This window comes from Wolffia australiana, chromosome 17, assembly GCF_029677425.1.
Source record: "Wolffia australiana isolate 7733 chromosome 17, ASM2967742v1".
Classification (NCBI taxonomy): domain Eukaryota; kingdom Viridiplantae; phylum Streptophyta; class Magnoliopsida; order Alismatales; family Araceae; genus Wolffia; species Wolffia australiana.
Genome location: NC_135851.1, coordinates 10652935 through 10724435, shown reverse-complemented (window position 1 = coordinate 10724435; position 71501 = coordinate 10652935). Strand labels below are relative to the sequence as shown.

The 71501-nt window shown below is 43.9% G+C and overlaps 3 protein-coding genes and 2 long non-coding RNA genes across 12 annotated transcripts; 1 reads left to right on the top strand and 4 right to left on the bottom strand.

Moving 5' to 3' along the window:
- Positions 1-3086: 3086 nt before the first annotated feature.
- On the bottom strand, positions 3087-4083 carry LOC144714664 (uncharacterized). Of its 2 annotated transcripts, none has more exons than XR_013584424.1 (2): positions 3807-4083; positions 3087-3707 (listed from the first exon to the last, which is right to left on the bottom strand). It is a non-coding gene; the product is annotated as an uncharacterized LOC144714664 (long non-coding RNA). The 2 variants fall into 2 exon arrangements; XR_013584423.1 differs by having other exon boundaries at positions 3087-3704.
- Positions 4084-51105: 47022 nt separating this feature from the next.
- On the bottom strand, positions 51106-54553 carry LOC144714504 (uncharacterized). Its single transcript, XR_013584370.1, has 2 exons — positions 54193-54553; positions 51106-53075 (listed from the first exon to the last, which is right to left on the bottom strand). It is a non-coding gene; the product is annotated as an uncharacterized LOC144714504 (long non-coding RNA).
- A 1412-nt stretch (positions 54554-55965) lies between these two features.
- LOC144714453 (uncharacterized) lies at positions 55966-60304 on the bottom strand. 4 transcript variants are annotated; one of them, XM_078589201.1, is made up of 9 exons: positions 60184-60304; positions 59703-60093; positions 59506-59626; positions 58216-58310; positions 57930-58015; positions 57598-57707; positions 57487-57519; positions 57317-57383; positions 55966-56243 (listed from the first exon to the last, which is right to left on the bottom strand). In XM_078589201.1, exons 1-8 carry the CDS (start codon positions 60263-60265, stop codon positions 57327-57329), a joined length of 975 nt encoding a protein of 324 aa, XP_078445327.1. In that variant the 5' UTR covers positions 60266-60304; the 3' UTR covers positions 55966-56243; positions 57317-57326. The 4 variants fall into 4 exon arrangements, with proteins under 4 accessions (XP_078445327.1, XP_078445328.1, XP_078445329.1 ...); XM_078589202.1 differs by having other exon boundaries at positions 55966-56205; XM_078589203.1 differs by having other exon boundaries at positions 55966-56202.
- Positions 60305-63005: 2701 nt separating this feature from the next.
- LOC144714570 (AP2-like ethylene-responsive transcription factor TOE2) lies at positions 63006-63920 on the top strand. 4 transcript variants are annotated; one of them, XM_078589335.1, is made up of 2 exons: positions 63006-63265; positions 63341-63919. In XM_078589335.1, the coding sequence occupies exon 2, from the start codon at positions 63368-63370 to the stop codon at positions 63884-63886; it is 519 nt and encodes a 172-aa protein (XP_078445461.1). In that variant the 5' UTR covers positions 63006-63265; positions 63341-63367; the 3' UTR covers positions 63887-63919. The 4 variants fall into 4 exon arrangements, with proteins under 4 accessions (XP_078445461.1, XP_078445460.1, XP_078445462.1 ...); XM_078589334.1 differs by having other exon boundaries at positions 63335-63919; XM_078589336.1 differs by having other exon boundaries at positions 63007-63265; positions 63437-63919.
- A 9-nt stretch (positions 63921-63929) lies between these two features.
- On the bottom strand, positions 63930-64536 carry LOC144714571 (uncharacterized). Its single transcript, XM_078589338.1, has one exon. It carries the CDS (start codon positions 64534-64536, stop codon positions 64060-64062), a length of 477 nt encoding a protein of 158 aa, XP_078445464.1. The 3' UTR covers positions 63930-64059.
- Between the last annotated feature and the right edge of the window lie 6965 nt (positions 64537-71501).

The following is a 71501-nucleotide window of genomic DNA, read 5'->3' as shown; positions in this document are numbered from 1 at the left end:
ATCCAAGCCAGAGAAGAAGATCCAGCCATTCAATCCACAAAACATCCAAGGGTGGAGACTTAAAGATAGCACCTTTAATGCTAATTAAGGAAAGAAGCCTTGAACGTCCAGGGGGTATTTCAAAGGTATCAATGCTGATTGGAGGACCATAATGGACGTGGATCATGACCCTGAAAAGAAGATCTGGCCATCCATTGTATTAAAAATCCAATGGCTCTCCTTTGCTCTCTCTCCCTATATAAACCCCTTCAGCCTATTGTAAAATTCATCTTGTGATTCAATCCAAAGTAATGTTTGGTGGCCTAAGTGCAATTGAGTCATAGATCCATTCACCTCAGCGAGTGCTAGGCTGAGCAGGAAGCATCCAGGGCTGAAGAAGCTGGTGGAAAGGAGAAGAAGAAGTCCATTGGACCTTAGCGGGTGTGACAAAGAGGTTACCTTCTTATTTCTCCTTTTTCATTCTTTTCTGTTCGTCTTTTGTTTTTTGGTTAGTCTTGGATCAGCTAGCCAATATCCAGACGGTTCCAGTGCATCCAACCACGCTCTAAAATTCGTTCTAGAACCCATTCTAGAGTGATTTTAGTACAGTCCATTTTTTCTCTCTCCTCCACCAAGGCACCTTCCCCATTTGGCATCCGGACTTAGCCAAATTTTGACTAAGTCCAGAGCGCCAAACTGTTTCATTTCCTATTTTGTTTTAGCTTTCAAATAATCCTAAAAATACAAAAAAATTATTTTCTGCCTATTAATATTATAATAATATTTTATTTTTCTTTGTTATATATTTTTATTTCATTAGTTATTTATCTTCATATGTAGTAAACCTACCTCTAAAATTATTTTAAAAATACATAACTAAAGCACAAATTCCTAAGAAAAAAACCCTTGCTCCCTGTGGATCGACCCTTACTCTCCCTACGCTAGTAAGGTTATTATAAATTTTTGTTGTTTTAATTCGGATAAACCAACGACACTAATTAGTGAAGTTAACTCATCACTAATTACCCCAAAATCTGAATTATCAGTTATTCATTGGCACACATCGATCTCATCATTGGAAATTATTCTAATTGTAACCTGATCAACGTTCATCATCGGCTATTTTCCTCCTCTGTCTGAGTTGTCGTCAAGGAAATTGATCCCTTTAAGTCATTGGGAGGGCAACTAGAAGTATTGACAAAATCTTGACGGGTGTTCAATTATTTTTTTTTGGCGACCGATCCTCCATGCTGTTGAGGGAAATCCGATCATGATTTGACCATCTCGAGACAGCAATCCCCTGAGCATGCTCACATTCGACATTGGTGATGTTGGAACCTAGCTCTCTCACTTCAGCTACTCGCACAGAGAAGGGAAGGACAGGCACTCACTCTCTCGATCTCACACAAAGAAAAAGGTTTTTAAGCCCTCACTCTCTTGATCTCACACAGAGAAACAAGATGCAACAAGACTTTGAGAGAGAAAGTAACCTTGATGCACACAGCATACTACAACAATGGAACTCATAAATATTTATAGGCACTTTCCCGTAACTGCCTATGGATCTAAACAAAGCATGGCCACACACCTGTCCATGTACTTGGTCTTCCAACAACCTGTCTTCTGCTCCTTAAGACATGCTCTAGTTTCCACATCTTCCTATAAACCAGTTATCCCTGATGACTTGCTTTATTCTTTGACATATTCAAACTAAAACCCCTAAAATAACTGAGTCAAGATTAAACTCTAACATGTGATTCAGCGTAGTCAGGCAAGATAAACATCAAACCGTACGACTTCGAGCAGTGATCATCAACTTGATGCAGGTGCGGACAAGTCCTGTGGGTCTTTTCTTCATTCCTACAAATGCTTAGTGCTGTTTAGAAGTCAATACGCTCTCAATCACATGTGGGTCTGATTTTTCCATCACCAACAAGCTCATTGGAGATTTATCGGGAGTTATATTTGGAATTATGTTGCTCGGAGTACTTGGTCATTCAGAACCGGCCGTGATACACCAACAAATGCCAAAAAAATATTGTGGGTTGCGACTCTACCATAACTGACGCGAGCAAGGTTCGAGCTTTCAAAGTCCTGAATCCACAGGATGCAGGTCTTCACATCGACGTCAAGGGAAAGCCACCATCAATCTTCAATGTGTAAGAAACCATTATCAAGAAGCCAAATTGATTTGGCGATTCACGAAAAATCAAAGGTACTCCATGAAGTCAAGCTATAGAATCTGCCTCCTCCTCGGCCTGCTCAAAGGACGATTCCAAGTCAATACTCCACGTGCTGAAACCCTATCTATTGTGCCCTCCCGTCTCAAAGATCTTCTGGTCTCTAAGATCTTTCGGTGTCGGAATTCTCTGTTCTGCTGGGAAGGCCAAGGCGACCTCAAGCCCGAGCATCAGCAACATGTCACATGTCCCCTCCTCTTCTTGAATAGTATAATTATTGAATTAGTGCCGATCTCTAATTGCTCATCGCTTGAGAGAATTGATGGCTTTTAGTGCCGATCTCTCACTCATAATGATATGAGATGATATAAATTCATGGCATAAAGGGAAAATTTACAGCTGATTGTTCTAATTCCTTTCAGAGATGATATGATCACTTCAATGTTCTTAAATCACCAAAGAAAGAGTTTTGTAGAGAGCCATTTAAAAGGAAAGATAAGATTTCAGAATAACAGAAACTATGCATTTTACACAACAGATCCATCTTGCCACCTACCTTGTTGGCCATAGAAATCGTAGCCTACAACAGATTTTTCTCATTTTGTTCTTATGAAGATAAGTTGATCTTAAATTTCCAAATGTTGAAATGGTTTCTTTTCTTCCTGGTAAATCATTTTTTTTCATATATAGAGTGATACCAGGTTAAACACTATGCTGCATTACTTTCTATGTCCAATTCACAGTTGGATGTATGACAGGTAAAAAGTAAAGACGAATAAGGCTTTAAGAACATTACTATGATCATGAAATCAAAATCTCAGATTAAGCTCTTACATTAATTACCGAGCTGATAAAATAAAAAGGCAAGTTCACTGTAAAATAGGTTGATCAAGGAGGCCTCAAATCTTCTGTCATTATCTCACGACAAAGTAAATTGAAAGATCACTACCCAAAAGAAAAAACCCAAAAGAATATTTAAAGCACATACATAAATGTATGCATTGTTCAAGGTCAACCATGAGGTTGATGAAGAAAATAGACAAAAGCAAGCTACACTACTCGTAATGATCTTGATGGTGAGAGGGTAAAGCTTAGTGGACGCTCGGTGATCCGCATCCGGGAGTGAAGAGGGAGAAGAAAGAGAGGGAGGAGCTGCAAGGGCCACGAGAAGGGTGGAAAGAAGGCTGGCGAAGGTAGGCTGCAATGTGCTCGACCTGCTGGACTAGCCAGCGGGCTTTGAGGAATTGCGAGACCGAGCAGTGAAGATGGCGCGGCCTGCGGACATTGAGGAATTACGAGATCGAGCAGCGAAGATAGCGCTGCCCACAGGATCGGGAGCCGTACTTGCCCTTGTCCGCCTCGAGGAGGTCTCTGAACAATGGATTATCAAGGTACCTGCGCAGAATGGAAAAACAGGGAAGCTCATCTCCCGCTCTCTCCAGAAGCCCCACCTTCACTTGCACCTGCTTTGCCTTCTTCTTCTTCTCCATCGCTGTCTCTTCCTTCGTTTGGCAAAGGATGAGCTGCAACAGCGCCAAGAAGAAGCTGCTGCCACACCCCCGGGATGATGATCGGGTCATATTTATAGCAAAAAAAGATGGAGCTGAAATAGATAGAGATCTAAAAAAAGAGAGAAAAAGAAAGAACATCGTCACATGCGTGTCGTCACCACATCTCCTCCATTCTCTAGAGATCGAACTAGAACAAGTAACCCAAAGAGGGGAAAAAGAAACAGAGGAAAAAGCCCTGTTCGAGACGAATAGATCTGTTTCCATAAGAAGCAATGGAGGATATAGAAGCTCTTGAAATGGATTGGAGGTTGTGATGTGGCCTTGGCAGAAGGGAGATCATTAAGTCATGACCTGATTCTCCTCCACACCATAGCTTATTACGAAGCTACCCAATAAAGCAATGGAATTTTTTCGTTGACTCAATCTCAAAAAAGTCAACAAGAAATTTGCTTGTGATTATTTACCACTCTACAATCTCTTAATCTGGTGGCTTGAAAGAACCACAAACAGCAAGAGAGATAGCAAAAAGAAATTTCCAATATAAAGTAGAGTCTACAAATTGAAAAAAATATCTCTTTTTTCAAAGGGATTGAAAAAAAGTTGAAAATAATTTGTAATGTAGTGATTGCCCAATCGATATCCGTCTAATATCTGATATCGGACAACCGATATCCAATATCTGAAAAAAACCGAGATGGTGTCTTATATCGGATATTGGATATCAGCCGATGTTCGTCCTTTAGGTGTAGACAGATATCGATGATAGATATCGGGGGTGTAAGGACGAAATGGATATCAGATTTCGATATGCGGATATCGGAACCAGTATCCGGATATCGATATCTGATATGGACAGAAAAAATAATTATTATCGGCACATCTAATGACTAATGTACATCAATGTCGTAAGTTTTTGATGTATTTTCAACCTTTGTTAACCTTTTTATTTTATTCCATATGGGATAACAGGATTTGAAGTTTAACGTAAACTCCGAATCCTGTTAGAAATTTTGCTATGTATATGTTAAATGAGTCGTACTATACATCAAATGACAAAATAATATTTTAGTCGTTAAATATACTACACCTTATATATGTTCATTCAATATATTAACACATCGTCCAATAAATAGATCGGGAAAATTCTATTTTCTTCCATATGGAATAAAAAGATTCTGAATTTGATGCTAAACTCTGAATCATGTTATCCTATAGGGAAGAAATTGAAAAGATTCAACTGTATATATATTAAACAAGCCACTTAATCAACAGAAAAGCTCCCCAATTATTCTCTTTCCCACGCGCAGTCGATCCCTTGTAACACCTGAATAATAATGGGTTAAGTATATTTCAAAATATCATCTCTAACTTAGATATCTAAATACGATATCCACGTCCGATATCCAACCTCTTCTTCCTCCCCAGAGATGGAGGCGGATGACGGACATCGAGACGGATGCCGATATCAGATATCGGTACTGTAGCAACCGATATCGGTGTGTTGGATATCCAGATATCAAAAAAACAGGTATCAAAATTTTGATTTTCGGTATCTTGGCCGAGCGCGTTACATTTAGCAGGTCGAGTCTCGTATTGCGTTCCCCACCCAAATTCCGAGCTCTAATTGATGAATCTTTGCGGTCGGGGCTGCGCCGGGCACTGGAGAATCGGGAATCGGAGGGGCGGACGGGTGAAGTGGTGATTATGGCGATGATTGCGGAAAATCAAAAAAGGTCGGATGGAATGGACGTGATTGTTCATTCTGGGGATTATTCGCCGACTGGATCTGAAAACGAGAGTGGCTGTGGCGGGGCGAGGTCGGGACAGGGCAGAGGCAAAGAGGACTGCGATCTTCTTTGATTCTTCTGAATTTGTTTGTTGTTTGTCGTTTTTTTGCTGATCAAGTATGAACCTGCTCATACATTGCCGATTATGATTACCCTGTAATTGCCAGTATCAGCGGCCATTCTCATTATTGTCTTCTTCTCAGAATTTGTTCTAAAAGGTGTTTTGATTCTTCCTGAGGGAGAACCAAGAGAGATAGATAGATCGAGACTGAAGAGAGGAGATATCCGCAGAACCCATTAATCCGAATGTAGCAAACGCTGTTCTCCACGAAGAATGAAGATTGATAGATAAATACACATAGAGAGAGAGAGAGAGAGAGAGATGGACTGTGTGAGACCAAGAACAACGTTGGTACGTACCTTGGGATCGTCTTCTACATAATTTCTCCTGCCGGGCTGTACTTCCATCGCCATCTCCGTTAAATTCAGGACCCCGAGAGAGAGAGAGAGAGAGAGATTGCAGAGAAGTGAGAGAAGATAGAGAGAGAAGAGGAGGAAGATGGATAGGCGAGGATTATAGGAGAGGACGCAAGAGTTCTGTCGAGCCAGGAACGTATGTAGGACTGATGAGCTTCTCGTTCCACCTGGCCAAAAGGACTTGCGGAAACTCCGGATATTACGTGGCGTAGTTTAATTTTCTTTCAATTCAAAGAGGCCGGCGTAGAGCAGGAGGACGGATGACGATTTCGTCATCCGTCAGTTAACGTTCGTCATCCATAGGCTATGGCTCTGCCGCGTTCTTATCCGCGGAGTTCTTGCGATGGCGGGGATTCAATATTGCTTAACCTTAGGCTTGGGGAAATCTTGGTGTCGGCTCATTCGGGAAAGCGAAAATCGAGGAGCATATTAGAACTGGGCACAAGGTCGCCATCAAGATCTTGAATCGACGAAAAATTAGGATCTTGGTAATGGAAGAAAAATGTCAACATCGTATTTGGATTTGGCTATCTCTGTCTGGGGGATTTACTTCAGTTTAGCGAAATAATTAGAAAAACGCAATTATACACTCTCCATTATTAGGAGCTTGGAAATGGAAGAAAAAGGTCAACTGACATCGTATTCCATCGTCAGCATCTGTACTACTTATGTTTTTCTATCGTTTTTATGTGGGATTTTGCGTTATCTGTTTCGGGGATTTACTTCAGTTTAGTGAACTAATTGCGAAACACAATTTTACACACGTTTAATTTTTTTGCAGTTAGATGAAAAATTAAAAAACTAAGGCTGTTCATGCATCCTCATATCGTACGCTTTTACGAGGCAGTTGAGACGCACACAAGCATCTACGTTGTGGTGGAGTATGCGAAGTTTGGAGAACTTTATGAGTCAAAAATTGAAAAAGGCATCCGATGTAGTCTTCTCAATTTTTCCTTCAGATTGGCTCCTCCCTTTCCTAGATTGTTGGGTCGATGAATGAGCCATTGGCATTGATTAAAAGTATGTATTGCTCTTCTTTTGTCACAGAACAAAGCCCAGATTGGGAGAACGAAGGATTATATTTTTAACTGCTGTTCTCCTGTTTTGATAGTGGCGTGCAAATGGACGAAGAAGGCTGGTTCGCCAAGCAACAGTTATCCCGTTGTGTATCTGGCTCGGTGATTGATGCTTTTACCGGAATTGGTGTCAGCGCCATCCAGTTTGCTATGAAGTGGGCACTTCTTGATATTTGAAAATCAAAAATTTTAACTATAATGTTGAAAAAGGAGAAAGCTCGCCATTTCCTTCAACAAGTAGCTGTTACATCTTCTCCATAATAAATTATGAAACTTGTTAATTAATTTAGCTGGAAAATTCGACATTTGCAGAAAATATCCAGGGTTGAGTACCGCCACAGAAACATGGTGGTGCATCGAGATCTGAAGCCTGAGAATTTGCTCCTTCTTTCCCAATTTGTAACTTAAATGGCCGAGCGGCTGAATGTAACGCGCTCGGCCAAGATCCCGACTGAATTTGCCTTCTTCTCGTTCTTCTCGATCTCCATCTCTTCCTTCCTCCACCAAAAAATCAGTTTTTTTAGCAGCAGGTCATCTCTGAAAATGACGTCCCACTAACGATGTCGTCAACCATCTCTTGGGAAGAAGACGATATTGGATATCGGGCGTGGATATCGGATTTCTGTATCTAAGTTAGAGATGATATTTTGAAATATACTTAACCCATTTTTATTCAGGTGTTACAAGGGATCGATTATGTGGGAAAGAGACTAATTGGGGAGCTTTTCTGTTGATTAATTGGTCTGTTTAATATATACAGTTGAATGTTTTCAATTTCTTCTATATAGGATAACAGGATTCAGGGTTTAGCATCAAATTCAGAATCCTTTTATTACATATGGAAGAAAATAGAATTTTCCAGCTCTATTTATTGGACAATGTGTTAATATATTGAATGAACATATATAAGGTGTAGCATATGTAACGACTAAAATATTATTTTGTCATTTGATGTATAGTATGACTCATTTACTATATACATAGCAAAATTTCTAATATCTTTCATGTGGGATAACAGGATTCGTAGTATACATTAAACCTCAAATCCTGTTATCCCATATGGAATAAAATAGAAAGCTTCACTAAAGTTGAAAATACATCAAAAGCTTACGACATTGATGTACATTAGTCATTAGATGTGCCAATAAAATTATTTTTTCTGTCCATATCAGATATCGATATCGGGATACTGGTTCCAACATAAGGCGAAATCTGATTTCCGGTATCTGATACCCATTTCGTCCTTACACCCCTGATATCTGTCATCGATATCCGTCTAGACCTAAAGGACGAACATCGAGTGATTCCAATATCTGATACCAGACACCATCCCAGTTTTTTTCCAGATATCGGATATCAGTTGTCCAATATCGGATATCGGATGGATATCAGTTGGGCAATCACTACATTACAAATTATTTTCAACTTTTTTTCAATCCCTTTGAAATAAAAACATTTTTTCAAGCTTTAGACTCTACTTTATATTGGAAATTTCTTTTTGCTATCTCACTTCCTGTTTGTGGTTCATTCACCACTCTACTTTATATTGGAAATAAAACCAGATTGAGATATTGTAGAGTGGTAAATAATCACAAGTAAATTTGTTGTTGACGTTTTTGAGATTGAGTCAACGAAACAAATACATTGCTTTATTGGGTAGCTTATGATACTTGCAATAGTAAAAAAAGGATTTAGAATTTAAATATTCCCCCAGTATCCACACAATGTAATATATTTTGATAATGTTCAAGAATGAAAATGTAGGCTTCTTGGAGTGATCACGACAGCTCGTGTCTCAGAGCTCCTTCCAGACCATGGCGGTCCTCTCTCCTTGAGGTTGAACTCCTCATCCCAAGCGATCAAGCGGAGCCAGCCCCCAAGCTCCACTCTTCCCCTCTGGTAAAGAGGTCTCAAGATCAAGAAAGAAAATCCTTTTGGTACTATTGTAAGTATCATAAGCTACCCAATAAAGCAATGGATTTGTTTGAGGAATGTCTTTCCCCCATTGTATGGACCTGATCACTTGGTCTGGTCAACCCTCTGTTCACCAGATCTGGGCTTCCTTCTTCAGTAAGTCTTGAAATAATGCGTATCAATACTCTCCCCATGAAGATTCAGCTTGTCCTCAAGCTGAAATTCAGGAAATACCTTTTGCACTGTATGGACCTGTTCCCACAAAGCTTCTTCCTGAGGTAAATTTGATCATTTGACGATAACTTCTGCACCGTATGGAGTTTGACAAATTTTAAGGATGTTCTCTGGGTAAACCTGCCAGACATTCATCTGTTAATTCTTTTGGCAATAGTTGAACGTTAGATTGAAGATGTCCCACTGATTTTTTGAGTTAACAGGCATGAAATACAGGATGCAACGTAGCAGTTTCAGGTAAGTCTAATTTATATGCTATTGGTCTGATTTTTTATAAAATTTTATGAGGCCCGAAGAATTTCGGACTGAGTTTTTTGCAGACCCTTTTTCCCAATGACTTCATCCTATATGGTCTTAATCTTAAGTAGACTATATCTCCTTCCTTGAAGTCTTCATCTCTTCGGTGCATCTCAATTTTTAGATTTCATACAAGATTGTGCTTTGACTAAATGTTGCTTTAAAATAATGAAGACCTGATCCCTTTCAGTAAGCAGATGGTCAATGGAATCAAAACGTGACGGGGTTGATCCATATTGTGCTAGGGAAGGAGGTTCTCATTCATATACTGCTTTGAAGGGACACATCTGTATGGACGTATGAAATGATGTATTATAATTATAATCTTTCCAGTGTAACCAATTCTTCCATTTCCTTGGTTTTTTTTATGCAAAACATCTCAAACAACACTCTAGGCCTTTGTTGGTTACTTCAGGCTGACCATCAGTCTCAGGATGCTATGATGAACAAAATTTGAGGTGGGTACCCTGAAGATGACGCAAATCCTCCCAGAAGAGGCTTGTAAAGAGACTGCCCCTATCTGAAATAATGGAACGTGGAATGCCATGCAACCTCACTATCTCCGTAGCAAATATTTCTTCAATGGTAGGTGCTCTAAAAGGATGTCGCACAGCTATATGGTGACTGTACTTACTCAGGGTCCACTACTACCAATATTGAGGCAACTCCTTCTGATTTAGGTAATCCTTCCACGAAACCACGGTAATATCTTCCCAAATCTGATTTGGGATTGGCAAAGGTTGTAACAATCCTGCTAGTGATAGTGTGGATGCTTTTTGTTTTTGACAGACCTGACACCCATTCACATAAGCCTTGATTTGTTTTATCATGCCCATCAATGTGACTTGTTGAGAAATTCTTTTCATGGTTCTCTGAAATCCCCCATTGCCCCCTATATTAGAGTCGTGGAACTCTAGCAAGACCTTGGGAATCAACATAGAGCTGGTCGGTAAGATAATTTTCCTCTTATACATAAGGATGCCATGAATAAGTGAATAGCCAGGAGGTGGGTCTCTTCCTGCGTCAATGTCGTGTATGATTTTACTCAACTTGGGGTCGTTCTTGACTTCCTGGGAAAGCTTGATTTTATCCAACCCATGTGTCATAGATATAGAATTACATTCTCCTAAAATTATATGTGGGGTCCTTGATAATGCATATGCCACTATATTATTTTTCCCCGATTTGTACTTTATGGTGAAATTGTACCCTAGCAGCTTGGATACCCAACGATAATATCGTATGAGAACCTCTTTCTGATCTGTTAAAAATGTAAACTGATCTGATCAGTGTATATGTTGAATTGATTGACATCAAATAATGTTTCCATTTTTTAATAGCCCATACCACTGCCATTAGCTCCCTTTAATACGCTGACTTGAGTTTAGCTTGATTAGAAAAAGCCGTACTAAAGAAAGCAATAGGGTGATTTTCTTATAATAATACAGCTCCACGGCAAAATCAGACGCATCAATCTCAATGCTGAAGGGCATAGAGAAATTTGGTAACCGTAACACTGGTGTTTTAGACATGGCTTCTTTTAGATTAATGAATGCTGACTATGCTTCCTCGTTCCACTTAAAACAGTTTTTCTTCAAGAGAAATGTCAATGGATGATACCTTCCACATCATACTTAGCAACAAATCTTCTATAATATCATGTTAGGCCTAGGGACCCACACGGTTCCTTAATAGTAGATGGTACCTTCCACAGTTTAATAGCTTCATTTTTTACTGGATCAATGGAAACCCCTTCAGCTGAAATTCCATGTCCAAGAAATTCCACTTGTTTCATCCAAAATTGCATTTTTTTGGGTTGATATACAGATGATTTTCAGCTAGTAATTTGAATACCACCAGAAGGTGTTTTTATGTTGTCAATAATCTTTTATATAAATCAGTATATCATGAAAAAACACCAATCTACACTTGCAAAAATGTGTAGCAAACACTGCATTCATGAGAGATTGAAAAGTGACTGGAGCGTTTGATAAACCAAATGGCATCATTACAAATTCAAAATGACAATGATGTGTTTTAAAATCCTTTTTGTGAATATCAATTGGGTGGATTCAAATCTGATAATACCAGACTTCAAATCAATTTTGGAAAAAATATTCATATCATGGAGTTCTTCTAACAATTAATCCACCACTTGTATTGGGAACCAATTACGAATAGTCATCTGATTTAAAGTCCTGCAATCCACACAAAGCCTGAATCCTCCATCCTTCTTTTTTACTAACAACGCTGGGCTCGCGAAACAGCTATGGGAATGTCTAATCACATTCAAACTAACTGTTGTATCCATTTCTCCAAAATATTATTGTGGGTATAAGAGTACCTGTAGGGCCTCTTATTTATCGGTTTTGACCCAAGTTTCAAGTATATCTGATGATCACATTTTCTGACAGGAGGTAGATCCTTTGGTTGTTCAAACACATGTGGAAAAGTACTTTTTAACCAATCTAAGAAATAATTAAGGGTAATTGAAGATACCTTTACTTTGAGATCAGTAGTTTGCTCTTGAATCTCCGTAATTTGATGAATTGAGTTCTCTCAGTCTTGGTAAGCTTGATCGATCTCAATTTGAGAACGTCCGAGTGAATTTAATTCAGGATCTGAAATGATGGTATGGAACTACCCCTTCCTAGTGAACTTGAGCATCAGGTGGTGATAATTACAGTGAAACCAACCCAATGTTTTTAGCCAAGGTATTCCCAATATCAAATCACAACTTCCAAGTGGTAATGGAATTATATTTTGCTCGAATACCAGACCTTGGAAAGTAATTGGCAAGTTAAGACAAATTCCATCAATCTGTGTGCAATAGCCATCACCCAATGCAATTCTGAACTTATGATAAGGGTGGACCTTGATCTTTAATCTCTGGATCATTGTTGGTCGAATGAAATTATAAGTGGCCCCTACATCAATGAGGATAGTCACTCGATGATTATAAAGTTTTCCCCAGAGCCTAAAAGAACCATGCCTGGGGCCCGTATTTGTACTTGGCTTCTACAGGGACAAACTCTCCTCCTATGAGTGGTTCTTCATCTAACTGCATTAAGTCCGCTTCCATGCTGGGATGATCCAGGTCTTTTACATCCTCGTCCCGCATGTAGATGCTGAGTTTCTTCTGACAATGATGGCCTGGTGTATAATTTTCATTGCAACTATAGTAGAGCCCCATTTCTTTTCGCTGCAGGAATTCTTCAGCAGATAACTTTGTAATTTTCTTTTTATTTCTCCCCTGAGATATATCACTTTGAAGTGGGGTGTGCACATGCCTGGAAATTTGAGGGTTGTGTTGTACCTCCATTCGCGGAGTATAATTGCGTCTTGATACATGCTGTGTGACGACCTTGGGTGGGGCGACGAGTACTGTAGACTGGTTCTCCTGTTCTTCTAATACTGCAAGGTTAATTTCAGCTTCAATAGAAAGGTCCATAATTTCTTGTATGCCTTCGGTTCGGTATTTATTTAATTTCACTCTGACTTCCGGTTTGAGCCCCTTGAGATAAGCTGTCTCTTGGATGTCTTGATGTACATGAGATAAGAAAGCTACCAAATCTCCGCACTCCGATCTATATTCTGATACAGTCCCAGTTTTCTTGAGGTTCATAAGCTGTGTTCATAGTGATCGTGTGGAAAGTTTATAACGCTTTTCAAAATGTTGGCGGAAAATAAGCCAATTATCAAACCCGATCGATCATTGGGTTCCATATATAGGGAAACTTATTGAAGCTTCTCCTCATCTGTCAGCCTGTTGATCTTGAAAAAACATTCAACACAATTTAACAAAATTTGTGCGTCAATACAATTAAAATATAATAAATCCCCTTTCCTGAATATGACTTTGCTCCATAACAGAATCTTGATTTACTTGTACTCTTCCATACCTTGAAGAATCTCATGGTTTACCTCTTGACGATGATGGTGTATTAGCCTCTTACTTTGAATTCATAGATTGTAATTGTTGGAGAATTCCCGATAAAATTTCCGTTGGAACTGGAATATCCTCACAATTTGACTTCTCCTTTACGACTTGATCCACCATGGTGCTGTGCTAGAAGTAGATCTACTGATCTCCTTTGATGCAGGACGGACGTTGTCGACGTCCTACGGCGGGAGCGTGGGTCCATCTGTCCCTCTCGGGGACGTTTATCTTGGACGGCACATCCCGCTTGTCGGTGTGTGTCCCAGAAAGGTCCTGCGCAGGGCATCCATTCGTAGATGCAGAGGGTGACCGTTCTCCCCTTGGTCTGCGCTCCACAGGTAGTCGTTGTGGCGTTGGTGGGCCCGACTACCGGTGGAAGGGGGTGTTCAGCCGGCCGGATGGCAAGGACGGTGGTGAAGTAGCAGCTGCATAAGACGGCCATAGGCGACGTCGTATGGCAAGCGGCGATGGTCAGCAACAGTGGCGGCGGCGACAGCCGAAGATGGCGGCGGCGACCGCCGGAGATGGCGACGACCGAAGGTGGGCGGCGGCCAAGATGGCAGCGGCGGCGGCAGCCGGATATAGCGGCGGCGGCGGCTGGAGATAGCCGGGATATTGAGCCGCGGTAGGGAGCCTCCTTCGGGTTAACAGACCACCGAGATTGCGGCGGTCCGTTAAGTTAGGCCCATAACGGGCATAGGGCTGTCGTGGCATCCTCTAGATGCTTGCATGGCGATTGGGCTTCTGGAGAGCGGTTGCAGCGCCTTGGGGCACGTGCTGGCGGCTGGACTTCGCGGCGATTCGGAGGGTGTTGACGACTCTTTGAGGCGCGGGATGCAGCACCTCGGGATGCAGGAGCCAGATCGTTGAGTGGGCCCCCTTGGGCCAGAATAGGGGCACCCACCCATAGTGCTCGGGCCCAATGGGTGGAGTTGGCGCGGCTAAGGACTGACGACTGTGGGGCGCGGCACGGCGGGTGGCCGTGCGAGGGCACCTTGCGACCCTGTGTGGCGGCGGCGTGCGCGGCTCCGGCTGTTGTGGCCGCTGCGGTGGATGCAATCGCGGCAGTGGTGGAGGCCACTCCAGCTGCGGTCGGCAGTGGTCGTTGAGACCGCTGCGGCTGCTCCGTGGCCACGGCCGTTGAGGGCCACTAAGGCCGCTCGGCGGCTGCGGACTGCTGCGGCCGCTCCGGCAGCTGCGGTCGGTTGTAGCCGTTGCGCTGGCTGTTGCGGCCGGTGTGGCTGATCTGGCGGCCACGGCCGTTGCGGGCGGCTGCGGCCGCTACGGGCTGCTGGGGCCGCTCCGGCGGCTGTGGGCCACTGCGACCGCTCCAGCGGTAGTGGCCGCTCCGGCGGCTGCGGGCGACTGCGGGCGGCTGCGACCGCTGCGGGCTGCTGCGGCCGCTCCAGCGGCTACGGGCGGGTGTGGCCGCTACGGGCTGCTGCGGCCGCTATAGGCTGCTCCGGTGGCTGCGACTGCTTCGGGTGACCGCGGGCACTCCGGCGGCTGGGGGCGAATGTGGCCGATGCGGGCTGCGGCGGCCGCTCCGGTGGCTGGGGCTGCTGAGGGCTGTTGCGGCCGCTCCGATGGCTGCGGGCGGCTGCTGCTACTGCGGCCCCTGCTTGGGTGGTAGCTCCGCGATTCAGGCGGCGCCCCTCCAACCTGGGACCCCGGCGGTGGCAGCGGCCGCCTAGGGTTCCATCGGTCTGTCCTGACGGAAGGGGGGGGGGGGTTGGAACGGGACGGGCGGCCAAAGTCGGCCCCGTCCCGTCCGCCCTTCACTCTCCTGCTCTCTACTCTCAAAACGGAATAGGACTTCTTTTTTCCAAAAATTCAACAAGACTTAGTAGAACGGTTGCCCTCGCCGTCCCTTATGTAGGGAGGATAATGGGCCCTAAGGAGGGATCAAAAGAGGGAAAACCCATTAGGAAAGGGTCCCCTCTTTAGACCACTAGTACATGGTTTATTTAAACATGAAACTTTAACTAAACTTAGGAAAATAAACTAGATATTGGAGGGCTACGCCATCATCCTTGCTCTGGTACCAGTTGATACCTGCAATAGTATTAAAAGGATTTTGAATTCCTATACTCCCCTAGTATCCACAATATGTAATGTATTGAGATAATATTCAAGAATGAAAACGTAGTCTTCTTGGAGTGATCACAACGTATTGTGATAATATGACTGATGGCGAGGACGCCAATGCATCAGCCTGGGATACGTCACCGCAGGCAGTCGGGGTCAACACAGACGTTACGGATCCAAAGATGAAGTCAACAGAAGTCAACCCACCTCGGTCAACAGGAGTCAACGAAGAAGTCAACACGCCACAACTGTCGTCCGCCACGTCACCACCCGCCGACGCCTCCACGCCGCGTCATGACACGACGCCAAAGGCAGATCCACAACTGCCCTTTGGCATGACGTGATGCACGCTTTTCGCGCCTTATTTTCTAGTTATTTTCTTTCCTCCAAGGCCTATATAAGGTCATTTGTTTCAAGAACTCATTAGGCAATCATAATTCAAGAATTGAGTTTTCTTTCTAACTCTTCTTGGAGGATTGCCCTACCCCTCATCTTGCCCTAACCTTCCAATGCCGCCGCCGCTGCCGTCATCACCGCTGCCGCCGCCGCCACGCCGCTTGCCGCCGCCGTCGTCATCACCGCCGCCGCAGCCGCGTCACATCGCCGCGACCGCACGCCACCGCGTGCCATCCCGCGCGCCGCCGTGCGCCTCCGACGCTGCGGTCGCTGGCGCCGCGCCGCGGCGCCTCGCGCAGCGCTGGAGTTCGTCGCGCCCGACCCGCCCCGCTTCATAACGCCAACCAGGGCGGACAACGCCGAGCGCCGTTTCCAGTATCACGCCGCTGCCGCCACGAGCAGAATTACCTGCAGCCTCTACACGCACTACGGTGCTGAGGTATACCTGAACCCTGTGGTGTCGTTGTGTTCTCCGCTCAGTATTTTCTCGGGAAGTTTCCACCGCCGTCAGAATTAGACTTGGATTTCCTCTTCTTCTCTCCTTTTCTCGAGTGTTTCTTCGCGACGTGAATTCGAGGTATTGATTTCGGTGCTTAGGCATCGTCGCGGTGGGGGAAGACAGTACTCCCGCCCTTGATAAGGGTCGGAGCTGCACCACCAGATTTCATCGGTTTTAAGTCCGAGAATCGACGGTGATTTCTGTGGATTGTTTTATCCCTTACCCATTCCTACCCATAGCCTCGTCATCCGCCCTAAATCGTCCATCCCATAGTCGTCCTACGTCAATGACTCTCCTCGAGGTCTAACTCCTCCCCCCAAGCGATCAAGCGGAGCCAGCTGCCAAGCTTCACTCTTCCCCGCTGGTAAAGAGGTCTCAAGATCAAGAAATAAAATCGTTAGTTAGCCCGGGTGATTCCTCCTTTATTTATGTGTGTCTTAAGAATTTCTTCCCGACCAAATCACTTGGTCTGGTCAACCCTTCATTGACCAGATCTGGGCTTCCTTCTTCAGTTAGGTAGGCTGTGATGTGCTTGTCCTGCTGGATGGGCCAGCGGGCATTGTGGAATTGCGAGACTGATGGGAAGGTGGTGAAGCTCACAAGCATTGAGGAATTGCGAGACCGCGCCGCAAAGATATAGCGCCCCGCGGGATCGGGAGTCATACTCGCCCCTGAACGCCTGGAGGAGGTCTCTGAACAATGGATTATAAAGGTACCTGCACGGAGTGGAAAAGCAGGGAAGCTCCTCTCCCCCTCTCTCCAGAAGCCCCACCTTCACTTGCACATGCTTTGCCTTCTTCTTCTCCATCGCCATCTCTTCCTTCCTCTTGCACACGATGAGCAGCACCAGCGCCAAGAACATGGTGCTGCCACACCCCTGGGATGATGAACGGGTCATATTTATAGCAAAAAAAGAGAGAAGAAAAGAAAGAACATCGCCACATGTGTGTCGTCACCACATCTCCTCCATTTTCTAGAGATCGAAGAGGATTCACTTGCAAAACAGTGCTACAAGCAGAAAATTTTAAGATGGCCACGAACAAGTAAACCGAAGAGGGGGAAAATCAAGAGAAGAAAAAAGTGCTGTTCGAGGCAAATATATCTGTTTCGTTAGGAAGCAATGGAGGGCATAGAAGCTCTTGAAATGTAATGGAGGTGGTAATGTGGCCTTGGCAACGTTCGACTGCTGGTGTTAAGAAATGTAAGATGCCCCGTAACCAAGAAGATAGAAGTAGAGAAGAAGAAGAGAGAATGGGCATCTCACGATCTTCATCAACCATCCATTTAGGCTGAAACAACAGAGAGAAAAAGAGATAGACGGGGGTAAGAGAATAGACAGGGCGACGGGCGGAGCCTCCGCCTGGGAGACGCAATGTAGTAAGAAAAGCCTCATTGATCTAATGTATTGCACAGTTATTTATAGGCCTTAATATGACCATTGTGTGATTGATCCTCTGTTGAGAAAATATCAAGTCGACCGTTGTACTGCTATTTTGAAATAGCAGCAGCCGACCGTTATCAGCAGTCGAACATTGTCCGCGTCTTTAGAGTGGTGCATTGTTATCTCCTTAATAGTTATCTCCTTAACACCCCCCCCTCAAGGCCATGGTTGGCACAACCATTGGGCTTGCTAAAGAATTCATATAGCCTGGAGCTTCATTAATGGGCAAAGCTTGTTAGGTCTAGCTCCTTATCAGCAGATAAGCTTGCCATCGGAAATGCTTCAGAGTTCGGCCTCAGAAACCTTTAAGAAAAAATAAGCATTATCCTGTTCCCACAGGCGAAGCTTTGCAGACGTTCTATTTCTTGTCCCGGCAATGGTGCTAAATTTGTACTCGGGAGATTTGTGTTGGCGCTTGGAAATTCAATGACAGGGACGAACTGAGAGTCACGGCCGTAGACATGATCGACCTGTAAACCTTTGTCGTCTGCCATAGCCGCATGGAGCCACCACCCCGCATATCCACCAGCGCATCTAAAATTCCACATTATACCGGATCCCAAAGAATTCTACTCATGATTCTGATCTTTGTAGGGGGCGAACTCCGACTGGGGAACTGAGAGGCTACGGCGACCACCTCACCCACCAAGCTAACCAATCACCCGTTGACAGCGGTGACTTCTCTTCTCAAAGCCAACACCTCATCCCAAGCTCCTCCCATCGCTGTAGCACCGGAAGCAACGTTGTCAAAGATGACTGGGTTCGTCGTAGCCTAGTTGGCCCGGAGGACGTGTTTCCTTCGGAGGACGAGATACGGCTAAGGAGTCATGAGATGCTTTGCCTGGCTTCGGCGTTGACGAGGACCGCAGTCGGGGATCTAGCAAGGCGGTTGTCGGGTGCCTGTGCCTAGGCAACATTGCCACAGGATCTTGAGCATTGCCGCATGGCATATGGCTCTGATACCGTGTTAAGAAACGTGAGATGCCCCGTAACCAAGAAAATAGAAGTAGAGAAGAAGAATAGAGAATGGGCACCTCACGATCTTCATCAACAAGCCATTTAGGCTGAAACAACAGAGAGAAAAAGAGATAGACGGGGGTAAGAGAATAGACAGGGCGACGGGCGGAGCCGCCGCCCTGGGAGACGCAATGTAGTTAGAAACGGCTCATTGATCTAATGTATTGCACAGTTATTTATAGGCCTTAATATGACCGTTGTGCGATTGATCCTCTGTTGAGAAATATCAAGTCGACCGTTGTACTGCTATTTCGAAATAGCAGCAGCCGAGCGTTATCAGCAGTCGAACGTTGTCCCCGTCTTCAGAATGGTGCATTGTTATCTCCTTAACAGTTATCTCCTTAACACGCATAAGGGAGAGATCATTAAGTCATGACCTGATTCTCTCTCCACACCAATGCTTATTATTAAGTTGACAGGCGTTGTTTCAAGACTTAGGATGCGGATCACCAAGCGTCCACTAAGCTTTACCTTCTCACTATTTTTTAGCAAACAGAGTACCAGTTATTTTTTATGATAATTGTCAGGTTCATGATCATTGGAATGTTCTTCAACCCCTATTTGCTCTTTATTTTTTGCCTGTTGTACATCCAGTAGTGAATTTGACATAGAAAGTAATGCAACATAGTATTTAACCAGGTATCACTCTATAAATGAATAAAAATCTCATTCATTAAATGAGGAAATTAAACTATTTCAAGGTTTGGAAAAAAATCCAAGTTATTCTCTCATTCCAAACTACATTGCCCTTTAAACTTGATTATTTCTCTTTTGTAGTTTCGAGACAGTGGTTCTCTCTCTCCCCCCCCCCTTCCATCTCTCTCCAATTGCATCTCATGTTTATAGTTGTCAGCCGGACTGCCCTATTTACATTGTGATTTCCTTTTTAATGTTTACTTTCTATTTTTTGTAATTTTCATTTTTAAAACTAATAGGCCTCACTCTCGACCCAATATGTGTATCTTTTAACATGGTATTTAAACCAGGCTTGAATAGTGAACAAGATAGGGTTTTCTGTTGTTAAAAAAGAAGCCTATTCTCGTTTTGGTTTCCACCAGTCTGTTGGAGACACCTATGTCCATGGATGTCATGGTATCAGATCAAAGATTGTGCTACTGAGGCGTACGTATCCTGGTGGAGATCATCCTGTGGCTTCTAAGTCTCTTCTCATCATCATCTTTGTACCTGGTGACGAGCTCAGTTTTTTTTTATTGCAAGTGTTGTGAAAGTTGTGGACAGAACAGTCCCTATGCTTCAATTTTTCTGAAAGTCGTGGATATCACGTGCTGTGAACATGATACACGTGAGATAGTCGTCAAGTTTCTTGGTCTTATATTGTTATTGGTTCAACAAGGTTAGAACTCATTGCCATGGAGAAGTCCGAGGTGCACAATATGCAATCTAACCAACAGGGATCTGAGTTATCCACTGTGATTACCATGGAATCTCAGAGTCTACGAAGTATACCTGATTAAATCTGCTGCATTGGAGCAAGTTCGTTGAAATGGTGCTTGAAGGGAGACAACTCGCTCATCACGTGTTTGAGAAAATTCCACCTACCAGTTCTCACTATGCAGTGTGGAAAGCAAAAGATGCAACTATTAAAAAATGGCTTCACAACAGTGTGTGTGTGGATCTTATCTCAAAATATCTTCTAATTCCAACTGCAAAGCAGATCTGGGATAAAATTCATAAGAGTTGCCTACAGGCAAACAACGATTGGTGTATATATGAACTAGTTACAAAAGCAGTCCTCCTTCAACAAGGTGATAGAACAGTTCAATGAAAGATCATCTGTACAAGTTTTTGATGGGATTAAATCCAGAATATGACTCTATGCAACGTCAACTACTTAATAGATAAATAGTTCCAAGCTTTGGACAGGCTATACAGCATGTTCTTGAACAAGAGTGTCGTATAAAATCGTCTACGGTCCCAATAGGGGATATTGGCGCTGGACTTGTGGCTACTACCAGGAATAATCAGTCTTCCAAACCTTATCCACGTCAAGGGAATAATCAGAATCAGCAAAAAGGGAAGTCTACCTGCCAGACTCGAGAACCAGTGGTATGTTCATATTGCAAAAGGAGAGGACACAAGAGAGAAGCTTGCTGAGATCCGCATGGTCGTCCACCTCAACAAACTCAAGTATATGTTGCAAAGGCGCATGATATAACAACAGGAAAGCAGCCATCTGCAGATGTTAATAATGCTTCTCACATTTCTCTCACTGATTTTTATGCACTCAAGGAGGAGCTAGAAAAGTTAAAGAACATGGTGTGTCCCCCAAGTACTTCTATGGCCTGCACTGGTGAGCATTCCTTTCTTCTTTCCCATGCTTCATTTCAACCCACAGATTGGATAACCAATTCCGGGCAACTGATCACATGACTCCTTTTTGTTCGAATTTGTGGATTATTCTACATGTCTTGGCCACCGTCGTTTGCTGATGGCAGGAGGAGAAAAGCTCCCTGTTGCTGGTATTGGGACTATCAAAATCAAAAATTTGGGATTACTGAAGAATGTCTTGCATGTTCCCTTGCTTAAGACACAATTAATTTCTCGTCAGAAATTGGTCAAAGACTCTCCTCTCACTCTAACATTTGACTCTTGTGGTTGTTTTGTATATGACAAGAAGCTGAGCCTAAAGACTGGACCCACTGAAGAGAAGGGTGGATTGCTGAATGTGAACGATGGTGCTGGTGCTGTGCTGATGGAAAATGGAGTAAGGAATTCTGAAGAAGATAATCTTTCAAATGTAGAAGAAATTAAACTATATCATTCTCGCTTAGGACATCCATCTTGTGAACTTTTGGGAAGAATGTTTCCTACCTTTTCACGCAATGTGGATTTATCCAAACTTTTATGTGATGCATGTCAGTTAGCTAAGCAAGAAAAATCTTCATTTAAAAACAGGAGTGAGAGGAGTATCAATCCATTTGATCTTGTACATAGTGACGTATGGGGACCGTGTAGTATATCATCACTGAATGGTGCTTGGTGGTTCCTTGTATTTATCGATGACTGTACGCGTCTCACATGGGTATATCTTCTCAGAAACAAATCTGATGTAACACAAAACATGAAGAATTTTGTCACGCTGGTGAAGACACAATATGGCTTATTGATGAAGAAATTTCGATCTGATAATGCAAAAGACTACTTTAACGCAACGTTGCAGACTTTTTTAAAAGTGTAGGGCGTACCAAATTTCTTTAGGGAGAAGCTTTATTCACAGCTGTACATCTGATCAATTGTCTACCATCTAAAGTGATGGCACACGCCATCAAGAGTCGTTATCGACGTCATTGGCACCGCGCGCATCCTCGACGTTGAAGACCGGGTGAAAGATGCTCATTATCGCCCTTTGATTTCGCCATTCTCTTCTTGTGTGTTTGTGATGGCGAGGACGCCAACACGTCAGCACCGAACGCGTCACCTCGGTCAACCAAAGTCAACACGCCCGCTATGGACCACGGTCAACCGGAGTCAACCGGAGTCAACCGAAGTCAACATGCCACAACCGTCGACAAGCACGTCTCCACCCACGCACGTCCCTACGCACGTCATGACACGACGCCAGAGGCAGATCCACAACTGCCCTTTGGCGTGACACGGCACACGTCTTTATTTTCTCGTCTTTATTTTCTTGTCATTTTCTCTTTCCTCCAAGGCCTATATATAGGCCATTGTTTTCAAGAAACATCAGGCAGTCATTATTTCAAGAATTGAGTTTTGTTAACTCTTCTTGGAGGACTGCCCAGCCTCCCCTGTCCCTCTTAACCCTAGCCGTCGTCGTCGCCGCCGCCGCCGCCTCGCGACGTCGGTCTCCCGTCTCCTCTCCATTCTCTCTCTTTCTCTCTCTCTCTCTCTTTTATTCTCCCTCTCACCCTCTCTCTCTCGCCCAAGGCTGCCCAGGTAGCCCGCCAAGGGGCAACCCAGGCTGCCCGCGCGCCGCCCGCGCGCCGCCTGCGCGCCCCACGCGCCGCCCGCACACCGACCATGCGCCGCCCAGGCAGTCTTCGCCAGGGCCGACCGAGGTTGCATTCCGGCTGCCCCTGTCCGAACGCTTTTCGCCCACGCTTGACGTTGCGCCCACGACAACCGCACTCAACCAGGGCCGTTCAACGCCCAGAACGTCCAGCCTCGTCCTCGTCCATTGGGCCACTCAACGCCCGGATTCGCCCAGCTTCGTCACGATCAGAATTGCCCGCAACCTCTTCACGCACTACAGTGCCGAGGTACGCCTGAACTCTTTGGTGTCGAAGTGTTCCTCGTTTAGTGTTTTCCTGAGAAGTTTCCACCGCCGTCAGATTTAGATTTGGTTTGAGATTCTATCTCTTCTCTCCTCTTCTCAAGTATTCCCTTGCGACGTGAATTCGGGTATTGATTTCGGTGCTTAGGCATCGTCGCGGTGGGGGAAGACAGTACTCCCGCCCTCGAAAAGGGTCGGAGCTGCACCACCAGATTTTCATCGGTTTTTAAATCCGAATTCGATCGTGAATTTCTGTGGACTATTTTATCCCTACCTATAATCCGCCTATTACCCATACCTGTCGTCAACCCATCCATCCCCTCAGTCACCTTTTCCTTAGTTGTCCTACGTCAGTTTGTGTTTCCTGATTCGTCGTTGTGTTTTTTGACACACCCGCAACAGTCATCTTTCGATGTTTTACCGTCAAGGGGGATGGGTTTTTATCCATTCCCCCTCTTCCCCTCGTTCTTCCCCTTTTTCCTTCTTTATTTCGCCCTTATCCCCCCCCCTAGTTCTCCCCTTATTTCCTCTTATTTGTGTCTTGTGTTTGTAAGGGAAGCCTTTTATAAGGGCTCCCCAATTAGTCCCATTATGGCCCACTTAGGGCCCAACTCTTCTCCCCGTTATACGGGAAGAGAGGGCGCCCTAGGGTTCTCAGACCTGTTTTTTTCATTGTGGCATTTTTTCGAACAGAACGTAGGTCTCACTTACCTCGTTTCAGAAGAACAGAAATAGAAGGAATAAGAGAAGAGGAAGAGAGAGGAAGGGGAAGGAGAAAGAGAAGCAGGAAGGACGCTGCAGCCAGAAACTCCGCCTCGCCGCCTGTCTACTACGACAGCACCGCGCCGCTCCGTCGCGCCAGCCTGTCCCGCTCGGACTGCCTCGTCCGCGCGGTCACGCCCGCTTCGCTGCGTCCACGGCAACTTGGCGCCCACGTGCAGCCGTCCGCAGGGTCAGCCCTGCCATGCCACCGCCGACCCCGACCGCTGTCCCCATGCTGCCCGCGCAGCACGCAACCTTGGTCGCGTCACCCACGCCACACCACGCCTCGCGCGTGCGACCGGTGCTTTGCGCCTCGCGCAAGTGAATGCCACCGTGCCTACGTCCCGCTGTCACCGCCGGCCACCACCGCTCGCCCTCGCCGTGCAGCCGCCCGCACAGTCACGCGCACTGCGTGCTATCCTGTGCTCCGCACCAGCTCCCCATCACGCGCCTCGTCCACGCGCCTCCCGTCGCGACGCCGATGCCGTCCGCCACCGCTGCCCCGCCACGCATCGTCGCGCGCACTGCCTACCGCCGTCCGACGTCAGAGCTGCAGCACAGCTACCTTGCCTGCTCCCGCGACACCACTGCTTACATTTAAGACATCTGAGACACCCACCGACGTTCGTGGTTGCCTCCCGAAGTCGCCCTCGTTGCGCCCCGACTGCATCATTGTCGGGCCGCAGAGGTGCTCCCTGCATCCGAGCTCTCTACAACCAACCTATGCAAATTGCTCTAGCAACAATTGATGCACGTCGAGCTGCCCAGTCTTCTCCAGCATCCCCTCACTCCACCCGCTCTACACGCCAACGACAAAGACGAAGTCCTGCCTTATGAGCCACGTCGATGAGGTACGCCATCCTCTCCGTCGCTCGTCTAGTTATTCCTTGCAGTATTTCTTTCATCCCGCCTCCTCCACGCTCGGGCTAGGTAGGTGAGAGAGGACAAACGAGAGATAACTACGTCTTTGAGTGTCTCACCGATACGGACGAGTACGTTCGTTACATGCGAGCTCAACGGGTTGATTCCTTTCCACCGTAGACGCCTTTGTCACTCCAACGAGGTTCGAGACGTTCTCGTCACCGTCACCCGGCAACTCCCATCCAAGCTTGGAGCTCGGCGCTGCCCTCGAGTTGGAGCCTGCACGTACAACATGTAGGATCCTCATTTCGCATCGTAGTTACATATCCATTAGGCTAGCCATCGGACGACGACACCGCTATCTCCCGATACATTATCATTTATCGTCGCCGAGCCATCATACTCGGTGACGACGGGACGGCGTTCTAGACGTACGTCCTGCATCATAAATTTTTGGGCTATAAAAGTTTAATAGATCTCAAGGCTCAATTTTTTCCCTCGGTCAAGATGAGAACAGGTCTGAAGCCAAGAATCTTTGAATGCACAGTATTCGTCCATCTTCATGATCCTGTCAACAAGTTGAGTCCAAAAGCTATTAACTGTGTCTTTGTTGGATATTTGTCAACACAAAAGGGTATAAGTGTTATCATCCTCCATCAAAGAAAATATTTTTATCATTTGATGTTACATTTAATGAGCTGGAAAAATACTATGACCGATCTAATGATATCACTGGATCTAGAGTACAAGTTGAAAGGAGACTTGAATTACCAATTATGGTGTGGCTACCAGCAACAGATAATAATTATAAAGGAGAAGTTACTATTGAGCCACTTGAGGTTCAAGTATAGACAATTGAAGAAGAGAGTCCATTATACGTGCAGTCAAATGAGGACAATAATTTGATCGGAGGTACAGGGAATGATAGTGACAGATCATTGTTACCTACAGACATGGAGCAGGGCAGAATGTACAAACTGATCAGGGTCTTCCAGAATCTGATCAAGCTTGGCCGATTGCTTTAAGAAAGGGAAAGAGAAAGTGTACACAATTCCCACTAAATCCAATGTCACACTTTGTACAGTATTCACATCTTTCCCAAGAATATCAAGCATTCCTAGATAGAATTGATGCAATTCCTATACCAAACACAGTGACAGGGCTTTGAAAAATCCATATTGGAAGGAAGCTATGGATATGGAGATAAATGCACTACTCAAGAACGACATTTGGGATATTACTGTTTTGCCTCATGCTAAGAAGACTGTGGGATGCAGATGGGTATATACCACAAAATACAAAGCAGATGGTACATTAGAAAGATATAAAGCAAGATTAGTGGCAAAGGGCTATACTCAAGCATGTGGCATTGATTATAAATGAAAATTTTTCTCCAGTTGCAAAGTTGAACACAATACGCATCCTTATTGCAGTGGCAGCTAATTTGAATTGGAAGTTATATCAGTATGATGTACGAAATGTGTTTCTCCATGGAGACATAAGTGAGGAAATCTATATGGATCTTCCTCCCGGATATTATGAATCTAGATGCAAAGGTGATGTGCGCAGGCTGAAGATGGCATTATATGGATTAAAGTAGTCGCCAAGAGCATGGTTTGGGAAGTTTTCAAGAGCTATGAGAGACATGGGATATTGACCTAGTAATGGAGACCATACCTTATTTGTAAAGACTTGTATAAATGGGAAAATGGTGGCTCTTCTTGTATATGTTGATGATATTATTGTAACTGGAAATGATGATGAAGAAATTACCATGCTAAGTGAAAAACTCTCTCAGACATTTGACATCAAATCTTTGGGGTTGCTGCGCTATTTTCTGGGAATTGAGATTTCATATTCTCCTGGGGGCATATCTATCTCTCAAAGAATATATATTCTTGATATCTTGGAAGAAATTGGTATGACTAACTGCAAACCGTCTCATGTACCTATTGATGCAAATTTAAAGCTTGTGTAGTGTGAAGAAGCTGCTCCTATTAATCGTGGACAATATCAAAGACTAATTGGTAAATTAATATAGCTTCAACATTCCAGGCCATATATTGCATTTACGGTAGGTCTTTTGGGGCCTTTTACGCATCATCCTAGAGAGCCTCATATGCAGGCAGCATTTAAAGTCCTTGCTTAATTAAAGGGCACTACTGGACATGGCTTGGTATTTCGAAGAGGTGGGCAACTAACACTTGAGGCATATACTGATGCAGATTATGGTGGATCAGTCTTGGATCGTCAGTCAACCACTGGCTGCTGTACATTCTTGGGAGGTAATTTGATAACATGGCAAAGCAAAAAACAGAAGGTAGTGGCACGATCTAGTGTTGAAGCTGAATTTAGAGCTATTCCTAAGGGAATCTGTGAGGTCCTATGGATCAGAGGTATTCTACAGGACCAAAATATATCCCAAGAAGGCCCCACACTGTTTTATTGTGACATTAGGTCAGCCATTGATATTGCTCACAACCCAATTCAACATGACAGAACCAAGCACGTAGAGATAGACTGGCATTTTATTTGGGAGAAGATTGATGCCAAAGTGATTCAAATGAAATGCTACCAGTCACCTCATCAAGTGGCATATTTACTTATGAAAGGAGTTGCTGGAGGTGCATTTCATCGACTATACTCCAAGCTGGGCATGTAGAATATCTACCTACCAGCTTGAGGGGGGGTGTCAGTCGGACTGCCCTATTTACATTGTTGTTTCTTTTTTTTTGTAATTTTTGTTTTTTAGACTAATGGCCCTCAATATCGGCCCAATATGTGTATCTTTTAACCTGGTATTTAAACCGGGCTTGAATAATGAACAAAATAGGGTTTTTTTGTTGTTAAAGAAGAAGCCTAATATTGTTTTAGGTTTCCACCAGTCTGTTGGAGACACCCTTGTCCATGGATGTCAATAGTTGTCAGGATTTCTGAGCAAATTTTTAAACTATTTCTTTATCCTTATATAAGTATGTCCTCATTGGCTATTTGGATTGCAGTAGATTAAAAAGGCCAGTGGCAGTTGTTGATGGGAAGTGTTGATGAACAGCGTCCTGCTTTAAAGATGGCATCCTCGCTATCTTGAATCTAATTCAAGCATTCCCCAAAACAATCAATCCAATAATTTGACCTAATGTGCAAAAATATGAAAAATTCAACAGTATGATTCAACAGCCCCCACCCCCGTCATCAAACCCCCTCGTCTTGGCCGCCCACGTCCCCCACCCCCCTTCTCACCGCCTCCCCCTCCTCGCCACCGCCCCCGCGGGCCCCCGCAGCCCGCCCCCCTCCCCCCACCCCCCTCCCCCCACCCCTTTTCTCTCGGTGACGACCACTGGCTCTCTCCACCCCTCCTCCGTCGTCGGCAGCCTTGCCGTCCTGCTTACCGCCGATGACTGCGGGCTCAGCAACCTCCTCCACGGTGATCAAGAGCCCCTCCACCTACTGCCCGCACCCCCGTCGTGGGCTTGGCAACCTCCCAGAAATGAGATCTTCTGGCAGCGATCTAGGGTGGGTGACGGGGCAGCGCTGCCCTGCCTCAGCGACAATGAGCTGCGAAAATTTGTGCGGTGTGGATTTCCGCACAGATTCGCGATGCAAGTCGCACGGAGCTTCTAGTGTGTGCGAAAAATTGCACAATTGGTGTGAAGTTTTGCACCACATGCCCTTCTCTTGGCCTCGCTTCCAACGGTTCCCCCCACTGCTATAGTTCCGGTTCATCTTGGACGTGGACGATGGACGGGATGGGACGAAGATTGATATTTCAACTTTGTCCAAACCGTCCCATCCAAAGATTCGTCCATTGAATAAAAAAATAGTTTTAGTCTAGTTTATTCCCTTCTGAAGAAAACCCGCCCATTCCCTCATCTTGGGATGGAAAAAAATCACGCTTAAAATTTTTAATATACTTTTCTATATTTTTTAGGGAAATACGGAGATAGAAAGTGTAGGAACATCTGTTCAATTACTTTTGGGCAGCAACGGTTTGTGGACGCAACAAGAAGCAGGGAGTTTGATGCAAAATGTCAAGGGATGGGTTGGGTGGTTCCATGTGGCAATATCTCTACTGTCAAAAGAGAACTGACAGGTTTTAGTCCATCACTTAGTGTACATCATACAAGACCTCCAATTGGGATGGTTTTTTCATCTGACGTTAGGAGAACTGTCCCCTCCATTCATCCTAGGACAAATTTCTGTCTTGGTTTTTGTACAATCTCACAGACGGGATGATCTTTTTTTTGTCCTAGAATGAAAAAAACTGCACCGTCCACATCCCTGATGATGGAGGACCATCTTGCCGGCGACAGCCTGACGACGACAATGACACCTGCCGGACGACCGACGACGACACGCCAACAGCCACGTCGGACAGCTCGTGCCGACGTCCGCAACCCGGGGTTTAAGTACTCCGGGTAGGTTCAAACAATTTATGCTTTTCTTATGTGTATTTCTTTTCATTTCGAATTATGGGATTGGGCCAATATCGTAGGGCCCATCCTCGTCTTTTCTTTTATTTTAAGATTGTATTTTGAATTTGTAAGGAGAGGTCGAACCACGTCTCATGACGGTTCAACCTCTCCCCACGTCTCCTTGGCACCCCTCCTCCCTATATAAGGGGAGGGCATGCCCAAGGGACTACTTGGAAGTTTTTTTGAATTGAAAAGTATTTTCAGAAATCTTCCCCCTTATCGTAGCTGTAGCATAGGGGGTTTGGCTAGCCCCACCTCTTCGTCGAGATCACTCCGGAGAGTAGAGCCCACGCCTTGTCCGTCGAGATCACTCCGAGCACGGCGTGTTCAACCGTGCCATCGAGAACACTCTGGTAAGTCAAGATTTTCAAGAAGCTGTGCAGCATCGGGACATCTGCCTCCAGCGAGGAGGAACGCCCGCGAATCCCATCAAGAATCCACCCCGCCAGGTTCTTGATTCTCTCCTTCACCATCATCTTTCTCAACCTTCCATCCCGACCATCTTCTCCCATCGTTCTTGATTATCCTCCATCCTCTCCCCTTGTTTCTTGAGCTGAGAACCCCTTTCTTGATCTTCTCCCTTGTCCTCCCTTCATTCTTGAACCCCTCGTCCTGTCCCTGCCTTCTTGATCGCCACCATCACCACCTTACCATCCTCTTGATTTCTTCCTTCACCGCATACCCACTTCTTGATCGCCGTCGCCCCCCCCCCTTCCTTCCCTGATCGTGATCACTTCCGCCCCCACCCGATTCTTGGCATCCACCATCACCGCCCAGCCCTCCCGGTCGCGGCTCCTCCCGCCCCGCGGTCCCACTTCGCATCACGGTGCCGCTCGCGTGGTAGCCCCACCCTGCGCCGCTTAACTCCGCGTCACGGCCGCCTGCCGCGTCAAGGACGACGCCCACGTCGCGGGATTACCCCGTGCCGCGGCCTGCATTGCTTCCGCCGTGACCCCCCTCACCGCGCAGCGCAGCAACCCTGCGCCACGACCCCCGCGCTGCGGCCCACGACATCCGCGCCATGACCTCCGCACCGCGCCGCTCCGCACCCCGCGCCGCGACCCCGCGCCGTGGACCCGCGTTCCCGCTGCCGTCCACGCCGTGGTCCCTTGCCGCGCCGCAGCCCCGCAACGCGCCGCTACTCCACCTGCACCGTGAACGCCCGCGCGCCGCCGTGATCCGCCGTGATCCGACCGCCGTGATCCCCGCGCCGTGGCCTCGCCGATTCCACGCACTGTCATCACCGCCCTACCGAACTGCCGTGGACTACTCGACTCAAGGTTAAATCTCGTCTCCTCTCCATCTTAATCCAGTATCATTACCCCTTGCAGTCCCGTCGTCCACTATCGCGTCCTCTGCCCAGATCTCCGGAACGAACATCGAAATAGGCATAGCCACCGACGTCGAGAGCAGGATTCTTTGGAGGTAAACGGACTGTCTCTGATTGTTTAGATATCGAACTCTCCAGGGCCGTAAGACGCCCCTCCCATCTTAGTCGTCTAGTAGATTCTGCGGGTCATCGAGAGTCCGATCTCTGGATCGTTCTACCCCGTAGATCGTCCCAATCTACGACGCTTACTCCCCCGCGTCTTATCTGCTCGTTTATAAAATTCAATTCCGAATTTCAACAACACATAACATATCATCATTTTCACTTGTGACGCGAGACGCGCCGTTCGATCCCGGCCGCCGGCATTTCGCATCACCTGAACTATACCTGCATAGGGTTTGATGGCTTGGGTCCGGTTCCGGCTTTTAGCAAGTTCCTAAACCTTATCTAAAGTTTGTCCTGGTCTTGTCCAGTCCTGGATCTGTTTCCTTGACTAGTCAATGTCCAAGTGAAACAAGACAAGTAAAAAAATTGGGAGGGAGAGAAAAGATATAAACAGTGATGTTCTACTTGAGCACGACCAGGAAGAGGGGCTTGACCAAAGTTTAGTTTTAAAAGAAATAAGAGGAAGAGAGAGAAGGGCTAGAGCCAAGAGATCCATCTTGCATCTTCAAGGCTGACATATGCTGCCTAAACCAGCCATTGTATACCTGCAACCATTGACCGTCGTCGTGCCTTGTTCGCTGCACATCGCCAGAATCTTCACCGGTCATCCACACCCGTTGAAGTGCATCGCACCTCTGCGGACCATCAACTCTCTATATCGCCAACCAAGCATTCGACTGCCCAAGCGAATATGGATCGCTCCCCGTGTTCATGCCACACCTGGCGTTAAACTCTATTGTCGTTTCTGATACCTCAGCCAAGTTGAACACGACGTTCATGTATTGCCCAACGAACGACGACTGACACGCTCTGCCTGTGTTGACCCCTTCATTACGGTCACGTGCGCCATGCCACGGCTGTTCGAGCACGCCGCTCGTCGGCCACCCCATGGTCCTTACCTTCACTCCTCCGATTTCTAGCACCAACACCGCATCTATGTAGTTGTCGAGCTACACTGTGCTCATCCTTCAGCACACATCCACCGCACATGCCTGCAATGGTCCATGCACCAACGAAGACGCCAATGATGAATGATCCCACCAACGAGGTACGTCGTTCACATTGTTCGTCAGTTGTATTATGTCTTTCAGTATATTTTTGGCTGCACTCTACCGCTCCCGGAGTAGTTTAGGTAAGAGAAGTTATCGAGGAAACTACATCACGAGTTATCGTCTGTTAAGTGTAAGCGCCAACAGAATTATGATGTTCGTCATCGTAGTCGTCGTCGTTGCTCTGACGAGGGTCAGATGATTATCGTCATCATCATTGGTTGCCAGCCGCGGAGCTCAGAACTCAAAAAATTCCTAAAAGTCAGACCTGCATGTACATTCATCTCGGGCTTCATCGCACCACTTAGTTACATCTCCTTAATGACATACCACTCGGACGACACCATTGACAATGATCGTTCCTGATGGCGTATCGTGGAGATCCTTGTACTCAAAAACAGTTCACGATTCACTGATGAAATTCAACGTCTATAGCAGTGTTCCAGGAGGAGAGGAGAGGAGAAGAGAAGAGAGAGTTCCCGGGGTGGAGCGAGGGAGAGAGGGAGACGGGAACGATCGGAGGGGGATTGTCGGCTCCGCGGCAAGGAGGACACGTCGACCTACAATCACGAGAGGAAGAAAGTGAGGAACCCGGTGAGGGAGGTCAGGAGAGGAGGGAGGAATGCTTACTTCTGAATGCCTGCCTTCCCCATCCTTATGGACGGGCTTAAGTAGGCGTAGGGGCAGTGAGGTTCTGTTCCGGTGTGACGGGCCCGGCCCGGCCCTTCCGCCTCGCATAGACCCGTCACCGGATCATATCAATACTCCCCCCTATCTCGAGCAGCTTGTCCTCAAGCTGAAAGGATGGGAAACGATCCTGGAGAACGGAAGCTAGCTCCCATGTTGCTTCGGACGCCGGAAGGCCCACCCAGTGGGTGAGGACTTGGCAGCCGTCCGGGGAGGGTCGGAAGGCTGTGAGCTTGGAGGGAGTGACGTGCCAGGTGAGATCCTCAGTAAGGAGCGGCGACAGTGGTTGAAGGGCGATGGTGGTGGGTGTGGCGCGCTGGAGGTGTGAGACGTGGAAGACGGGGTGGATGTGCGCCATGTCCGGAAGGGTGAGGCGATAGGCCACCGGCCCCACTCGCTGGAGGATGGAGTATGGCCCGAAGTAGCGGGCCCCCAGCTTCTCGAAGGGCCGCTTGGCGAGGGACTGCAGTCGGTATGGACGGAGCTTGAGGTAGACCTGCTCGCCGACTTGGTACTCTACCGGTCGGCGGTGTAGGTCTGCTTGCTCCTTCATAGTGACCTTGGTGCGGTCCAATTGCTGGCGCAAGAGGTCAAGGTGGGCGTCGCGGTCGCGGAGGAGATGATCGACCGCGTCATTCAGAGAGGGCGACGACCCGTAGCGGAGGAGCGTCGGAGGGGGACGCCCATAGACGGCTGCAAAACAACGGAGGTAAGCCTCCAAGCTCCGGTTGACCACCTCGGTTTGCCCGTCCGTCTCCGGGTGGTATGCCGAGCTGTGGCAGAGGTGGGTGCCTTGGAGGTCATGCAGTTCCCGCCAAAATCCATTCATGAAAACGCGGCCTCGATCGGAGATGATGGAGGAGGGCGTCCCGTGCAGCTTGATGACTTCCTTGGTGAACTTGTCTGCTACTTCTTTGGCCGAGAACGGGTGGCAGAGGCCAAGAAAATGGGCGTACTTGCTTAGGCGATCCACGATGACTAGTATGGTGTCAACGCCCTTGGATATGGGTAGACCCTCCACGAAATCCATGGAGATGTCTTCCCAAATGCGCGCCGGGGTCGGTAGTGGTTGGAGAAGCCCCGCCGGCGCGAGATGGGACGCCTTGTTTTGTTGACAAACGTGACAGCTGTCCACATAACGTTTGATGTCGCCCTTCATCCCTTGCCAAAAGAATTGTGAAAGGATTTGCTTGTAAGTCTTAAGGAAGCCCCCATGGCCCCCGGCGGCGGTTGAATGAAATTCCCAGAGGACAATGGCCACAAAGCTCGAGGACTTGGAGAGGACCACCCTGCCATCATAGAACAGCGTATCATTGGATAGGGTGTAGTGTGGCGGTGACGGCAGACCTGTCTTGAGGGCTGTGACGATGGCGGTCAGCTTGGGGTCTTTCAGGACCTCTTGGCGGATCGTCGGGAGGTCATCCCAATTGGACCAAGAAAGGGCCCCGAGGGTGTGGTCTTTCCGTGGCGGTAGTCGTGACAAGGCATCTGCCACGACATTGGAGCGACCCGCCTTGTATTGAATGGAGAAGTTGTATCCCAGCAACTTGGACAGCCAGTGATTGTATTCGCCTTGGACTTCACGTTGTTCCAGCAAATGTTTGAGACTCTACTGGTCCGTGCGGATGATGAAAGGTTGAAAGAGTAGGTAGTGGCGTCACTTGCTAACTACGAGGACGATGGCCATGAGCTCTCTCTCGTAGGCGGAGCGGGTCCTTACCGTAGCGGGGAACGCTTGACTGAAGTAGGCGACGGGGCGGTTGTGTTGCATCAACACGGCTCCCACTCCGGTGTTTGAGGCATCTGTTTCCAACAGAAAATCACACGTGAAGTCAGGTAAAGCGAGGAAGGGTGCCGTGGAGAGGGCGAGCTTGAGCTGGTCGAATGCGGTTTGTGCCTCGGCCGACCACGCGAACATCCCTTTCTTGAGTAGCCACGTCAATGGCCACGCGATCGTGGCAAAGCCCGCTACGAACCGCCGATAGTATCCCGCCAGGTCGAGGAATCCCCGCAATTCTCGGAGGGTGAGGGGCGTCGGCCAGTCCTGCACGGCGCAGACCTTGGCGTCGTCCGTGGCCACACCTTCCGACGAAACCCAATGGCCCAAGTACTCGAGCCGGGTTTGGAGGAAGAAACACTTCTTGGCGTTGATGTGGAGGGCATGGTCGTCCAGCAGTTGTAGGACCTCCGCCAAGTGTGTCATATGCTCCTCTTGGCTGCGGCTGTATATTAAGATATCGTCAAAGAAAACCAATACGAACCTCCGGAGGAGCGGGGCGAAGACAAGGTTCATCAAGGCTTGGAACGTGGCCGGGGCTTTCGAGAGTCCGAACGGCATGACCATGTACTCGTAGTGGCCCAAGTGAGTCTTGAACGCCGTCTTTTGGATGTCGCTTTCATCCATCCGGATTTGGTGGTAGCCCGACTTGAGGTCCAGCTTTGAAAAATGCGACATGCCATGCAGCTCCTCGAGCAGTTCGTCCACTACCGGAATGGGAAACCAGTCCAGAACGGTGATCTTGTTTAATGCACGGTAGTCGATGCAGAACCGCCATTGGCCATCCTTCTTGCGGACCAAAAGGGCGGGGCTCAAGTAGGGGCTGTGCGAGGGCTGAATGCTGCCCGCCTCAAGTTGCTCGTGTACCAACCGTTCCAGTTTGTTCTTCTGGCAATGAGAGTAGCGGTAAGGACGTGAGTTAACTGGGCCCGTACCTGGGAGCAGCGTGACGCGGTGGTCCAATGTTCGCTTCGGCCGCAACCCGCCTTTGTGGTGGAACACTCGTGGGAAGCGGTGCTCAAATTGGGTCCGCACGTCCGAGGACGCGAGGGCTTGCCGCGGAGAGCTTGTCGGCGAGATGTACAGTGCTTGGAGGGTGGCCGAGGTGCATGGTTGCGAGTGGCGAGCGTCCTGCGAGCTGTCCTTGGCGGGGTCCCCTTTGAGGGTGTGCCACACCCCGTCAACCTGGAACTTGAGCAAGAATAGATCCCAGTGCACTTGCGTCCAGCCCAACGTCCACAGCCAGGGGTAGCCCAAGATGACATCAGTGCTGAGGTTGGGCACGGGCAGGAGGGCGACCACAGCTGTATACCCTTTAAGGTTGACCGGTACCGCATCCGCTTGGTCGTTCCCCGTTGTGACGGTGCTGTTGTCGTACCTGATTTGGTAAGGCGGCGCACGGCTGAGCCGTAGCCCTAATTGTCGCGCGAGGCGCCGGCATATGAAATTAGCCGTGCTGTTGTCGTACCGGTCACCCCAGAATTGCACCTTTGATTTGCAAGGCGTGCGGGGACGTGGAACGCCGAGCGCTCCGCGACTCCATCCGGACGATGTTGAGGTGAGCCTCGTCTAGGGGGCCTTCCTCTTCCGATCCCGAATCCTTGACCTCGTCCGGGGGGGGCCCGTCCACGTCCGGGTGCTCGGTGACGATGTGGATACACAGATCACGCCGGCACCGGTGACCCGGGGTGAACTGCTCGTTGCATTGGAAGCATAAGCCTTGTGCGCGCCTCCGTTGAAGTTCTTCTTGTGTGAGGTTGATTCGACGGGCACGGCCGGGACCCTTGCGCCCACCATTCTGTCCTCCCGGTGCCGCCTCTGGGGGACGAGGAAGTGCCTCGTCTTGTGCTCGGTGTGGCCGCACTCTCCGACGATCCTCAGTCTCGGTCAGCTCGGCCAATGTCGCCTCCGCTTCGAGAGCACACTCGATAAGCTCCACGGTGGTGCGGGGTCGAAGCCGCCACACTTCAGCCCGTATGGCGGGGCGCAGAGCAGAGTGGAGTGCGAGCATGGCGTCGTCGTCTCCCAAAGTTGGAAGGTAGCCGATGAGCTCCATGAACGAAGCCACCAGTTCGTCCACCGTTCCGGTCTGTTGGAGGCGCATGAGGCGGCGGTGCGCGACATGGGGTTGAAGGCCGAAGCGACGGGTGAGTTGACGCTTGAAGTCCCCCCAGTCTTGGAACCCCACCCGGTCATCCAAGTAGCAAAACCAGGCTGCCGCCTTACCGTCCATGTAGGACGAAGCGACGTGTAGGCGTTCGGCGTCGTCGGCGGGCACAGAGCGGAAGTACTGCTCGAGGCATTGCAGCCAACGGTCCGGGTCTCCCTGCGAGAAAACTGGTGGTTCGGCCACGCGAGGCCGGGGCCGACCCCTGTCGCGGTAGCTGTCGAGGACGTCCTGACGAGCAAGTCGATCCCGGTGAGGAGGACAGTCCCACACGTCGTGGCCCATGTCGAGGTCGGCGGCGTCTCTCCTCCATGTCGGGACCTGTGACTCATCATGGCGAGGGAGCACGGCTGGGAGGTAACGTCGTGGGGGTTGGCTACCGTTCCACCCCTCTTGACGCGGCCCAAAAGGGCCCATTGTGTCCAGGGGCAGTCCCTCGCCGAGCCCTAGGGGGCAAGCTGGGGTGGCCTGCCCCAACAGGCGAGGCCCATTAAGCCTGCCAGGGGGGAGGCCCACCTCGCCCCACTCGGGCGGGTTCTCCTCCCTTAGTGGGTCGGGCCGCCCAGGCAAGTGGAAGGGGCCCAACCTGCGGGCCCACGAGGGCTAACCAGGGTCGAGCGTCCCCTTCCCCTTAGCCGCTGCCCAGCTAGGGTTTGCGGTCGAGGGAAAGGGGGCGGCCGCCGGGGGCCGATCACCCGCGACAACCTCGGTGCCCCGCAGCTCTCGGGGCCCTTCCATGCTTTCCCCGAAGGGCGGACCCATCGGGGCACGGTCGCGCAGGGTTGGGTCGTCCTGGCAGTTGTGCGACCGCGCGTCGCCGGCGGTGAGGTTGCGGCGGCGGCACGGTGGCGGCGGAGGCGGCGGAGGCGGCACGGTGGCGGCGGAGGCGGCACGGTGGCGGCGGAGGCGGCACGGTGGCGGCGGAGGCGGCACGGTGGCGGCGGTGGTGGCGGCACCAGGAGCCCGTAGTCCTCCTCAGAGAAGGAGTCGGACACCACGAGCTCCTTGTGATTCAGAGGAACCGAGATCTCCGGCCGGTGCAGGGCCGCCGTCGTGTAGGGATCCGTCGCGGAGCCAAGGAGGCCAGCGGCGGTCAGAACCGCCAAGACATGGGTGGCGTGGCGCTGGAGCTCGGCGGCTTGACATTGCTGATCCGACCTCAGCTCCTGCAGCTGAACTTGGATGGATGCCAAGACGTCGGCAATAGCCCTCATTCGCCCTCAACTACAGCGGAGCCATGTTCCGACGGAGGTGGCGTGGCGGTTCTGGCTCTGATACCAGTGATACGTTCCTGATGGCGTATCGTGGAGATCCTTGTACTCAAAAACAGTTCACGATTCACTGATGAAATTCAACGTCTATAGCGTGTTCCAAGAGGAGAGGAGAGGAGAGGAGAGGAGAGGAGAAGAGAGAGTTCCCGGGTGGAGCGAGGGAGAGAGGGAGACAGGAACGATCGGAGGGGGATTGTCAGCTCCGCAGCAAGGAGGACGCGTCGACCTACAATCACGAGAGGAAGAAAGTGAGGAACCCGGTGAGGGAGGTCAGGAGAGGAGGGAGGAATGCTTACTTCTGAATGCCTGCCTTCCCCATCCTTGGGGACGGGCTCAAGTAGGCGTAGGGGCTGTGAGGTTCTGTTCCGGTGTGACGGGCCCGGCCCAGCCCTTGCGCCTCGCGTAGACCCGTCGCTGGATCGCATCAGACAACATCAGACATCACCACCAAGTCATCGAGTCATGCAAAAGCTAACTAAGAGAGAGTCTCTCGCCGTCTCTCTCTCTCTCCCCTCCGTATCTGACCTCAATTTTTGTGCGCATTTGTGCGATGTGTGATGCTCACAAATTTTCCCTGGCCATCAAACATGGATTTTATGTGATAAAAAAAATCACACACTGGCCGAAAACTTTGGACTGGTCCGCACGTCTAACCCTAACATGGGTGGGGTTAGGTTGACCCAACCAACCCATTGGTAGACTAACCCAACCCATGTCTAGGGAATGTTGGGATTTTGACGTGACTTGTCTTCCTTTTTACTATTTTTCTTTTAAAAAGAAGTGGTCCACTCAAGAGACCCGTGGTCGGTTGTAGTTAAGGTCAACTGGCCTTCCCAACACAACTCCTGACCTTACCTGGGTGGGCCTGGCCATGTGACCCATGGGTTGACTAACCTGACCCTCCCAAGATGGCAGGCCAGATTCAGAAAATTGGCTTATGGGTCTACAAGCCAGACCTTTCCAAGAAGTGTGGTCCGGGTCAAGTAGACTTTGGGTTGAATTGGCCTGTCGTATAGACCTGACTGACCCGCTTCTACCCATTTTTTCTATTATGCCTGCCTTAGATTTGCTTAAAGTACTACCCACCACCAATAACCCTGGATGAATCACATAAATGCATTGAGATACAAGGGCTTCTGATTCCATAAATAGGTTGATTTTTGAACTAAGCGTCTTGATCTGGGCGCAGAGGAGAAGCTCAAGACGGTGAGTTTCAATGAGGATATGGAAGCTATGCCGTGGTGGTCTCCCACCCCTGAAGTCAATCTCCTACTCGGTAAGTCAATGTATACTCACTCTCTCGTTTGGTCAACCCCATGCGACGTGACATCGTTGACTTGGTTTCTTCTATGTAGAGCCTTATGATTTTTTGTTTTTCCCCCTTTCTCTCTGTTTTTTAATGTGGGATCACAGGTTACATGACAAGGCTGACATGATTTTTTTCTCAAATTATAGGCTGAAAGTTGGGATGGCGTTACAAGGAAAGCCGTAAAGAGAAGGTCTGTGATCCCTTGGCTGGTGCATCTATCCATTCGTGCGGCCGCCAAGGAGAAAGATGATGTCAGCCATAAGGTGAGGATGATATCGGTCGGCTATCGTTTGAGCTGGATTCTCAACTGGTATTCATCAACTCTGCGTCAACCTTTGGAGGAGGCCACCAATACTATTGTCTCGGTATCGCCACAATGCAGACCACTCAAAATATTATCCTATTTTGATCATGCCTATGAGATTTATGAAGTTTCTGTTGACAGCAATGAGGGTGATTCGCTTAGTCATGATGGACAAGTGATCATAATGAAACAAGACTATAATGATGTTTGGAGGATGAGTGTCATACTATTGATGGTGGATGATGCTAGAATACTCTTGGTACAGATATCTCTGATTATCATGGTGATGTTAGATGATGATGATTGTTGCTCAAACATGCATGAAGTTGAGTCGACGATCATAAATAATGGTGGTGCTGACCATGATGTTGTCTCTAGTATGTGACTCTTGTCAGGATGCTGATAATGGTGGTGGTAGGTAATGACACTGATGATGTCGATAGTTCATAATCTGAGTCAATATAATGATTGTTGTTATAATGCCAGTGACGGTGATGTGTGATTATTGTCGCTATGGTTAATGGTGATGAGATGAAATGATAGTAGGTGCATATGATGTTGATGATGATGGTCATGGTATCTATAGCTGGTTCCAATCACAATACTACTATGATGGATCAGGCATTGATGATTATCATCATGAAAGCAGATGTTTGAAGTACTGATCAATTCATAATGGATTTATGATTATGATGGAAGATTATTATAATGTTGAAAATCATGGCTATGTGACTATTTGAGAAAAAATAATGATGATGATGATGATGATGATGATGATGATGATAGTGGATCATATAAGTCTGGCTAAGTCTAACAACCACACTGATTATTGTTATGTCATATGATGTTAGTTTTTAATGATGGTAACAATGATTATGGGCATGTGAATGATGACAACGGTGATGACTCGTAATGCCGGGGCCTGGGTGAAGATTTGTTCAGTTGGGTGGGCTTGTCCATCTTTTTGAATGTGTCCAATCTCTGCCTCCTTTGCGAGAGAGAACCAGTCACTAGGAAAGTGACATGGAACACCATTGACAATCTAATCCAAAGATTCATCGGTGAGTATCTAACGCATGTTCACTTGGGGTCCGCTTGGTGCTCATGTGGCAGCGCTGGTCCAGCTGATCACTGAAGTGTGTTCTTGGCACGTGCTCGTGATCCAGTCCTTCCTCCAGTGAATGCCGTTGCGGTCGTCTGAAAAGAGGAGGAAGAAAACCAGTTTTTCCATCAAGCTACCTCCCGCCTCCAACACCGTTCATGCCTCCGCTGTGGTCATCGGCGTAGCTCTAAATGACGCAAAGTGGTGGCTCGATGGCCAGCTCAGTGCCAGGCTGGAAGCTGTCGTGGACGCCACACTGTCGGATCTCAGCCGGGAAGACCTATCATGTTTTAACGGTTGAATGAAATCGTCTCCAATGGTTGCGAAGACAACATAGGAGAGACACTCGCCATGGCGTTGTCGTCATGGGACTCCACTGCTGCGTTGAAGAAACTTGTCCAGAGAATGCACCATGAGTTTACCGAGCTGCGGCAGATCTGCAAGTCGAGGCTGAAAAGTATTTACTCTCTCAGAGAGGCAGTGTAGTGAAATTCTTATGCAACCATTTTTTGTTTTAATTTATTATTTGAGGTGAGGAGGTGTGTATGGACCATTTTTTGTTTTTCTTTGTAATGTTTACTAGCATGTATCATAGAACAATAACAGAGTAGAAGGCTCTTTTTCCCATGGCAGGGCGGCGGACCGTCGTCCAGCCCTCGCCTTCAAATAGTGCTCCACCTTCTAACAAACAGTCATCAACCATTAATTAGCTGCAAAGGGTGAGGCATAAATCAGTATGTGTTAAAATGATAACGCTGAGACATGCACGAATACAGTGATATTGAAAGATGGGGAGAGAGGGCAAAGAGAGATTAGTAGGTGGTGACAGACAAGATAGAGAAAGGTAGAGATGTGATGGGCGGATGACATGAGAGCATGGAGATGAACAGTCCGGATAGAGAGAGAGAGAGAGAGCATTGTAGCTAGTAGCGAGGGATAGAGTTTTATCCATTGTCGATGTCAATTTCAGCTTATACAATAAAATTTATAAAAACCCTATTTAAGATGTGAAGTGATAAGTAAAAGGTATCGTCCAAGAGAAGATAGTAAGTAAATTCAACTAATGATATAATTGAGTAATTGGACACTAATTAAAGTTAAATTGATATTCAATGAAGATAAAATCACCCTAATTAAATGATAAATTTAGAAAGGGAGGTGGGAGAGATGATAGGAATAGAAGAATATGGAGCTCTAAATTGGCTTCTTTGATCCAAAGAAATGGGTCAAAGGGGTAAATTAGAGAGGTTGAGAGGAGAAAATTTTGATTTGTTATGGCTGTTTCTGTAGGCTTGATAATTCAAAAATAACTACTCTATTGGATAATAAAAAGGAAAATTTAATCTCCTAGAAATTTAAGTTTATTATAGTTTGTTTTAATGTGCACTTGGAATAGCTAGGACAATCTCTCAATTTCTCCTCTCAATCCTAGTAAGGGCTTGTACATGCCGCTCAAGCCAAGCGATTTAGAAGTTCAGACCAGAATCAAGAAGAACAATCAATAAATTAATCTAAGATCATCCAAAGTACACTAACAATTCAAATACAAAGAAGGATCAATCTTTCAATGTCCTTTGTTTACCGCTCGATTCCTCCATGTCCAATTTAAAACCCATGTAACTCTTTCAAAAATCCACAAAAGGATGTGATTCAAATTTATTTGGTTTTATGGATCGTAGAAATAATTAATATGTTGAATAAAATCTCAAAATCAATATAAAAAAATTATAAACTCATCACAGGGTCAAGGATGTGTGAAGTTCGGATCCCAGCCTTCTTTTCTTCAAATCTTGAAATATCCTGCACCAGAAACCACGATTCCAAGTTCTATTGACTTGGATTGATGTTAGCCAAAAATGATCTCTTCAAAGAATGTTAAAAAACTTCTGTTCAAAAACTGCTCTAGGTTTTGGAGTGCAATTTTGAAAGGGGAAGGAGAAGAGAGTTTGAAATTAGGGTTCAAAACTGCATAAATGGACTTGGAAATCTGAAATGGAATAATGGTAATATTTTAAAAATACAACATTCATATTCACTGATTATGATTAAGAAATTTAAAATAATAATCATTTTAATTTTATTTTTTTTGTATTTACAATTTTACCATCAATTCAAAATACCTTTCAAGAGTTAAGAGCAAAAACTAGTCGTTATGCAAAGGTCTTGAGATTTAAATAATATTAAACTTTTAGATATATTTGCCATATCATTTAAATAAATATATCACCATCGGATAATAATTTCTTGATTTAATTAATTCTCATTAAATCAAAAATAAATTCAGTTAGATACTCAAAGGTAGTAATTAAGATTTTGAACAAGTTATTCAACAAAAAAATGAAGAAAAATTCATAAAAATACCTGAACCGTGGCAAACACTATATTTATCTTCATATCATAAAATGACAAGTCCAAAGTACATGATTTGACTTGTTCACTATATGATCGAACTAAGTAACATTTTAATATATCTAAGGCTCATATTTTATCTTCACATACAATCAGTCAACTACTTGATTGAGGGCCTATTGTGTTTTGATCACAACCCACATTGAGGCATGCATCACTTTGAACATTCATCAAAACACTCATTAAAGCATTTTACTAAAAATGCCCTTAAACCTTAATTTTCATCTGAGATATATATATATATCTATATATACGGAGAGAGAGAGAGAGAGAGAGAGAGAAACAGACAGAGACAGGGAGGGAGAGAGTAAGAGTATAGAGTATTGAGTGGCAGTATCTAAGTGATAGAGATAAAGAGCATTGATAGGCAGTATCTTCCCTCTTTCATGAAAAAAGGATGACATCTACGATTGTTTTCAGGAATGCTTGTATTAGATCAAGCACTTACCAACTGTGCTAAAAGATATAGCTGATAGGAAGGGTGCCATCTTTAAAGCAGGATGTTTTTCTTCATCACTAGGGATTGTCCAACCGATAACATCGGATATTCGATATCAGACAACTGATATCCGATATCCGTAAAAAGACCAGGACAGCGTCTGATGTTGGATATCCTATATTGGTCGATATCCGTCCTTCAGGCCTAGATGGATATCCAAGACGGATATTGGAGGGGTAAGGACGAAACGAGTATCGGATACCGCAAATCAGTTTTTGAGATCCGGATATTGGAATAGGTATCTGGATATCAATATCCGGTATCGACAGAAAAAAGTAATATTTATTGTCACAAAAGATGATTAGTCTACATCATCGAATTATGCTTTTGACGTATTTCCAACCTCGTTTAATATATACAGCTCAAGATTTTTATTTTTTTCATTTGTGATAACAGGATTTGAAGTTTAATGTAAACTCTGAATCCTGTTATCCCATAGGAAGAAAATAGAAATCTTGCACTCTATATATTAACTGAGGTAGAATATACATTAAATCATAAAAAAATATTTTAATAAATAGTAAGTCTATTTAAAGCCAGTTATATATGTAATATATTTATTATATATTAATACCTATTCCAATAAATACAGCTTAAATTTTCTATTTTCTTCCACATGGCATAAAAGGATTCTGAGTTTGATGTTAAAACTCTGAATCTTGGTATCCCATATGGAAGAAAAAAAATATTCAGCTGTATATATTAAAAGAGTCATTAAATAAATCAAAAAGCTCACCAACTATCCTCTTGCCCACGTTAACAAACCAACCACGGACTGGCCACGGGCCAACCATGGTTCTGATGCAAATCGACCAAGGACCATCCACTGACAAGGGATCATAGTGTCTTTTGAAGGGTATATTTTCTTCTACTATCATAATTTAATTTGCTTCAAACTATTGAATTTAGAACATTCCAAGAAAAATAGGAGGGTCCTGGGGCAATTACCTCTCAGATAAAGGTACCAAAACTCCACCTTGTTTCACCATGATGGGAGAACAATTCTAGAGTGAGAAAGATTAAGAAAAGGTGACTTAAAAACCATATTTTTATCATGGTTTTCTGTTCTATTCTGCTATATTTTTGCAGAGGTAAATTGCAGAAGCAATGGCTGTTAAAGGTCTCCCCCTGGCCAATTTTCTGTAATACATCTTAGGTGTATATATATATATATGTATGTCCATGTCTCTCTCCTCGGCAACATTGTACAATGCATCGGCAGTTTACCTCAAATTTTTGGATCCCATTACTCCCATACATTGAACATAAAAATAAGACTGTAAACAATAAAATTTTATAAATTTCATTTTTATGGAGATTTCTACTTTGAGTGATTTTCTATAAATGTTTTGGGGAATGCTTGAATCAAGCGCTTACCAACTGTGCCAGTCATCAACCATAAAAAATGAGACTGTAAACAATATACTTTGATACAGTTCATTTGCAGGAGAAATATAATTTGAATGACATCTTTGGGTTGATGACCAGTTAAGGGTAATCCTCCCTCTTTTTCTACAGAAAAAAATGAATGACACCTACAAATGTTCTGGGGAATGCTTGAATTAGATTCAAGAGCTTATGATAAGCTCAAATTTTGGGTGTTTTTACTGGTTATTTATCAGTTAAATCATGTGAGGATTGAGCTTATGCAACAATACTTATAACCTCACAGCCTTAGGGCAAGTAAGGGTCGATCCACAGGGAGCAGAGAAAACAGCAGAAAATTCTTTTCAGTTTACTGTAGATTATCAGTTCAAGATTTTTAATTTCAGCTTTAATGTTCAGTTAAACTAACCTCAGTTAAGTTCTACAAATTATTCTTTGTAAAACTTATCTGAACAGAGCCGTCATCAGAGAATTTCCTGCTGACGGTGTGCTCTTGCCCTTTGAGGCAAAGGAGCAAACACCTTGCGCGCAGGTGCGGTCTGTGCGCAGGTGAATGCTCACGCACGGGGTTGCTGCCCATGCGCAAGTGCTGCCTGCGCGCTGGATGGCTTCCCTATGCGCAGGCTGCTGCTTGCGCACAGCGCGGCTGCCTGTGCGCAGGCAGCTAACTGCGCGTGGGGTTGCTTGCCTGCGCGCGGGATGGCTGGCCTGTGCGCAGGCAGTTACCTGCGCGCGGGCACGGCCTGGGCGGCTCGCAGCTAGCTGCGCGCAGCCTCTGCTGCGTGCAGCGGTGCTGCGCGCGGCCTTGGCTGCGTGCTGCGGTGGCTGCAGGAAGCTCGGCCTGCTGGCAACCTAAGCGGTGGCCTTGGTTGCTAGCTGCCTAGGCCCTCTTGCAGGAGTCGATTTCACAGAATTTGCTGAAGAACAGTTTAGATTTTCAGAAAAACGAGAGGGAAAATCAATCTGAACAAACAAAGAACCCAAAGATCAAACTAGAAGATGAACAATCTCGTTTGGAACAACAGGGAGGTACCACTCAGCACCTTCCCCTCCAACCTCGATTGTCTTTGCAGGGAGAGGATGCACCAACTGAAACTGAAACTCTCACACCACCTTGTGTCACGCCCTTCCGGCAAGATGACGATCGTCGTGCTCCAGCTACTCCTCAGCTTGCTTGTCTCCCAGCTCCAATGCTCATAAGCCTTGGAGGGTCTGCAGAAATCCTTCCTCTCCAAGCCCTAGCTTCCTTGAGAGAAATTCTGGACCACCTACAATGAGCCCTTAAGAGGCTATTTATAGGTTTCTCTTAAAACATGCTTAGTGGAGAAATTAGGGCTTCTTTCTTCTTGATTTTTCGCCAGCTCTTCTTGATCAAGTTCCTCTTTCTTTGGATCCTTAATCCAACTTACTAACCCCACTTGATTCAAAGAATCAAGTGGGGTTAGTAAGTTGGAAAACTAATGCATATGAATGACAACAAATATCGATTAAATGGATGCAATGAATACTTTTATGCTCAAGAACTCATTAATATTTGATGAAATATTGAGAGTCATCAGCTTACCGACTGCGTTAATAACTATAGCTGATAGCGAGGATGCCATCTTTAAAGCAGGATGTTGTTCTTATACACTTCCCATCAACACCTGCCACTGGCCTTTTTAATCTACTGCAATCCAAATAGTAATGAGGACATACTTATACACAGATAGAGACATAGTTTAAAATCCGCACAAAAAGCCTAACAACTATAAACATGGAATGCAATTGGAGAGAGATTGGAGGGGGAAGGAAGAGAGAACCATTGTCCGTAAACTACAAAAAGGCAAAAAATCAAGTTTTAAGGGCAATGTAGCATGGAAGGACGAATAACTCACATTTTTTTCCAAACGTTGAAATGGTTTCTTTTTTTCCTGGTAAATGAGGTTTTTATTCATTTATAGAGCGATACATGGTTAAACACTATGCAGAATTACTTTCTACATCCAATTCACAGTTGGATGTATGACAGGCAAAAATTAAAGAGCAAAGAGGTGTTTAAGAACATTACTATGATCATGAAATAAAATCTCAAATTAAGGTCTTACATTGATTACCGAGCTGATAAAATAAAAAAGTTAAGTCCACTGTAAAATAGGTTGATCAAGAAAGCCTCAATTATTTTGTCATTATCTCACAACAAAGTAAATAGAAAGATCACTACCCAAAAGAAACATCTTTCTTTAAAAAAAGGCAAAAGAAGATTTAAAGCAGAGACTTAAACGTATGCATTGCCTAAGCTTGGACAAAATTGGCCAATGTTTGCCCAATTTTTGACCTTAAAGAACACACAAGTGGAGGAAAGCTAGGGTTGGGAAAAAATGTTTCACGAACAAAAACACGTACACAAACGGTCCAAATCAGATAGGTTGGCGAGCAGGTAGTATTCCCAAGGTAATGTAATATAAATTACTAATTATTAACGGGGATTTCCCACTCTTTCCCCGCCCTCCTCTCCCGCCTCACATGCCCCAACCTCTTCCCTCCCTCCCTCACTCACTCACTCACTCTACAATGCCCTCTCTCTCTCTCCCCCCGAACCCATTTCTACCATGTAAGCTCTCCTCTCTCTCTCCCCACTCCCCTCTCTCTCTCTCTCTCTCTCTCTCTCTCTCTCTCTCTCTCTCTCTCTCTCTCTCTCTCTCTCTCTCTCTCTCTCTCTCTCTCTCTCTCTCTCTCTCTCTCTCTCTCTCTCTCTCTCTCTCTCTCTCTCTCTCTCTCTCTCTCTCTCCCCAGTCCCCTCCCTCTATCCATGCTCTCCCTCTCCCATTGCTCTATGTCTCTCTCTCTCTCTTGAGAAATCAATGATGAAAATGAAAGAGAGAGTAAAAAGATAAGGAATGAAAACCAAATCTAATATCCCTTGAGAAGGATATCCATGAGTATTTATAAGAACGGATGTTCCTTCACCATAAAATGTTCTTAATAAATTCAAATGAATTCTGATAATTTAATCATGATGGATAATCATGACATGTTATGGTGTGTAATAACACCCTAATTTCTGTCTTTATTTCATGTTATTAGCATGATTTTATGCATTTAAAGAGCTTAGAATGGGGTTGTTATCATATATTTACATGAAAATAGTGTTTTCTAGTGATTTCTGATTTTTCCCTAATTTTATGTTAATTCTATGAATTTTAAAGGATTTATTGAAGCTCGAAATAATTATTTTTGAATGAAAATGGCATATTTAATATTTTACTTCGACATTTATCAGCATGGGAATGAATCAGTGAAATTTCTAGAATTTTCTAGAATTTTCTAGAATTTTTCACTAATTTTTAGGATTTTTCTGAGATTTATTTGAAGAGGAAATGTATTTATTTCAAGGAAAAAAAGTATATTTATAATAGAAAAAGAAGTATTTTTATTATTTTCGAACTTTCAAGGGCCTTTTTGCAAACTTTCGTTGCAAAAAGACCCTGAAAACAGCTCTCTGGCGCCACTGTAGGCGTAAAGGTCCAATTTAAAATTTTACAGGGTTTTATTGCAATTTTTAATATATATTTTTAATTTTTTAGGAGAAATCGGAGGAGAGAGAGTGTGCCAGGGGCGTATACGCAATTATTTTTGGGCGGCGTCCAAAAGCAATTCCAGGCTTTTTAAGGACTTTTCTGCAAAAAGGAGGATTCAAAATGCGCCAGCCAATGAGAGAGTGACACGTCATTGCGTGTTTAAAAACGAAACTAATAAATAAATCAATTTTAAATCCAATGGATTAAATTGGTTTAAAATTGATTTATTAATAACTTTTGATCCTGAAGTCTGATTGAGATGATTGTTTTATGGATTTGTTCGTCTTGATCCCCTCTTTCTATCTGTACGGTTGGATCATTCAGATCCAGCTTACATTGATAGATAAATATTAAGTACTAAACGGGGGTAAAATGGTAATTTTTACCATATAACCTAAGTATAAAAGCTAAATTTCGAGAGGGGGAGCTCATTCTTGATGGTTCTCTATCACAGCTGCAAGACAGAGAGGAGTCCCACCCTGGATCAAGTTATCTGGTACTTTTTTCCTTGATTGTATTTGAACTTTTATGCATTTTGAATGAATTAGGTTAAGTTGTTTGTTTCTTCATCTCTATTCTGATCTGAACTTCTAAATCGCTTGGCTTGAGCGGCATGTACAAGCCCTGATTAGGATTGAGAGGAGAAATTGAGGGATTTACCTTGGCATTCAATTGCATTCCAAAAGAAAACTCTAAAAAATTTAGTTTTAATTATTAGGAGATTAAGATTTCCCTTTTTATTTCTAATTTAGCAAATTCTCAAAACCAACCAAAACTTAAATCAAAAATTTCTTCCAACCTCTCTAATTGAATTCTTTGATCCATCCAATTGGATCAATTAATTCAATCTAGAGCCCACATTTCTTCTTTTCATCTCATCTCTTCTACCCCCCTCTCTAAATTCTCACCTAATTAGGGTGACTTGATCCTCATTGAAGATCAAATTCACTCTAATTAGGATCTAAAACACCAAAAATAAAATCAAATTGAAATTCCTACTTGCCTCCCTTGGACGACACTCATACTTATCACTATACATATTAAGTAGAGTTTTATAAATTTTATTGCATAAGCCAAAAATTCACAACGACAAGGGCTAAAAAATTTGCGTAATTTTCACCCCTATTTTTGGCTTATCAATGTGCAATGCTTTGGTGGCGGCGGCGGCGACGTTGCGACTTCTGACTTAGTCTTCTGACACATCTCCTTAATACTCTCTATCTCTCTCATCATACATTTTTACCATTTTTAAAAAGCATAGCATTTGTGTTTGTTCGGGAACGAACACGAACAACCGAAAATGAACGCGAACGAAATTTTCCCTCTATTCCTTCATCAACGAATAGTGTTCGTTTGATGAAAAAACACAAACTTCCATCCGTAAATCAAGAACTCTACGAGATTTATGTGCCCCACCTCCTGCCAAAGCAATCGTTTACCTGCGCTAGTGTGATGAAAATCTCAAAGATATGTCGAGTAGAGAACAGTCATCAGATCTACACCGGCTTTCACTAACGCAGAGTTAGTACACGACCAATGTAGGAACAGGACTTGAATCCACAATCCTTGCTCTAATTGAAGGAGCTAGGTCTTGAGTCCATAGAACTAGCTTCTCCAACCCTTGAGTCCACACGGGGTTGCATTTGAATCCACAAACAGCAAAGCACTCTCTAACAAAGAGAACACTCAGAGGGGAGAAACAACAGTTTGAACAAAATAATATACTTCATTAATTATCCTTCATGGGTACATGGAGGCCTCATATAAGCCACAACAAGTGCAAGGTCGTCCATAATGACTGTATCCATGTAATGACTAGTCAAAACGTTTAAAAAAATAATTCTGACAATCTAAAACAGAGGATAAGAAGCTTGGCATGCCTGAGCAGAGATATCCTGCAGATGTTGGGGTCCTATAGAAGCTGTCAAGATATTTTTGTGTGTCTCAAGAAGATTCCGATGGGACAAAACAGAAGATATGCAGCTCTAACAAGTTAGAGCAGGTATCCTGGCAGAAGAAGAATCTGTTAGAGGATTCTGGCATAAGATCATTTCAGAGAAAATCTGTGAGAAGATATTGTCAGAGAAAATCGTGTCAGAAGATCATCTCAGAGGATTTGGGGGGCTCTAGGTAAATTTCTGCAGATTGTGTCAGTTCTAAAAGAGTCTCCTTCTTGGGCCACAAGTTGCAAATGGTCCTTAGTAAATGGGCTTCTAGGCTACATCATTCACCGATGAGTAGAAGCCAAAAAAATAGTGAGGACACAAGGAATATGGAAGACCCAGGCGTCAACAACTCGGGAATTCACTCCGATACAACGGATATGATGAAAGGCCACAATATGATCCTAACTAGCCGTTAATCACGGCTAGTTACATCCGTACCTACACAACACCTATAAAACTGGAAGTTTTTAACTCATTTTGTTGCGGTTTTCTGAAATATATCTTCTTATTCTTCTCCTCTCACTTCTCACTCTTCTACTTCTCTCTTCTTCTACCTCTTCCTCTTGTCCACCTGCTTCATCTCTTATCACTCAAATCAACAAATGAGTGATTCTTTACAAGGAAATTCTATTGAAGACAAGGAAAGGAAGAAGGCGATAGAACAGCTCAAATGCCGAGCCGACCTCAGACGTAGAGTAAGGGCTAAAAGTCATTAATGATTGCCAAACTCATTTCCTTGGATGGGAAATGATGATAAAATTTTGCGCCGTTGGATGTGGTTTGAATGGCAAGGATACAAAGGGATATTGTGACCGTAATTGCAAGATCAGTGGGTTTAGAGTCCCACGAGATAAAGTTCATTTGCAGATCGAAACTTAAAAGTTATTTTCACGTTCCACGAGATAAATTCATTTGAAGATTGGTACTTAAAGTTATTATCAGGTCCCACGAGGTAAAGTTCATTTGAAGATCAGTACTTAAAGTTATTTCCATGTCCCACAAGACTGCTAGCAGAGAAGAAATGCAAAGAACTAGGAAAAACCACTTGGTCACCATGGATGCTAAGCAAATTGCACCGCTATTGCAGATAATTTTCTTCGGTTTTCCCCTTAAAAAGAGTGAGAATTGAAAGATAATTGTGCGCCGGATGAAGAATAGCGCATGAAAATCGCGTGCGGGTTGACACGACTTTTAACTTCCATCATCCCCGGACTGATTGGTGATGTGGGTCATCCTTTTTCTCCCATTATTTTTTCTATCATCTCATTTGAGAATGAAAACATGCCACGACAGCTCTAACCTGCTGTTCTTGCCATTACGGTCACGGCGGGCCGTGCAAGATATCTTATTACCGGCATTGATAAAGGAGTTAAAAACTCCTAAACACATCAGTGCAAGTTCGACAGACCACGTGGCATCATATCGACAGGTATGGACCAATAGGACTTAACATAAAAGATTAGAGTAGTAAAATTATGCCACGTGCCCCTATATCTTTTATGGAAGTTAGCGATTAGAATCAAATATAAGTTCAAACATAGAACGGTCAGGATTAAACATAGAAAGGACTTAACATAGAAATAGGATCAAAAGTAGACATGCAAACAGATCCAACGGCTAGAATTTGTCTTAATATAGCCGTTATATATCGTTATAACGGCTATGATTAAAACGTAGTAACTAACGATATAACGACTATTAATATCATTATAATACAAACACAATGTTTGGAGTTCGGCTTGCAGATTAAATAAAGATCTTCGACTTAGGCCGTTTCTCCTCCCTGTGTCCTCTCCTTCTCTCTTCTCCCTTTCTTCTACCTCCTTCGCAAATTCTCAAGATCGCACAGGCATATGTGAGTCATGTTCATATTTTATGTGTGTAGGCATGCTGGTAGACCCTAAAGTCCATTGAAGTTTAGGTCATATTTGAACCAAAACATCTGACGTTGCATCATCTTCTACCTCCAGCACGCGGCAGGCATAATATACAAACTGGTTATGGCATATAGGGTGAGTGTTCCGTATTTATCTTGCATGTTCAATTGAGTGGGATCATATGTTGCTGCTCAAACTATAGTCTTTTTTTGATTTTCTCTTATCCAACCTAACATCACATGATCTGGGTTATCATCTACGTAAGATTATGAGATCTCATTACATCTTCAAATGATTTACAGTGGACACATTATGCAAGAGTATGAAACATTTTTGCAAGTTGTACGCCAAAATTGGTACCTTGGGAGAAGGAGCGCCTTTTCATGCCTCAAGATATGTTTTAGTTAAATATTAATGTATCCATTGCTCAATTATGTTATTATACATTAACAGAACTTCCTTATGAGTTGTGCTAAGTACTAGTATCTCAGAGATGTCCTACGTGAAAATATAATATTATATCCTCTTTTAATATGACATGGCATTCATGATAAGTATTAACATTCCGTAAGGGTAAAAAAGGCTATTAGCAATTTTTTTCAAGTACTCTAGCATATGGACCTAGGTGAAAAAAGTCACATTTTCCAACATCTTCAACATGTATTGAAAGTAGTTGGCCTGAACTAATTTGTTGAACTATACCAGTTAGTTCACGTGCCGTTTCCATCTCTAATTTTTTATTCATATTCAACATAAATGATATATTTAAATTAATTTAAGTTTCTCTGAAATATTTTTCCTCTCTTTGTTATGCAATAAATATATCGTCCATTATCTCTTTAAAACGAACATCCATTCATGCACTTCTTATTGTCATTCAATCTTGTAGAAATATCTGGTATTTCAAGAATAGTGATATAAGAGAATTAAAACTTATTTACTCACAATAGTTATGATCATCTCTCCTATATGTTGGGTCCAGGCATTGTGAAGAATATTAAGAATCATAGGAGCCATTCAGAAGTTCCCGATACTAGGTTTTTATGTAGTTCTGCAAAAGACAAAATGAAAAGTAAAAAAAAAAAACATTTAATAAGGTACTGAAACACTGATATGTTGGCTCTGTTGCTCCTCGTACTGAGCGGTATCATGGGAAAACCGAAAGGAACACATAATATAAAATGATGAGACCCCAACTCTCCATTTATGGCTCAAGAAATAGGATGTTTCTGAGGCGAGAAAAATAAATATTTATTAACATTGTACAACTACAGGCTCAGCAGTTCTTGTCCTATGGATTCGTCGTCTCCATTTTAACCATTGTTGCTCCCTCGCTCTAATATGTTGCTTTTCCTCTTCTAGTGAAGACATTTTTATCATTTGGATTCAACAATATGTTATACATTTCTGTACCTATTTTCCTCTATTTCTGAGGGTCGTATTCTGTTCCTTACTTGCATGTAATTTTTTACTCATCATTCTTATCTTTCCTAGAACGCCGGTGGTGTTTTTTAATATCGTATAATAAGCTCAGGGTAAAACAAATGACAAGGATGAAAAACCACAACCAAGAACCACTAAAGGAGGTAGAGTACAAAGATCGGGGTTATTTTGAATTAGTATTTAAGTTTATCATTCTTATGTTTCCACCACCTGACGATTTTCCTATATCCACTAGATACTTTTATGTGAAGTATTAAAGTTATAAGAAAACAAATGATGATGATTATGATGGAAAATAAATCTGATGCGTCTACCTTTCCCCTATCATCACTTGTTGATAGGTGATGATGATGATGATGATGGTGATGGAAAATAATTCTGCCCCATCTACCTTTCGCCGATCATCACTTGTTGACTAGTGATGATGATGATGATGATGATGACGATGGAAAGTTATTAATGTTCTATTTGCAAGAAGATATTAAGGAGAAGGGAAAGCTCAGTTGAGGCGTGGCGATCCGCATCCAGGAGTGAAGAGGGAGAAGAAGAAAGTGAGGGAGGATTGGCGAGGGCGACGAGAAGGGGGGAAAGAAGGCTGGCTGAGGTAGGCTGTGATGTGCTCGTCCTGCTCAACGAGCCAGCGGGCGTTGAGGAATTCAGAAACTGACCAGCGAAGATGGTCTTCTGCCTGGAGGATGTCTCTGAACAATGGGTTACGAAGGTACCTGCGCGGAATGGAAAATTGGGGAAGCTCCTCTCCCGCTCTCTCCGCAATCCCCACCTTCAATTGCACCTGCTTCGCCTTCTTCTTCTCCATCGCCGTCTCTTCCTTCCTCTGGTACAAGATGAAGGTACGAGAGGAGGTCTGCGAAAAGTTTTGGAGAATATCGAACTATAACTTTTTGTACAAGGAGGAGGAGGAGGAGGACGAGGATGCATTTGTGTTAACGCGTTAAAATTGTTACGTTTGTGTACAAGGCGGAGGAGGAGGAGGAGGAGGAGAATACACAAATGTAACGATTGTAACGCGTTTGTAAGTTGTAACATGTTCGTAATGCGTTAACACAAATCCATCTTCCTCCACCTTCTCCTCCTCCTTATACACAAATGTAATACTTGTAACGCGTTTGTAAATACGCGTTCGTAACGCGTTCGTAACTAGTGGGCCATATTCTTCGTTTAATCATTAAAAATGATTGATTAACTCTTTATGAATCTTATTACTGCTTGGGAGCTTCTTATGACCTTTAATGTTTCCCTTCCAGACTGTATATCTTATAAAAAGTTGTCCTCATCCTTTTTATTTATTTCACTGAATATTGATTCTTAGCAAATGTTTGGCGGTCTCTTACAAATTGGGTCGCATACTTTGTATGCATTCTTCGTCGACTTCAATGTTAACCTGGGACAAAGAAAACGTTTGCGCCTCTGTTTTAGATCTTCTTTTGGGTTTCTTTAAAAAAAATCGTTTTTTGGGTATTCATCTTTCTATTTATTTCATTTTGATCTACGGGAGGACTAATTGAATTATTAATGATAGACAAACCATCTTTCTTTTCTTTTAATAGGTATTCATCTTTTTACAGCATAATTAAAATTTGATTTTATCAGCTCGGTAATCAATGTAAGATAAACGTATGATGACCTAAGAGCTGAAACCGAGATTTTGATTTCATGATCATATTAATGTTCTTAAACCCCTCTTTGGGTTTTACCTTCTGCCTGTTGTGCTGCAACTGTGAATTGGACGTAGAAACTGATACAGCATAGTGTTTAATGCGGTGTTGCTATATTAAATGAAGAAAAATATCAATTGTTAGGAAGAAAATAAACCATTCCAACGTTTGCAAAAATAAAAATCTTGACTCCTGAATCATCAAATGCCAGCTACTCTCTCATTCCACGTTACATTGCCCTTTAAGCTTGTTTATTCAGCTTTTGATAATTTCCGGACGGCGGTTCTCTCTCCGACTATTCTGAAAATATATTTTATAAACATGTCCGACCAATTTAGTTTTTCAATGCGCTTAATCTTGATGCCTATATGACAAGCTCAGCTGTGGCTGTAGTCGGTCGAGAGAGGGATTTTTAATGTGCAATGTCATAAGCACTCCATAAGAAACCAGCCAAAATATACCCAAATATATACGCAGGCTCCCTCCTCCATGCCTATGGAAAAGGGAAATGTATTACAGACTTCCATAACTGTGCAAATGTAGACATTACTTATATATTTTTTTCATGTTGGTGCTTGGGAATGCCAAAGGAGCTGGGGCAATGGTAGTGTCAATTCTAATATTCAGGAATCCGGCCTCAGTGATGATCATCACAAATTATTTGGAAACTGAGCTGACAGAGATATTATTTTCAACTTTTTTTTCGATCCCTTTGAAAAAAAGATATTTCTTCAATTTGTGGACTCTACTTTATACTGGAAATTCCTTATTGTTATCTCACTTGCTGTTTATTTGGTTCATTCAAGCCACCACACTGGTAAATAATCTCAGGTAAATACCTTGTTGACTTTTTTGAGATTGAGTCAACAATGTCCACTAAGCCAACACACCCACCAAGTAAATTAATCAAATCCATTCCTTTATTGGGTAGTTTCATAATAAGCTTTGGTGTGGAGAGGGAAAAAGGAGAATCAAGTCATGACTTGTATGATCTCCACCTGCTGCCAAGGCCACATTACCACCTCCAATCCATTTGAAGAGCTTCTGTATCCTCCATTGCTTCTGATGGAAACAGACATTTTTTATCTATTTGCCGATAACTAGAGAGACAGAGACAGAGACAGAGAGAATGAGTGTGATATAATGAAAGGTTGAGCAACAGATAACATGGAAAGAAAGTGGCTGTTTATTGGAAGATTGGTTGAAGATTCTGTGCCACAGAGATTTATGTACAGATAGTTCTTTGGTTAATCTGGAGATGAGAAAGTTAGGATATTCTATTGTTTTTGTTAATTTAGAAGCTGCTTTTGTCTATTGGAGACGAGTTCATGACCTGTCTTATGTCTAAGCTAGATATCTGATTCAGCAATAACATTTAGTCCATTTCTTTTTTATGTTCAGTGGAGATTAATCTCAATATATAATATTCATTTGTGACTTCTACATAATTAGTCTGCCAGTGTGGACGTTCTAGTCTGATGTGAATTCCTCAGTTTTGAGTTTTGTCACTTTCAAGATGGCTTCGGTTCAAGGGAAAATTCCTGGGTGAACTCAATGTTAACTCGTAGACTTCGAAGTCTGAAAGATTTTGTAACCAAAGTCTATACTTAGTCATTTGGAAGATACTAATTTTTGAGAAACATAAAGTGGTCCAACTGATTCTTTTATATTTCTCAACTAATATTTGAGAAATATTTTTTATTTCCATGAACATCCAAAATCATCACAATCATGTTGATGTGTACTTCCAGAGATGAAAGAATCGATTTCAAGCATTCCCCAAAAACATTTGTAGACACCATCAGTTTTTTTTAAGAAAAGAGGGAAGATCAACCCAAATATATCATTCAAATTATATTTCTCCGTCCAAACGAACTTTATCAAAGTATATTACTTCCAGTCTTCTTTTGATGGTTGATGACTGGCACAGTTGGTAAGTGCTTGAATCTAATTCAAGCATTCACCAAAACATTTGAAGAATCATTCAAAATATATTTCTCCAAAAATAAACTTTATCAAAGTATATTGTTTGCAGTTTTGTTTTTTAATGTTGATGAATGGCACTCATGGGACCCTAAAAATTTAAGTTAACTGCCGATGCATTGTACAATGTTGCCGAGGAGAGAGATATGGACAGATAGATACATTAATGGATCGAGAGAGAGAGATATACCAAAGATGTATTACAGAAAATTGGCCAGGGGGAGACCTTCAGCTGCCACTGCTTCTGCAAGTTCCCTCTGAAAAAAATATAGCAGAATAGAACAGAATTCATTTTTGCTTCATCTTTCCCACTCTAGAAATGTTCTCCCATCAGGGTAAAGAAAGGTGCAACTTCGATACCTTTATCTGGGAGGTAATTGCACCAGGACCCTCCTATTTTCCAAAATTCAACAATTTTAAGCTGAATCTCAGATAAATAATTTTAAAAAGAAGAAAACATAATATTTTTACATTGAACTGCTTCATTTCCCAGGAAACTTCTTCCCAGGATTTGGAATCTAAATCCTCCCATGGTCTCGGAACCTCGACCATTTCAACATGCCCCAGAAGCCTCAAACTGTCTACAGAAAATGCTCAGAAAACAAATTTGTTTTTTCAGGGAATCAAAAGCAACCTTAAAACCTATGAGCTGTGAAAATAGAGATTCTCTTCATTACGAGATTGATCAAGTTAAAGAGAGACAAAGTGGATGGTAGAAGAAATGACATTATATTTGGTTGTTTTATATTTGGTGTTTTAGCACTCGTCTGAATCAATTAAGCAAAATATGCGCGAAACCTTACTGGTAATAAAGGCTTCCTCCCAAAGTTCTCGCTCTGCCCAGGATGGCGCAGTCTCGCGAAAATGTATCCCCTTTTTAGAACAAATCCTGAGACGCAAACAATGATGAGAAAGGCCGCTGAAACTGGCAATTATAGGGTCATCTTAATCAGCAATTTATAAGTAGTTTCATATTTGATCATGTGCTTATATCATTGATGAAAATATTGGTGCACTCACCTATCAACCGACTGTTATAACAGTTGTTAAGCAAAGATAATCTTGCCCTCTGAAGAGTAGTATTCTTACTCTATAATCAGCTCGCGAACGATTCCTGGGAGAACCCCATCTCTTACTGGAGCAGTCTGTACTTCTAATGATTCCCCTGATTCATCACCATCCTCCTGTTCTAAGCACAAATTTGATCAGTTCTCTCATAGGGTATGCTCTCTCTCTCTCTCATCTTTCATATCCAATTCAATCTTTTTTTTTTTGGAACAATATCATATCCAATTCAATCTATCTTTCTCTCTATCCCTATCACTCTCTATCTTAATCTCCATCTCCATATATAGATATATCTGTACCTCTGTCTCTCTCCATTACCCTGTCTCTTTCTCTATCGTTATCGTCATTATCTTTCACTAGCATTATCTTCCTCTAACGTTATCCTCCGAACATATAAATAGAAGGATCTGAATATTTCTCCCTCTATCTAGAAACGTTTCTCTATTGATATTAAATGTGCATATATATCAATCTCTACACCAACTTCTATCTCTCTCCCATCCTTGTCTCTATCTCAATCTTTATCTCCATATCAATCTGTACCGATGTCTCTCTTTCCATCTCCTATCTCATCTCTATCTCAATCCATATTAAATGTGCATATATGTATGCATTTTGGGGTAGCAATTGAGAGAGATGTTCGATCGAACAGGGACGGAGAACATATCCTTCCAAAGGGCTATAGATGATATAAAGATACAGATAGAGAGCGCGAATGATAGATGAGCCCATTGGCCCATGAGGACCACCTACAGTCTCTATCTCTATCTCGATCTCGATGTCTATCTCTGTCACCTTCTCTGTCTATCTCTAACTCTATTTCTATCTTAATCTATAACTCAAACTCCATCTCTATCTCTAATTTTGACTCACTATATCTATACATAGCACAAACAACATTTCAATCTCTATCTCAATGCCTGTCTACCTCTAACTCTATTTCTATCTTTAACTATAACTTCAACTACATCTTTCTCTTTCTAATTTTGACCCTCTATCCATAGCTCAAACTCCATCTCTATCTCTATCACAATCACTATTTCAATCTCAATCTTAATCTCAGTCTCAAATTGAACCTCAACCTCATTCTCGATCTCAGTCTCAAGCTCAACCTCAATCTCAAGCTCAAAATCCGTCTCTATTTCTGATTTGACAATATCTCAATATCAATCTCAATCTGAATCTCAATATCAATCTGAATATCAATCCCAAGATCAATCTCAACCTCTAATATCAATCTCAATCTCTCCCTGAGAACCCGTGGAGAACACCGGATCAAAAAAGAACGAGGAGCAGAATCGGAAGACCTACCTTGCGGTGACAGACCACGAAGAAATTCGTCAAGCTACCCTCCAGAACCCGATCCCCATCATTCGATAAAAGCAGCTCCGTAATCATCGGGCCTCGCCGCTTCTCCATTCCCTTCCGAATTCTTCGCCAAAATCAACAAAACAACAAACAAATTCAGAACAATCGCAGCAGAAGATCACAACCGCCACCTCGCCCACCTCACCCAAGCCGTCCTCTTCGCCTCCGCCATGTCCCGACCTCGCCCCGCCACAGCCACTCTCGTCCCAGATCCAGTCGGCGAATAATCCCCAAAATGAACAATCACGTCCATTCCATCCGATCTTTGATCTTCCGCGATCATCGCCGTGATCACCACTTCACCCGTCCGCCCCTCCGATTCCCGATTCTCCAGCGCCCGGCGCAGCCCCGTCCGCAGAGATTCATCAACTAGGGCTCGGAATTGGGGCGGCGAAGGCAATACAAACCTCGAGCCGCTGAATCCACCGCGCTCGGCCAAGATCCTGACCGAATTTCTCAGCCTCTTCACGTGCCTCTCCCAGAACAACACCGCCGACGCGTCGCCGTCCGTTCTCGTCGTCGTGTAAACACCTGCAATCGATCCAAGAATTTGACCTAATCGGTAGAAATATGAGAATTTCAACCGCGAGATTCACCGATCGCCGGAGATCCGCCGCTCACCGGAGACATTCTCCAAGAACACGGCGGCGGGAGGCGGCGCCGCCGCCTGAACCACGCCGTTGACGACGAGGAATCTCGCCATTTTCGAAGCTCTTCTTCTCCTTCTTCCCGCCTCCACAACCCCACCTACCCCCCTTTCTCTCCCTCTAAATATATAGACGACGGTCGTCCCGGACGTTGACGATGAACGGAACGGATCGAATTTCGTCCCGCTTGACGTCCGTATTCAATGTGAGACGACGTGCAGGACGATTTTTCGTCCGACGGTACAAACCCGTCCCGTTCAGTTCTCTCAGAACGAATTTTCGTCCCGGAAAAACCGTCCTGTCCCTCATCCCGGACCAAAAAAATAGTTTGATATTTTTTTAATATCAATATAGGTTTTTCCACATTTTTTTGGGAAGTACGGAGGAGAGCGAATGCAAATGACATATGTACAATTATTTCTGAGCGGCGTCATTTTACATGCGCGAAATAACACAGGGACTTTGATGCAAATTGTCATAGCGAGGCCACCTGGCTACATATCAACCGTCGGATGTGAACCCGGTGGATTTTTGTCCACATTCCTCCGTCCCATCTGATGGTCACCTGGACTAATTTTCGTCCCGAATTTCGTCCGTACCCTTGGACGGGACGATTTTTTTGTCCCGGAACAAAAATCGTCCCCTCCACATCCCTAAACTTTATGTGTAGTGCAGAGATGCGGACGGGATGGTTTTTCGTCCCATTACGAAAAAACTGTCCCGTCTGCAAGGTTGGACGAAGAGCGGAATGAAAATTCGTCCAAATACAAACAGACGGGACGGTTTTCGTTCTGAGGTCTGGGACTGAAAAAAACCATCCCGTCCAGATGTCTCTGACGAGATCACCATCTCGTCCGCGTCCTGGACTGATTCCGGACGTTAGATGGGACAAGCTTCGTCCCATCCCTTCCATCATCCACGCCCCGGACGACCCAGAACCATACTCTCTATTTTACTGTGAACTGGTAATCTTAATGGGCCAGACTGGCCCTCCAGGTTTGGCCTCGCTTCCAAATCCTCGGGCCTCCCAAGGCCCACAGTTTCCCCCACCGCATCATGTGTATGGTTTGACAGCCTCGGACTGGTCCCGGTTTTTAGCAAGCACTTAAACCTTATCTAAAGATCAGTGCCGTCTCGTCCCGTCCTGGTTTAGCTACATTGACTAGTCAATGTCCAAGTCAAATAGGAAAAGTAAAAAAAAAATGAGGGGGACCAGCAAAATTTGGTCCCGGCTCGGTTTTATCCTCGGATCAGCTTCGGATCGACGGGCTGGTCCACCCAAAAATGTACTGATGACCATGGTTTATTCCAATCTGACATGTCCCTAGTCCAAAATGGCAAACCCTACTCAAATAACTATAAGATTCATAATATAGCAACTTATTGTTATATATATCCGCGTACAATCCCACCTAGTAAGGTAATGGATATGAGGTCCCTAACCAATTTTAGATTTTTAGCAAGGGCTGAAAACTCATCTAGAGTTCAATCTGGTCCCGGTATAGTCCTTGGCCAGTTAATATCCGGTCCCAGTCCAAGTTTGAACCTCGGACCGGACCAGGACTGACCATGAAATCCACCTTGGAATGGCGTGTCTACAGTCTCCATTTGGCCCCATCAACCCCGAAACAACAAACCATACATACAATAACCTAAACATAAGAAAAGAGAAACTTATAATATATATACATATATGTGTATATATTTATTTTTATAATCCCATTTGGTCTACACCAGTGGACAAATGACTGAACCAGTCATTTCTGCCATTTTCATCATCCATTTGTTTGAGACAACAGACAAACAATGATGAAGTACGAGAGATAAAGTGTTTATGTGTATTTAAAACTATATGAATTGCACCAAAGTATATGAATTTTTATCCCAAATTATTATTGTTGGATATTCGAAAAGGAGTTATTTGATAGAATAATCCATCCCCCTCGGACAAAGCTGAATGTTGATATCGGACTCAATAAATACATCTTAAATAGGTACTGTAGCAACCCATAAACCTCTTGACCAACCTATTGTCATCAAATGTCGGAATTTAGGGGAGATACCCCGGGGGACGAGGGCGTGGGACGATGACGGAGTGGTGACAGTCGAGAAAGAACATACTAAACGTCATCCGTCCACAAGTGGACACGTGTACCATGGTGGTTGGCCCACGTAAGCACAGCTGCATGGGGCCCACAATCGGACAAGACAGTTCACTTGCCAGATAGATCCAGAGAGAGAGGGATACAGCATCGGTGGCGCGTTGACCGAAAAAAGCAGGAGAGAGAAACGGTCTCTCGAACGGCGGTAAAGTTGACACGTCTCGTCCAAACCTCGTACAACTTTCCTGCCGACAAGTAAAAAAAATGATTTATTTATCGCGAAAAAGGCTTTCTCGGAGGGGGAAAAATTCAGAAAATAGCGTATTCCATAAGGGGTAAAAGGCGGCGCCGTTAAAACGGGAAACTCGGCGGCGGCGACGGTTTCCAAAACTGTCGGAAGACGGCCCCGTTGTTTCCCTTTAAGCGTGCCGACACTGGCGCACGTGCCGGAGTTCTCTCTCACGTGCGAAAGAATTACCGTTTGAATACCCCCCCTCTCATTTATAAGGTCTTCCGGGTAGGAGAACAACGGTCCGTGCGATTTTATTTTCTAACCCTCGTACCATTCTCTTCTTCGCTAGTGGGCCACGGTCAACGGGGTTCGCCAATCAATTTACTTCTTTTTCGGGACTGGCAGTTATTAGTCGCTTTTTAAGGTATTATCTTACAATATTTGGCAACCGGAGTCACCGGCTATGGCCGGTGCAGCCCGTCGATGCCGACAATTTTTGTATTTATTCGTTTCAGAAGCTTCATTAATTCGATTATTTATTACTTTACGGCACTTATTTGGTACGAGTTGCTTCACACGTCCCATCTGGCCTTTACTCTCTCTCTCTCTAGTTCATCTCTCTAGTTCTTCTCTCGCCGGTCGTCGTCCTTCATAAGCGAATCGTTTGCGACCTCTGGGATTCGACGATTGGCTGGCGAGAAGCTGAATTTGAAGCCGATTCGGTGAGCTTTTTCAGTTCTTTGACCGATTTTTAGATTTTTCAGCGTTGATTCGCCGATTGATGTTTTCAGCTTCAGATCGCGATTTCGTCTGGCTTTGGATTGATGTTTACCGATGAAGATTACACTGCTAACGATCTTCCTTCGAATACTTCTCCTGCAAACGTTTTTAAGATGCTGGATCTGAATTTCTCATCTCCCGACGGCGATCTTCAGGAGAATCTCATGGCGGATTCCGGCACGTCGAACTCGTCCGTGCTAATCACCGGCGATGAAGATTCCTGCTCGACCAAGTCGCCGGCGCCGACCTTCGCGTTTGGGATCTTGAAAGAGGGCTACGGCGAAGACGAAGTGAACAATGTGTCTTCTAACCCTAAGATCATCACCAGGCAATTATTCCCAGTTTCCGAGGTTTTCAGCTCGGGAATTCGCGCGCCGTCGTCGTCATCTGCTTCGATCCTCCATCGATTGGATATGGCCGAGATTCCGAAGGTCGCTTCTCAATTCCAGCAGCAGCAGCAGCCGGTGAAGAAGAGCCGGAGGGGCCCTCGTTCGAGAAGTTCCCAGTATAGAGGAGTCACCTTCTACCGAAGAACAGGCAGATGGGAATCTCACATCTGGTGAGTAATGGGAGGAATGGCGAGGAATGGGAGACAGACAACAAATCAATGACAACAAACATCTTTCTTTGAAAAAACCCAAAAGAAGATTAAAAGAACAGGCATAAACGTATGAAGAATATAGACAAAAACAAACGACGCAACTCGTAATGATCTTGATGGTGAGAAGGTAAAAGATCAGTCGAGGCGTGGCGATCCGCATCCGGGAGTGAAGAGGGAGAAGAAGAAAGTGAGGGAGGATTGGCGAGGGCGACGAGAAGGGCGGAAAGAAGGCTGGCTGAGGTAGGCTGTGATGTGCTCGTCCTGCTCAACGAGCCAGCGGGCGTTGAGGAATTCAGAAACTGACCAGCGAAGATGGTCTTCTTCCTCGCGGGATCGGGAGCGGTACTCGCCCTTGTCCGCCTCGAGGAGGTCCATGAACCATGGATTACGAAGGTAACTGCGCGGAATGGAAAAGCGGGGAAGCTCGTCTCCCGCTGTCTCCGTAATCCCCACCTTCACTTGCACGTATCCCTGCTTCGCCTTCTTCTTCTTCTTCTTCTCCATCGCCACCTCTAATTCCTTGGTGTGGCAAAGGATGAGCTGCAACAGCGCCGAGAAGAAGCTGCTGCCACGCCCCTGCATCGCCGCCCTGTTCGCCGCGCAGATCACCATCGTCGCCGCCGAGAATGAGGTGCTCCGCCGAGAATGAGGCCTGACGGTTCGGCTGTTCTTTGGTTTGGGAGAGATGGGATTCCAGCTCGGCACGATCGGAGCGCTCAGCCTGTCGGTGGTATCGTCCGTTTCTAGCGTGATCTGCAACAAGGCGCTTTTTACTTCGAGTCAAGAAAAGCCAAGCTCGGACCCGTTTTCTTGGCCTTCCTTCGAGTCACAGTTGGATGTACGACAGGCAAAAAATAAAGACCAAAAGAGCCAAGAAAAGCCAAGCTCGGACCCGTTCTCTTGGCTTTCCTTCGAGTCACAGTTGGATGTACGACAGGCAAAAAATAAAGACCAAAAAATAAAGACCAAAAAATAAAGAAAAGCCAAGCTCGGACCCGGTCTCTTGGCTTTCCTTCGAGTCACAGTTGGATGTACGACAGGCAAAAAATAAAGACCAAAAAAGCCAAGAAAAGCCAAGCTCGGACCCGTTTTCTTGGCTTTCCTTCGAGTCACAGTTGGATGTACGACAGGCAAAAAATAAAGACCAAAAAAACCAAGAAAAGCCAAGAAAACGGGTCCGAGCTTGGCTTTTCTTGGCTTTTTTGACCAGATAGAGAAAGAGCAAGATAGAGCAAGAGAGAGCAATGAGGAGCTATCTTGGGTCCGAGCTTGGCTTTTCTTTGACCAGAGAGAGCTAGCAAGAAAGAGAAAACGGGTAGAGAGAGAGAGAGAGGGAGAGAGAGAGAGAGATATAAAGGGGGAGAGAGAAAGAGCGAGAGAGAGAGAGAGAGCAAGGGAGAGAGTGAAAGATCAAGATAGAGAAAGAGCAAGAAAGAGAGAACGGGTAGAATTCAGAATTAAAGCGTTTTAAAGTTGAAAATTAAGAAAAACGGTGAACGTGAACGGGATCGCTAAATTGATGAAATCAAAAACGAATTTGAATGTTATATCCCTCTCTCTCTCCCTACCCGTATCTCTCAATTTTCTGTGACTGAATATATTTCCCGTTGGAATTTGTGAGGACTCTTACTATACATGTCTGACCAACACTAGTATCAGCACACTAGTGTTCTGGAACCGATTAGAACTCCGAAGTTAAGTGTGCTTGGCGGAGAGCAGAACTAGGAAGGGCGACTGCCTGGGAAGTCCTTGTCGGTGACCACAGCATGGGCATGTTATCACAGTTCAATTTTTTTTAAAAAAGCAAACATGTCTGACCACAGCATGGGCATGTTATCACAGTTCAATTTTTTTTAAAAAAGCAAACATGTCTGACCAATTTTTTTTTTGATTGGCCTAATCATGGTCCACAAGCTCAGCTGTGGATGCAGTCGGTCCAGCTGCACCCTGCCGCGAGAGTGTAATTTTTAATGTATAAGGTCATAAGCATTCCATAAGAAACCAGCCAAAACATACCCAAATATACACTCAGGCCTCTTCCTCCATGCCAATGAAAAGGGAATGTATTACAGACTGCCATAACTGTGCAAATGTAGACATTTCTTATATATATTTTTTAATGTAGGTTCTTGGGAATGCCAAAGGAGCTGTGGCAGTGGTAGTGTCAATTCTAATATTCAGAAATCCGGTCTCAGTGATGGGGATGCTTGGGTACACCCTTACCGTCATCGGAGTCATTCTGCATAGTGAGGTGAAGAAGCGGCGCAAGCGATGAAACTTCCCAGTACAGACCATCTTGACCGTCTGTTCTTGCATCAGGTTATTTCTTCTCTCTTCTACTTGATTTTCACTTTTACTTGATTTTCTCTTCTGTAGAGAGACGGCAAATTCCATCATAAAAAATGTTTCTTCTCTCTCGTTCTTATGTCTCTCTATGGAGATGGACAGAGGGAGAGGGAAGAGAGAGGTGATGATTTCAGGTGCCCATCTGTAGTTTTCATGTGAATTGTCACTCATAAAGCAGGTGTGCCTTGCAAATTGATGATCATTACAAATTATTTGGAAACTGAGCTTACAGAGAGATTATTTTCAACTTTTTTTTCAATCCCTTTGAAAAAAGAGATATTTTTTCAATTTGTCGACTCTACTTTATATTGGAAGTTTCTTTTTGCTATTTCTCTTGCGATTTATTTGGTTCATTCGAGCCCCCAAATTGAGAGATTGTAGAGTGGTAAATAATGTCAGGTAAATTTCTTGTTTGAGTTTTTTTGAGACTGAGTCAACAAATCAAATCCGTCCCTTTATGGGATAGCTTCATAATAAGCTTTGGTGTGGAGAGAGAAAAAGGAGAATCAGGTCATGAATTTTATGATCTTTCCCTTTCAGAGTCGTTTCCGTTTCACGGGAAAATTCCATGGTAAACTCTATGTTAGCTCATAGACTCCATAGCCTGAAAGATTTTGTAATAAAAGTCTTCACCTAAGCCACTTAGAATATGTTATTAATTTTAGAGAAATACACAAAGTGGTCCAATTAGTGTTGGTTATTTCCCTGAACATCAAAAATCAACAAAACCATGTTGATGTGCGCTTCGAAATAATCAATTCCAACTATTCTACAGAATCCCCTACAAACTGTTGAATAACAACGTCCTCCTTAAAGACAAAAATTGGTGCACATGCTATCAGGTGCATCTTTTATCACATTTGGTATCAGAGTCAGTCGCAGGTTCAAATCCCAGAAGCAACCCACTGCACGCTTGAGTTAAAAAGAGGAAAGTGGCAGGTGTTGTTGGGGAGAGTTGAAGAACAACATCCTGCTTTAAAGATGGCACCATTGCTGTCAGCCATAGCTTTTAGCACAGTTGGTAAGCTGTTGAATCTAATTCAATCATTCCCCAAAACATCTGTAGATGTCATTCATTTTTTTTTCTGAAGAAAAGAGTAAATATCACCGTAATCGGTGATCAACCCAAAGATATCATCCTCATTATATTTCTCTGTGAAATTAACTTTATCAAAATATATTGTTTACAGTCTCCTTTTTCATGGTTGATGACTCGCACCGCTGGTAAGCGCTTGAGTCTAATTCAATCGTTCTCCAAAACATTTCTAGAAATCATTTAATATATATATATATATATAACTCCATAAAAATAAATTTTATCAAAGTTCCGATGCATTTTGCAATGTTGTTGAGGAGAGAGATATGGACATATTAATACATTAATCGACTGAGAGAGGAAAACCTAAGATGTATTACAGAAAAATGGCCAGTTGAAGTCCTTCAACAGCCACTGCTTCTGCAAGTTCCTTATGCAAAAAATACAACATAATATAACAGAAGACCATGAGAAAAAACTGTTTGCAATCCACTTTTCCTTCATATTTCTCACTCTAGAAGTGTTCTCCCATCCTGGTGAAGAAAGGTGGGGCTTTGGTACCTATCTATATTTGGGAGGTAATTGCGCCTAGACCCTCCTATTTTCCAACATCAACAATTTTAAGTTAAATGTCAGATGAAATGATTTTGAAAAGAAGGAAACTAAAATATTTTTACATTGAACTGCTTCATTTCCCAGGCAAATTCTTCCCAGAACTAGGAATCTAAATCCTCCCTTGGTCTCGGAACCTAGATCATCTCAACATGCCCCAGAAGCCTCAAACTATCTACAAAAAATATTCACAAACAAATTAAGGCACAATTAATCTTTCATTTTTCCCAATAACAAAAAGCACCCTTAAAAACTATTAGCTGCTAAGATATTAAAAAAACCGAGATTGATCAAGTTAAAGAGAGACATGGCGCCAAGATTACTGCACGGATTACTTCACCCTTCACGGGGCCGTCCACAAGAGTGAAAGGGTGCCTGGATTACTGCCCGGATTACTGCCCTGATTACTTCACCCTTCACCCTTCAGGGGGTCGTCCACTAAAAAATTTCAAAACAACGCTACAAGCCTGAAAATTTTAAGAAACAGAAAATTTCAAGACAGCACCACAAGCAAGGAAATTTTAAAAACAGAAAATTTCAAAACAAAGCTACAAGCCAGAAAATTTTAAGAGGGCCTCAAACACGTTATAAATTTGACCTACTACACGTCACGTTAGCTACAGAGAAACAGAGAAAAATTTAAGAAATAGAGAAAATTTTAAGAAACAGAGAGAAAACAGAGAAAATCTTAAGCAATAGATAAAATTTTAACAAACAGATAAAATTTAAGAAACAGAGAAAATTGTAAGAAACAGAGAAAATTGTAAGAAATAGAGAAAATTGTAAGAAACAGAGAAAATTGTAAGAAATAGAGAAATTTTTAAGCTACAGAGAAAATTTTAAGAAACAGAGAGAATTCCAAAACAACGCTACAAGACAGAAAATTTTAAGACGGCCTCGAACGAGATATCAATTTGATCTACTATAGGTCGCTTTAACTATAGAGAAACAGAGAAAATTTTACAAATAGAGAAAATTTTAAGAAACAGATAAAATTTTAAGAAACAAAGAAAAACGGATAAAATTTTAAGAAATATAGAAAATTTTAAGAAACAGAGAAAATTTCAAAACAGCGCTACAAGCCAGAAAATTTTAAGACGGCCGCGAACAAGTATCAACTTGACCTACTACAGGTCGCTTTAACAATAGAGAAACAGAGAAAATTTTAAGAAATAGAGAAACTTTTAAGGAACAGGATTTTTTAAAGAAACAGAGAAATATCAAAACAGTGCTACAAGCCAGAAAATTTTAAGAACAAGTTATCAATTTGACCAACCACAGGTTGCTTTAACTACAGAGGAATGGAGAAAATTTTAAGAAAAATTAAATAACAGAGAAAATTTTAAGAAACAGAGAAATATCAAAACAGTGCTACAAGCCAGAAAATTTTAAGAACAAGTTATCAATTTGACCAACCACAGGTTGCTTTAACTACAGAGGAATGGAGAAAATTTTAAGAAAAATTAAATAACAGAGAAAATTTTAAGAAACACAGAAAAACATAGAAAATTTCAAAAAAGAGATAATTTCAAAACAAAGAAAATTAAAGAAACAGAGAAAATTTTAAGAAACAGCGAAAATTTTAAGAAACAGACAAAATTTCAGAACAACGCTGCCAGTTAGAAAATTTTTAAGAATACCTCGAACAAGTTATCCATTTGACATACTACAGGTCGCTTTAAGTACAGAGAAACAGAGAAAATTTTAAGAAAAAATGAAAATTTTAAGACACAGAGAAAAACATAGAAAATTTTAAGAAATCGAGAAAATTTTAAGAAACATAGAAATTTTTAAGAAACATAGAAAAAACAGAGAAAATTTTAAGAAACAGAGAAAATTTTGAGAAACAAAGAGAATTCCAAAACAGCGCTACAAGCCAGAAAATTTTAAGACGGCCTCGAACAAGTTATCAATTTGATCTACTACAGATCGTTTAACTACAGAAACACAGAGAAAATTTTAAGAAAATTTAATGAAATAGAGAAAAAACAGAGAAAATTTTAAGAAATAGAGAAAATTTTAAGAAACAGATGAGTTTCAAGAAATAAAGAAAATTTTAAGAAACAGGGAAAATTTTAAGAAACAGAAATTTTCGAAACAGCGCCACGAGCCAGAAAATTTTAAGACGGCATTGAACAAGTCATCAACTTGACCTACTACAGAGAAAAATTTAAGAAAATTTTCAGAAACAGAGAAAATTTAAAAAATAGAGAGAAAAACAGAGAAAATTTCAAACAGAGATAATTTTAAGAAACAGAGAAAATTTTAAGAAATATTCTCTGTTTGTTAATAGTTAAAGCGACTTGTGGTACGTCAAATTGATAACTTGTTCGAGGCCGTCTTAAAATTTTTTGGCTTGTAGCGCTGTTATGAAATTTTCTCTCTTTAAATTTTCTGTGTTTCTTAAAATTTTCTCTGTTGCTAGAAAATTTCTCTGCTGCTTAAAATTTTCTCTGTTTCTCAGAAAAGTCCTGTTTCTTAAAATTTTCTCTATTTCTTAAAATTTTCTCTGTTTCATAAAATTTTCTCTGTTTCATAAAATTTTCTCTGTTTCATAAAATTTTCTCTGTTTCATAAAATTTTCTCTGTTTCTTAAAATTTTCTCTGTTTCTTAAAATTTTCTCTGTTTCTCTGTAGTTGAAGCGACCTGTAGTAGGTCAAACGTATAACTTGTTCGAGGCCGTCTTAAAAGTTTCTGGCTTGCAGAGATGTTTTGAAAATTTCTCTGTTTTTTTCTTTATTTCTTAAAATTTTATCTGTTTCTTAAATATTTCTCTGTTTCTGAAAATTTTCTTAAAATTTCCTCTGTTTCTCTATGTAGTTAAAGCGACCTGTAGTAGGTCATATTGATAACTTGTTCGAGGCCGTCTTAAAATTTTCTGGCTTGTAGCGCTGTTTTGAGATTTTCTTTGTTTCTTAAAATTTTACCTGTTTTGAAATTTCCAGCCAAGATCGCCGCCACCAGCAGAGAAGAGATCGATCTCTTTGTGTTCAAGAAACGTCAACCAATTTTCATGTCAAATCCATATTCGAACTATACTAATTCCGAGAAATGAACAACTATAAACCCGACAAGACGATCAATTTTAATTTTCAAATTGACGCATTTTAGAGTTTCGCACGTACGATGGCCCGCGTCATGTGCGAGATTTCCATTTCGGATCGGTTCTCTCGACAGGACTGGCCCAGCCGGTTCGAACCGGGATGGCACAAAAGGTAAATAGCTGAAAAACGAGGGGCTAATATAGGTCAGGAATAACCGCCGGTGTGCTTCTTCCATGCACGCAATACAGAAGTGGGAGCGAGGACACCTCTGTGTAGACATGGTCGTTCTGTTCGCTTTGTGCGAATTGGAGCGAATTGTGAGTTTTGTTCGGATTTCCGAACAGAACAAAATCAAATTTGCACGGAACATCGCACAGACCCGTGTGCGGTTCGGTTTGTGCGAATTTTGAACACTGCAAATTTTGTTCGGATTGTGCGAATTTTGTTTGAATTGTGCGAATTTTTACCCATTGTGCGAATTTTTTTCGAATTGTGGGAATGTGCGAATTTGTGGGAATTGTGCAAATTTTGTTTGGAT

Bases quoted from the DNA above. Each gene is read 5' to 3' on its own strand.
- LOC144714453 (XM_078589201.1), bottom strand. From the start codon at position 60,265: ATGGCGAGATTCCTCGTCGTCAACGGCGTGGTTCAGGCGGCGGCGCCG. The intron at 57,708-57,929 runs GTAAGGTTTCGC...CATTTTCTGTAG, and splicing joins GGAGGAAGCCTTTATTACCA to ACAGTTTGAGGCTTCTGGGG. The intron at 57,520-57,597 runs GTAAAAATATTA...TTTGGAAAATAG, and splicing joins GGGAAATGAAGCAGTTCAAT to GAGGGTCCTGGTGCAATTAC.
- LOC144714571 (XM_078589338.1), bottom strand. From the start codon at position 64,536: ATGGTGATCTGCGCGGCGAACAGGGCGGCGATGCAGGGGCGTGGCAGC.
- LOC144714570 (XM_078589335.1), top strand. From the start codon at position 63,368: ATGTTTACCGATGAAGATTACACTGCTAACGATCTTCCTTCGAATACT.